Source organism: Delphinus delphis, chromosome 6 (assembly GCF_949987515.2).
Source record: "Delphinus delphis chromosome 6, mDelDel1.2, whole genome shotgun sequence".
In the NCBI taxonomy this organism is placed as follows: domain Eukaryota; kingdom Metazoa; phylum Chordata; class Mammalia; order Artiodactyla; family Delphinidae; genus Delphinus; species Delphinus delphis.
In genome coordinates, this window is record NC_082688.1 from 47,544,106 (window position 1) to 47,616,194 (window position 72,089).

Sequence of the window (72,089 nt, forward strand, 5' to 3'; positions counted from 1 at the left end):
TCTTGTTGATCCAGAGATGGAAGTCAGCTTTTTTCCTTGATTTACACACACACACACACACACACACACACAGACACCCTACACACACTGAGGCTATGCTTCCCCTAAGATGCCCCCAGCCAGTGAGTGCACAGTGAGGCTATTAGAGCGAGCCATTCTTGCCTGACATGGGACTTCTCAATTCCCATGAAATTTGCTAAGGGATGCCCCCGTTGACCTGGCCAAGACTTTCTCAGAACTGTGCTGCAGTAGGAGGCTCATCCTACAAATTATTCCTTCTGGTCTCCTCTCACAGTTATCAGATCATCACAATCTGAAGGCTCTCCTTGCCTACTCTGCCCATCTCCCCCTTATACTTCATGTCTTTCTCCCCAGTAAATCTATTGCACATGTAATTTCATCTGCTTCTTGGAAGACCTGAACTAAGATACTCCTTAAAAAGAATTATGGTACCAGCATTTAAGATCATCATTTTTCTCCATTCTGCTACATAGGTATAATCCTGGAATCTCTTTGCTGATGTTGGTTCATGAACCCCCTCCAGAGCTTCCTGGGTAAAATCTGAAACCACCCCCCATATGCAGAGGGCAGGAAGAGACTGAAGAAAGAGGCCGACCACTCTTGATTGGAAGGCGGCAGGTTCAATAAGCAAGGAAACTTATTTACCAGGCCTGTCTTGGGCCACTGAAAGATGAGATCTCTGCACCCGCCCTCCAAATCTTGAAAGTTTCTGTAGAAACTTTAACTGTATTCAGTCATGGACCCAGTCCTGATGGTTTCAATACCACATCATTTTTGTAAGGCTGTGTCCTTGGGCAGCTTCTAGGACGGGGAAGGCAATCAGAGTACACGTTCCAAGGACATGGAAGGGGGTAAAGTTGACCAATCAGGTCAAACTGGCAGTCACACTTTATTGATGACATCCTCCAGCAGCTGATGATATTTGGATATTATGAATTATATGTATTTGTATATAACAGATTTCATTTGTCCATGACAACCAGATTAAACCCAGTTTAATGCCCAATCACCAAAGTCAAGTAACAGCCAATCTTCAGACCTTACTCCTCTCTCCGAAGCTAAATTAGCAGCTTCTGTCTATACTTGCTTCAGAAGTCGTTTTTCGGGCCATGCAAAGCTAGTGGTGGTTCTTGGGACTTCCCTGGTGGTCCAGTGGTTAAGACTCCACACTTCCACTGCAGGGGGCAAAGGTTCGATCCCTGATCAGGGAACTAAGATCCCACATGCCATGGGGCACGGCCAAAAGTAAACAGATAAATAATTAAAAAAAAAAAAAAAGAGCTAGTGGTGGTTCTAGAGGCTCACTCTGCTGGTGCCCAATTATTAGAAACTTTGCTGGAGCCCTTAGGCCTAGGTTCTTCGTGCCTAGCTCCTATGGACAACCCAGCAGTCCTTCCCATAAACAACCCATAAACTTAGTCTTCTGAACCTTACAAACCTGCAATTCTTCTCCCAGTTTTTAGGAATATATCCATCTTCTAAAATAAGATTATTTTCCTCTTCTACCTTTGAAGTACACTTCCTTCATTTTCTCCCACTTTTAGTCTCCTTAATGAATTCTTTAAAAACAAAGATCCATGTAGCTGTCCTCAGGGATAAGCCCATCAATGGCACAAAGGCTTGGCTGTCCTTCTGGAATCAGAGGGTGCTGGTGTTACGGACCCTCCTGAGTCAGTCCCCAACGAGCGTCCTCCTGCCTGGTGTCCTTCGAGACCGAATTCAGTTCAGAAGCAAAGGAAAGCGTTATTCTCTGATCAAAGAACGGAGAGGTAGGAGTTCTCACTCTAGAGCACACACTCCCCGGACAGGCTGTGGGCGGGGCTCCTTTATAGGGATCTCCTCAGTGGGGAGGGGAGGGGGCCGAGTTCTCCCTGGGCAGGCACATTTGTGCGGCTCAGGCTCTCGCGATGCCAGAGGCTGCATCGGCGTGACTCCTGGCCTGCCGCCGCCATCTTGAATTGCAGTGTCGTGCGCAGCACTTCTGCGCACAGTCGGCTGAGCTGAGGTGTTGGGCGCCGCTATTTTGCACCAGGAGCTCTGGTCTGAAGTGCCAAGTGTGAGGCCTCTGTATGCAGCACCCTGTAAGCAACTGAAACTAGACTAAGCACAAAGGAAAAGAAAAAAAGGTTAGACTTTATTACCCATATTCTATTTTTATTCCCCTGGAATTGTTAATGGGCTTTGCCAGAGACAGATCCCTCCTGTGTGTTGCTCCTCATTCTTGAAGGGCACTGAGGGGCTCAGGTCCGTCTTCTGTTACTACTTCTGTTCCATTCCACTTAGGGATGCGCTGGTCTTTCGGGCTGCCAGTTTTCCATGTTTTTAGGTTCACTCAGTCTCCTGGCCAGAAGGGGTATAGGGCCAGGTCGTGGGTGCAGGCAGCACCTGGTCACCGTGTTCCGTGAGCGCTTTCAACGTTTCTCCTGCCTGGAGGGCATACTTGAGTTGTTCCATTTCAAGTGGGTTAAGGTGTCCCTTTTCTCAGGCTTGGGGAATGGGTCTACCATACACGAGTTCAAATACACTTAACTTTAACTTATCCCTTAGGGCTAACCGCTTGCAGAAAAGGGCAGTCAGAAGCAACTTAATCCAATGTTCTTGAGTTTCCTGACATAGCTTGGCTAAGGCCCATTTCAAGGTCTGATTGGATCTCTCCACTTTCCCCGATGGACGGTTGAGGTCTCCAGGCTGAGAGCAAGGTCCGTTTTATGCCCAGGGTACTTGTTATCCCCTTTATCACTTGAGACACAAATGCTGGACCATTAACGCTTTATAGGATCCTGGGAGCTCAAACCTGGGGCTTATTTCTTTTAGTAATGCCTTAGCTACTTCAGCTGCTATTTCAGTTCTAGCTGGGAATGCTTCTATCTACCCAGAAAATGTGTCTACTAGTACCAAGAGATATCTGAAATTGCCCAGTACTTTCGGTAGGACAGTGAAATCAGTCTAACAGTCTTCTCCAGGATATATCTCTCTGGTCTACATGGGCCTTCTCTGGGGGCCTCTGAAGGGTCTGGTTTGGGGGTTGTTCATTGTGCAGTTGGGGCATGTCTCAACTACCTGACTGATTCCACTTTTCATGCCAGGAGTTACCATGACCTCAACTAATCAATTATATAGGGCTTCTCTCCTGTAGTGAGTTCCTTAATGAGCCTCCCTGATGGGCTTAACAAGCTGCAGTTTGGGGAAAATATTGTTCATCAACTAGCCACCCATGGCCTCCTAGATCTCTACTGAAGCCCCATTTTGGGGCTTTGTCTAATTCTTCCTTTCTGTATATTGGAGAATTATTAGATGGATCTGCCTTCAGGCTATGAGGAGTAGTATCCAAGTTACTTGTTCTAAGGCCGTGTCCTTTTGGCAGTTGTGTCCACCTTGTTGTTTCCCTTTATTTCCTCTGCATCCCCCTTTTGGTGACCCTTACAATGAATCACTGCCACTCTTTTTGGAAGCTGTACTGTTCCTAAGAGCTTCAACATGTTTAAGCCATGTTTCACCTGTTTATTCTCTGCAGTCAGCATACCTCTCTCTGCGTGTAGGAGGGCATATGCAAACCAGGAATCTGTGCAAACATTTAAGATCTTCCCTGACCTTCAAGGCTGGGGTGAGGGCTGTCAGTTTCATCTTTGGGGAAGAAGTCCCTGGGGGTAGGCTTCTTGCTTCAGTGACTTGAGTCTGAGACCTCACTATGTATCCCACTAGCCTTTTCCCCTCTCCCATCTGTGAACCATTCCTCTTCAGCATTTGGGAGAGGCTCACTTCCTAGGTCAGGGCGACTGGAATAGATCATGTCTATGGTTTCTATACAGTCATGCTCCAGGGACCCCATTTCTGTGGGGAGCAGGGTGGTAGGATTTAGCATATGGCAGGTTTTTATGGCAGCCACTGGGTTGTCTAAAAGCATAGCCTAAACTTGAATCGACCTTCCAGGGGATAGTTATTCTGATATCTGTTAGAACTTACTAAAGCCTGAACCCGGTGTGGAGTCCATATAGTGATTGGCTGACCAAATGTTGTCTGTTCGGCCTCTTTTAGCAGGGCTGCAGTAGCTGCTACTGCCTGCAGGCAAGAAGCCAACTCCTTAGCAGTTTGATCTAATTGTTTAGAGAAATAAGCAATCACCTGAGTAAGTGGTCTCAGCTTTTGAGCTAATATCCCAAGGGCAATTCCCCTTCTCTCCTGAATGTAAAGATCAAAGGGTTTAGCTAGATCTGGGGGGGCCAGGGCAGGGACCTGAAGTAATTGCTTTTTCAATTCTTGAAAGGCCCCTTTGCATTCTGAATTCCATTCAAAAGGATCATCATCCTTTCCTTTCAACTTTTCATATAGGGGCCTACCTATTAGACCATAGGTAGGCATCCAGAAGTGGCAAAACCCAGCTATCCCCGGGAAACCCCCTAAACTGTCTTGCAGTTTTAGGAGGGGTGAGGCTGCAAATGGCTTCTTCCCTTTCCTGGGGTAGGTTTCTCTGACTTCCTGTGAGAATGAAGCGAGTCTCTGTGGGCAGTTAGTACAGATCCCTTTGCCAACTGGTTGACATTGGAGGGCAACAGCTAGTAGGTAGGTTTGCCTCTGGGCCGTTTTATCCTCTGACTTTTTCTCTATATCTCGGTTATTAAACACCAGTAGACAACCTTGACCAGGCAAGAGATAGGTAGGGGTATCTGGTTTTATTAACAGTTTCTGAGTTTATGCCTAATGTCGGGAGCACTTTAGGAATTGAAAATGAACTCAGGACTGCATTCCCTTCCAAGTGACTCAGGGTCAGGGCTAATATAGATTTGGAGGCATTCCCTGAGGCTGTAGGAATGCTGAACAGTTTTCTGTTGGCTTCTGATAGATCTCCTTTATCTTATGCCAATTGGCAGGTTTCTTTCCTGCTGCCTGGATTCCCTTTAGGATGATATTTTTATAATTGGTCAGCCTCTGTCTTCCCACCCCTTACCCATGGTCCTGGTGATCCCAGTTGGGTTTGTAATCTGGGACCACTTGATTCCTTGTTCCGAAAATAGCATGACCTGCATTGTTTCTGTTCTCTTTGTCTGCTTCCTCCCAGGCTTTTGACTTTTCCTCCCCTGTTAAGTGTACATCGAGGAGGCTCTGGATGTCAGCCCAGATGGGGTCATGGGTCTGAAATGTTCCCCTAATTCAGGAACCCCTTTGGATCTTCCCTCAACCCCTTACCATGATTTTTCCAGTTATATAGATCAGAAGTGCAAATGGGACATGTACCTGGATGAGCCCTCCTTTACCCAGGGACCTGCCTCAAAGGCAGTACTTTTCCTGGAGGGTCCTTGGATTACCACAACCATTTTGAAGGCCTTTGTTCTAATGTATTGCCACAAAAAACTGAACAGAGGGAATTTCATCCCATTTCTTTTGTCTCCGGCATAGCAGGCCCAATTGTAAAATGGTGTTTTAAATTAGAGACCCATTAACTGGCCAACTTTCCCAATGTCCCAGCTGGTATTGGAGCTAGGCTGTATTACATAGGAAGATTAAATGTTTTAGGGTTGGAGGTGATACCTGAAAAACTTCCGGTTCTGCAGAATGTACCCTAATGGGCTCCTTCGGTATGGTGAATGTTTGATTTCCCATACCTTAGATGTTCTGTTTTGGACTTGTTTCAAACTACTGAGGGGGGTGATTGGAGTGATTCATTGGCACACAAATGCACAAGATTTTACCCAAATAAGGTTTCCCGTTCAGGAAATTTGGAACCAGCACTAAAGTGTTAATGGATTCCTCAAAAGACCAAAATAGGAGGTGTCCAAATGGCGTGGGCTCTGATATAACTGGGGAGGGGGTCCCCTTGAATTTGTAACAGCCATGCTTGAGACAGTCTCTCCTCAATCAGGCCATCCCACAGGAGGTTGGACAGGACCACCTCCGGGCCAGAGCAGCTTAGCCACGTTAGTTCCTGACCAACTTGGTCCATTAGGGAGAGGCACAGCTGTGTGAGGTGGGAATCTTCTCTTTCCTCCTTTTGGCCAAAAAGGAGAAGTTTTTGGATTTCTTGGTGGGTGAGAGCTAAAAGCATGAGGGATTCCCATGGGATACTCACCAGTTTGCTGTGGAGAGCCCGTGGAATCTCAGTCGACGAAGACTCACCCAGGCTTCACCGCACAAGCAGAGGAAGGAGGAAGGATCAGGCAGTGGGTGTTGCGTGTTCTTGCCAACAGCTCACACATCTTCCTGCCACTCAGGTTCCTGGTCTTGTGAGTGGCTCACACGGCCCCCCGTAACACTTCAGAGCAACTAGCGCTGACTGGAAGAGGTCAGGTCACCAGTTGCATACCTACCTTGGGATCCTTCTGCACTTGGGCTTCCCCAGTGCCTTTTCCTGAACTTGGATTGAGTATCCTCATTCCGTTTTGTCAAGGAGGTCCTTATTACCTGGGTTTTTTCCTGGTCTCGCCTCTTGGCCCACGGGGCTGGCCACTTTCCTTTACTAAACCGAAAGTGACTATGGAGAATGCTACTGTTGGTCGGGGAGGAAGGCAGAAAGCCCTGGTGCAGCTGTTACTGCCTTGTACAGGGGTCAAGAGGATGGTACTGGCTCTGTCTTGTCCACAGTACGCCACCATCCTCGGGTATCCAGTACTGCAAGAAGGCCAGCAGGAGGCAGTGGGTAGAGATGTGTTAGTTACAGCCCTCGATCCCCAATGATGTCACAGTAATTCCTTCAATGGGGTGCAGTCCAGATTACTCTGGGGGCTATGCTGTGTGTGCACCACACAGGGTCTTCAGGTTGCTGGGCAGAATTGCTTTGGATTTGGATCAAAGCTGCTGCCGTTCTACCCCATCAGAGTGTACTCAAAGGTGAGAGTCAGTCATTCTCACCTAACCTTCAAACCTCCCTAACCTTCTGGTGTCCTCCCCCTGGAGCCAGAGTGAACCTGGAGCCCTGTGGGTGGGTGCAGGCAGAAGGTCCACCCTTTTGTAGTCACCAAATTTTGCTACCGACCCTCCTGAGTCGGTCCTCAACAAGGGTCCTTCTGCCTGGTGTCTTTTGAGCCAATAGAACAAGACCAAGTTCAGTTCACAAGCAAAGGAAATCTTTATTCTTTGAGCAATGAATGGAGAGGTGCAAGCTTGCGCTCTAGAGTACACACTCTGTCCTACAGGCCATTGGTGGGGCTGCTTTTTAGGGTTCTTGTCAGCAGGGAAGGGGGATGAGTGCAGCCATTTTGCACTAGGAACTCCGGTCTGAAGTGCCAGGTGCAAGGCTTCTGCACACAATATCCCATGAGCAAGTGAAACTAGACAAAGCACAAAGGAAAAAAAAAGGTAGGACTTTATCACCCAGATTCAGTATTTCCCAGGAATTGTTAATGGGCTTTGCCAGTGACACTGGTGGGTAATAATCAAAGGCTAAGAAAAACAAGACAGGTACTTTTACAGTAGGTTACTTTGCCCTACCAAATTTTTAATAAATGAACTTGCTAAACACATTTTCTTTATTACATCTCCTTGATGGTAGACATTTGAGCAAAGAAAATGTGGTAGTATCATAGCTTTAAGTCTCAGGAAGCCCCTAGTGATACAAGCGTTTTTTTTTTCTTTTTCTGGCAGCCATTTGGTAGGAGTTTTTAGTGTTTCTGACACAATTGGGCAGGGGTAGAATTAGTAGACAACAGACACAATTACATCCAAAAGAGACCTTGGGTATTAATTAGGTCAATGCTCCCAACCTCACAGATGAACAAGTGGTAATCCGGAGAGGTCAGGTACTGGTCCAAGATCATAAAGTCAATTAGTGTTAAGGCAACACCTCTGTTTAAGTCTCCTGGCTCAGAGCTGTGGAGCTGCAAACAGAGGACGTAAAGTTATGCAGAATTGGTTTTGTACTTGTTTTCTGGGAAAATTGGGACATTATTATTTATGTAACCTCAGTCTTCTTTCCATCTTTAAACTTCACATTCTAATAAATACCTTACAGAGTTGTTCCGAAGATAAGATGAAATGAAAAATGAGATTACAGTGATGTGCTGGTAAATGCGTAACGGTTAACTCTTGGAGTTGATGGAGGAGCCAGAATTTGTAGCATTTGATGATTTCCATGGTATAAATATTCCTCCTGTTGTCAATCTCAAGATTTCAACAGTTTAAAAACTGGCTGGCAAGATTCCTGAATATTTAACAATTGCCTCTCACAAGCGCATATGAGCTGTCACAGGCTGGCTCCAGCAAACCACTGAATACGGAACACTTGGCATATAATAGACACTCAATAAGTATTAGTTGCCCTCTCATCCTCACAAGGCACAAGTTCCTTCTACTATCTGTGTAACTACGGTTTCAGGAACACTATCTCTTTGAACTTCCCAAGAAATGACAGTCGTTGTAATCTGTGTAAATAAAATGAACTCTCTCATATGACGATGGCTGCATAGCATCTCACTGCTTTTGAGGCTATATTTGAAATGGTCTCTCTAAGAATACAGAATGTGTGACGTGCCCAGAATTCACCTTACAGGACCCTTGTGATGTCCCAGAGGGATAGGTTGACATGGTCTGGAGCAGCTAAGACTGAGGTAAATTTAAAGCCTGTGGAGGGACTTCCCTGGTGGCGCAGTGGATGAGACTCCCTGGTCCCAATGCAGGGGGCCTGAGTTCGATCCCTGGTCAGGGAACTAGATCCCACATGCATGCCGCAACTAAGAGTTCACATGCCGCAACTAAGCGTTCACATGTCACAAGTAAGGAGCCCATGTGCTACCTGGTGCAACCAAAAAAAAAATATTAAAAAAAAAGAAAAAAAAGCCTGTGGAGACCATAAAGCAGAAGAGAAATGGGAATTTCAAATAAGAATCTTGAATGAAAGGCAGATGCTCTGAATTATAATTGAGTTCTTTCTCACGTAAGCAACTCTCTGTAACATACTCCAGGATGGGTAAAAGTGACACGTTTATTTACTGTTTCTTTCTTTTTTTTTTTTTAACATCTTTATTGGAGTATAACTGCTTTACAATGGTGTGTTAGTTTCTGCTTTATAACAAAGTGAATCAGTTATACAGATACATGTCCCCATACCTCTTTCCTCTTGTGTCTCCCTCCCTCCCACCCTCCCTATCCCACCCCTCTAGGTGGTCGCAAAGCACCGAGCTGATCTCCCTGTGCTATGTGGCTGCTTCCCACTAGCTATCTATTTTACGTTTGGTAGAGTATATATGTCCATGCCACTCTCTCACTTTGTCCCAGCTTATCCTTCCCCCTCCCCATATCCTCAAGTCCATTCTCTAGTAGGTCTGTGTCTTTATTCCCGTCTTGCCCCTAGGTTCTTCATGACCATTTTTTTTTGTTATTTTGTTGTTGTTGTTGTTGTTGTTTAGATTCTATTACTGTTTCTTAATGATTCCCTTGAACAATTCCAGATAGGGCAGCCGTCCTATTTGTTTGTTTGCCTGCTTGCTTAAAGATGCACTATGAGTGTCCATTTCTCGCCAAGAAGGAGTAACTGGTACAGAATGGCCCTCCCACTGTAAACAGCTAGAAAACTGGACAACATATATGAAACAACTGTTTTCAGACATTGGGACCACAGTGTACTCAAGATTGTGGTTCCAAGAGAAGAGAAACAATTGAAGTGAGCCCTCAATTCTCCTGGCTTTCTGCCTGGATGTAAGGTTGCCAGATAAAATATGGAATGTCTAGTTAAATTTGAATTTCAGATACATAAAGAATAATTTCTTAGTATAAATATGTATAAAAATGTAATGGTGGATTTTATTTGTTAAATCCAGCAACCCTACCTGGAGGCAATTTTTTTTTTTTTTTTTACATTTTGGCGCGCCACACATGGGGTCTTAGTTCCTGGACCATGGATCTGACCCGCGCCCCGTGTGGTGGAAGCAAGGAGTCTTAACCACTGGACCACCAGGGAAGTCCCCTGGAGGCAATTTTTAAACCACAATAAAGAGGGAGAAAACTCAAGTGGAGCATGCTAATTTCACTAGAATGAGGAGACAGAAATCTAGTTTGGTGAGGCTGAGGTGGCTGGAATTTGCAGTGCAGAATAGTGTAGGGGAGCAAACTGCACAAGGAAAGCGCCCCAGACATTTTCACAAGGGTTCCCTGGGTTCCTTGGCTGAATACTACTCTTTGTACGCATAGAGCAAAATTCTACAAGGCCAGGCGAAGAACAGACTGAGGAGTTAACACAGGACTTGGGAACATTGGAATTCCAACCATCCAGGTCAGAGAGACTTTTTTATTTTTTTAATTTTTGTTGGAGTATAGTTGCTTTACAATGTTGTGTTAGTTTCTACTGTACAGCAAAGTGAATCAGGTATAGGTATACATATATCCCCTTTTTTTGGATTTCCTTCCCATTTAGGTTACCACAGAGCATTGAGTAGAGTTCCCTGTGCTATACAGTAGCACGATAGGTTCTCCTTAGTTATCTATTTTATACATAGTATCAATAGTGTATATGTTAATCCCAATCTCCCAGTTCAGCCCACCCCCTCTTCCCCCTTGATATCCATACCTTTGTTCTCTACGTCTGTGTCTGTATTTCTGCTTTGTAAATAAGATCATCTATACAAGTTTTTCCAGATTCTACATGCATGTATTAATATATGATATTCGGGGCTTCCCTGGTGGCGCAGTAGTTAAAAATCCACCTGCCAATGCAGGGGATACAGGTTCAAGCCCTGGTCCGGGAAGATCCCACATGCTGCAGAGCAACTAAGCCCATGGGCCACAACTACTGAGCCCGTGTGCCACAACTACTGAAGCCTGCACACCTAGAGCCCATGCTCCACAACAAGAGAAGCCACCGCAATGAGAAGCCTGCGCACCACAATGAAGAGTAGCCCCCACTCACCACAACTAGAGAAAGCCCATGCACAGCAATGAAGAGCCAACGCAGCCAAAAATAAATAAAATTTTAAAAATTAAAAATAAATACATAAAAATATATGATATTCATTTTTCTCTTTCTGACTTACTTCACTCTGTATGACAGTCTCTAGGTCCATCCACGTCTCTACAAATGACCCAGTTTTGTTCCTTATTATGGCTGAGTAATATTCCACTGTATATATGTGCCACATCTTCTTTATCCATTCCTCTGTTGATTGACATTTAGGTTGCTTCCATGTCCTGGCTATTGTAAATAGTGCTGCGGTGAACATTGCGGCGCATGTATCTTTTATTTTTTTTTTAATTTTTGAATTTTGTTTTCTTTATTTTTTTATATGGTAGGTTCTTATTAGTTATCCGTTTTATACACAGCAGTGTATACATGTCAATCCCAATATCCCAATTCATCACACCACCACCGCCCCCGCCACTTTCCCCCGTTGGTGTCCATGCATTTGTTCTCTACATCTGTGTCTCTATTTCTACCCTGCAAACCAGTTCATCTGTACCATTTTTCTAGGTTCCACATATATGTGTTAATATACGATATTTGTTTTTCTCTTTCTGACTTACTTCACTCTGTATGACAGTCTCTAGATCCATCCACATCTCTACAAATGACCCAATTTCGTTCCTTTTTATGGCTGAGTAATATTCCATTGTATATATGTACCACATTTTCTTTATCCATTTGTCTGTCAGTGGGCATTTAGGTTGCTCCCATGGCTTGGCTATTGTAAATAATGCTGCAATGAACATTAGGGTGCATGTCTTTTTGAATTATGGTTTTCTCTGGGTATATGCCCAGTAGTGGGATTGCTGGGTCATATGGTAATTCTATTTTTAGTTTTTTAAGGAACCTACATACTGTTCTCCGTAGTGGCTGTATTATTTACATTCCCACCAACAGTGCAAGAGGGTTCCCTTTTCTCCACACCCTCTCCAGCATTTATTGTTTGTAGGTTTTGTGATGATGGCCATTCTCACCGGTGTGAAGTGATACCTCATTGTAGTTTTTATTTGCATTTCTCTAATAATTAGTGACGTTGAGCATTTTTTCATGTGTTTGTTGGACATCTGTATGTCTTCTTTGGAGAAATGTCTATTTAGGTCTTCTGCCCATTTTTTGATTGAGTTGTTTGTTTTTTTGATAGTGAGTTGCATGAGCTCTTTGTATATTTTGGAGATTAATCCTTGTCAGTTGCTTCATTTGAAAATATTTTCTCCCATTCTGAGGGTTGTCCAGAGAGACCTTTTTGAACATCTGGGGCCATCAAAGTAAAGCTGAGAAGGGTCACACTTCAGTAGTAAGGCTACAGTGGCCCCAGAATAAAGGCAGTGCTAGACCCACTGTAACAAAGCTTTAAACCAAGTCTCAATAGAATCAAGGTGAGCTGCTAGTAAATTAACTACCAGCCAGAACAAATTTATACGTTTGTTAAAAAGAACAACACAATCTCAACAGCAACAATATAACATTTATAATGTCCAGCATCCAATCAAACATTACTAGACATGTAAAAAAAAATCTGGCCCGTTACCAGGAGAAAAATCATAAGCCAAAAATAACAGAAATGATGGAAATAGCTAACAAGGGATATAAAAGTTACTGTAAATATGTTCAAGAATTTAAAGGAAAACAAATAAAACGAGAAGAAAATTAAAACTATAAAGATATAAATTGGGCAAATGATTTACCTTCCTAATGCCACTTCACTTGAGGCTGATAGTGCACCATGAGGACATAGCATCTAATAGCACATGAAGGCAGGAAAACAATGATCTGATTTATCATCCGCTACAGGACATCCATAGAAAAAGTGGGAATAATCCAGACAAGGGTAATCTTGAGTAATTACCCCAAAGTGGGTAATTCGGAGAAGACTGAATTTCTCCTAAAGAGTTCATTCTCAAAGTTTACAAGAAAATAGTCAAATTTCTACCATAAATCATGCAGGAAAACGCAGATGCAAATCTGAAAAATAAGCTTTTGCCCCAAATCACTTCCTCTGTTTTAGAGACAGAGATAGGTGTTTACAGAACCTAGTTTACATCGTGATTGGAGAGGAAGCAGGAAGGAATGGGGCTTTTACAAATTATTTTGCAGATAGCCTTTTTAATGTTTTCACCTCTATGTTACAAGCAAGTGTGTTGATTTGTTTTGTATTTGGATTATTCAGCTATTTCAAATGCATGTTAAAAAAGATTCATTGATGCTTTTTAATCAGAAAAAAAGAGAAACATTTTTGCTGCTAGAAACTCTAAATTTGTATCAAAAAAGTTTTGACTTAGGTACTATATTATTCTCTATAGCTGTTTTCTTTCCAACATTCCCCTTGAAACACATGAAAAAATATGTCTTATTTTTAATTTTACCTCTTATCTCTCCCTTTATTCCTTCACTTTCCTCTCTTTCTCTTTCATTTGAATCTCATTTAAAATCTTCTAAGTCAACAACAGAAAATTTTACCAAGTTGTTATATCATTCTAACTTGGAAAATAAAAATAAACACTAACCACCAAATAATCCATGTTTATTATCTCATGGTGAAAAGTGAAATCTCTTGTATCAGGAAATAACTGACTGATTTGTTGATTCATCGTGAGGTTAAACAGAGTCCAACCTGTTCTGACACAGCTGTGTTGGTAGGGCAGGGCTAGCCAGCTTTGTTTATTTAAATTCACTGATTAAGGGACTTCCCTGGTGGTGCAGTGGATAAGACCCTGTGCTCCCAATGCAGCAGGCCGGGGTTTGATCCCTGGTCAGGGAACTAGATCCCACATGCATGCCACAACTAAGGAGGCTGCCTGCCGCAACTGAGGAGGATGCCTGCCGCAACTAAGGAGCCCGCCTCCTGCAACTAAGACCCGGTACAACCAAATAAATAAATCAATGTTAAAAATAAATTAGTTAATTAACTGATTAAAATTTGGGCCCCTCAAAGAGTATGTTTTAAAAAGCATGTGGTAGGAACAGTACCGAGAGACTACATTTTCTCCTATTGCCATGCTTCAGCTCAGTTGGTGAATAAAGTAAGAGGGCATGCAAGGACATTCCCTTGTCACTATCATGTCCAATATGACATTGGATTACGTCATATTTTTAATTCAAACACAATTAGTCATGGCCAAGCCTTATCATTTTTAAACAAAACTTCAGAGAATGAAGAGATTCTGAAGAAGATGCCAAAAACCAAAATCAAATTCAAATCAAACTGTTTGCCACTGACCTTAGCAGATTCAGATCACACTGTCTTGGAAGGGACTAAAATCTCCCAGATTAACCTGTTTTGAGAACAAGATGAGAAACCAACTGAACCCTTGCTGAAAGTCTTTTGCAAATATCCTGAAGGTTGCCACAAACCTTCAATTTGTGAAAAATGTAACATGCTGAAGCACGATAAAACAAAGTATGTCTGTACTAAATAGTAAGTTAAATAAATAACAATAGGGGCTTCCCTGGTAGCACAGTTGTTAAGAATCTGCCTGCCAATGCAGGGGACACGGGTTCGAGCCCTGGTCCGGGAAGATCCCACATGCCGTGGAGCAACTAAGCCCGTGTGCCACAACTTCTGAGCCCGTGTGCCACAACTACTGAAGCCCATGCACCTAGAGCCTGTGCTCTGCAAGAAGACAAGCCACTGCAATGAGAAGCCCATGAACCGCAATGAAGAAAAGCCCCTGCTCGCCCCAACTAGAGAAAGCCTGCATGCAGCAACGAAGACCCAATGCAGCCAAAAATAAATGAATAAAATAAATAAATTTTAAAAAATGTTTTTAATAAATAAATAACAATAATGTATTTTTAAAGTTCACATCCTAAGTTTGCTCTCAACCTGTTTAGAAATTGGAAAACATTTTTAGTTGTGATAGTTGTGAAAAACGAGTCATACTGGTGGCTTATGAAACAAAGTCTCTCCTCAAAAATCATCCCCTAAAACCACTTCAGTGGCTCACCGCTTGAATGTGTTATGTTACTGTGTATTTGCTTAGCAGATGTAAACTTCTCTGAAACTAAGCTATTAATCCTCAAGTATTTTTATACCTACTAAACCTAACGCTATGACAGTGATGCTATAAAGCAATGGTCTTAACCTTTTTTTCTTTTCTTAATGTGACTCACCTGACTGTAATTGGTTTCTGTTTTTCTGTTTTAGGGCTCTTTCTAATGACAAGACTCAGTACAAGATCCTCTCCTCCTTGCTGCATGCAGGATCTTGTTCCTTTACCAGGGATTGAACCCATGCCCCCCTGCACAGGGAGAGAGGAGTCTTAACCACTGGACCACCAGGGAAGTCTCTGCACTAGGTTTCTTAAATCTGTAAGTTTATGTCTTTTGCCAGACTTGGGGAATTTTTGCAATTATTTCTTTAAGTACCTTTTCAGCCCTGCCCTTTTTCTCCACTCCTTCTGGGATTCTGATGACATGACATGAATATTGTATCCTTTGTTATAGTTCCATGGGTTCCTAAGGTTCTATTCATTTTTTTTCCTGTCTATTTTCTTTCTGTTGTTCATATTGGGTAATTTCTGTTATTCTCTCTTCAAGTTCATTGATCCTTTCCTCTGGTCTCTACATTCTACTATTGATCCCATTGATTGAGTTTTTATTTTGATTCTTGCATTTTTTCAGTTCTAAAGTTTCCATTTGGTTCTTCTTTATATTGTCTATTTCTTTGCTGAGGTTTTTTATTTTTTCATTGGTATTAAGTATGTTTCTAATTGCTTGTTAAAGCATTTCATATGATGGCTGCTTTAAAATCCTTGTCAGATAATTCCAGCATCAACATAAACTTGGTATTGGTGTGTGTTGATTATCTCGTCTCATTGAAGTTAAGATTTTCCTGGTTCCTCATGAGTGATTCTCAATTGTATCTTGGACAGTTTTGCTATTATATTATGAGATTCTGGATCATATTTAAATCTTCTCTTTTATCAGGTCTTCTATGACACCACATCAGTGGAGGAAGGATGGTGATGCCTTATAAGGTAATAAGTAATACTTATTACCTTATACTTATTAATACTTATTAATAAGTATACTTATATAATAAGTAATACTATAGTATTACTGTCAGGTGGCGTGGAAACTCAAATTCCCCTCTTGGCCTCCACTGAACCCTGGGAAGCGGAGGGGCATCTCATTATTGCTGGGTGGGAGTGGGAGTTCAGACTCTCCGCTAGGCCTCTGCTGACACTACAGGGGGCTGGGAAGCCTAGCTTGGGATGGAATGTGGTAAAGTCCCAGGTTCCCACTCAGCCCTCTCTGATACCACCTTGGTAGGGAGGGGTGACTCAACCGCTGGGTCGGCATGGAAGTCCTGGCTCTCCACATAGTCTTTACTGACAACCTGGGGCAGAGGTTGGGGGTAGTCTCATTCCCATATGGTGGGGATAAATGTTCCACCTCCCCGCTGGTGGGGGGAAGAGAAATGCCTTGTTATAGCTGGCCAAGGACATAAGTCTAGGCTCTCCACTCATACTTTTCTGTGGTGTTTGGTTGCAGTAGAGCAATTATTCTCCAAAAGTTTTTTGTTTTGTTTAATTAATTAATTTAATTTTATTTATTTTATTTTTGGCTGCGTTGGATCTTCGTTGCTGTGCGCGGGCTTTCTCTAGTTGCGGGGATCGGGGGCTACTCTTCGTTGCGGTGCGCAGGCTTCTCCTTGCGGTGGCTTCTCATTGTGGAGCATGGGCTCTAGGCGTGTGGGCTTCAGTAGTTGTGGCACATGGGCTCAGTAGTTGTGGCTCACAGGCTCTAGAGCGCAGGCTGAATAGTTGTGGCGCACAGGCTTAGTTGCTCTGCGGCATGTGGGATCTTCCCGGACCAGGGCTCAAACCTGTGCCCCCTGCATTGGCAGGTGGATTCTTAACCACTGTGCCATCAGGGAGGTGCTGTCCAAAAGTTTTGTTTTGCTAGGCTGCCCCTTTCCTTTTCCAGTAGCTAGAGAGAACCGATTTTTCTTGGGGATTTTTTTGTCTACACTTGTTGGCTTTTCCAGGATGCCTGCTTCTCCAGAACGCAGTCTGGGCTATCCCAGGCAAGAAGGAAACCCACATCCCCATGTCCTTCCATTGGTCCTGAGATCCCTGAAGGTCTACCTTCTTCCCTTTACATGTTAGAACCTTCTTATATTTGTTTTATATACGGCGTCAAGGGCCTTTAGCTGTTCTTAGCCAGAGGAACAAAGAGATGTGTGTTTATTCCATTTTGTCCTGGAACTGGAAACTCAATATCGGATTCCTACTCTCATTACCATGGTATCATAAGTCAATGGTTCCAAGAAGGAAAATGAACATTTGAGCCCATATACTTTTTTTTTTTTTTTGCGGTACGTGGGCCTCTCCCGTTGCGGAGCACAGGCTCCGGACACACAGGCTCAGCAGCCATGGCTCACGGGCCCAGCCGCTTCGCAGCATGTGGGATCCTCCCGGACCAGGGCACGAACCTGTGTCCCCTGCATCAGCAGGCAGACTCTCAACCACTGAGCCACCAGGGAAGCCCCGAGCCCCTATACTTTTATTGCTAATACCCACTGCTCCTAAGTTCCAGTACAACTGGGTGGATGTAAAAGGTTTTACCTCAACACCCAACCCAACAGTTTTCCCCTTCTAGTGTCAGTGCAGCGGGTGGGAAATGAGACAGTTGTGGTGTCAGAAATCTAAATTTCCCAGGTGTTGAGTTGTTTGCCTCTGGCTTGGGAAGTGTGACTCACTAGCTATGCTTCTTCAGGGAACGTAGCTGCCAAGACAAGATCTCTGTTCTCTATCATGAAGGCTCCCCCTGCTTTCATGGCATTTTAGAGCTTAACTGACACTTCATCTCTGCAGATAAATTCTGTGCTGGGGCAAGAGAAGGAACCATCACTTTTATAAATTTCAAATGTACTCTGTAACAACCAACACAAGCACTTCAAGCCTTGACATCCTTGCTACTGGCACACATTTCATGTAGCAATTGGGGCTGCCACTTAAGGATTGCAATTTGTGCATTGTACAAAAGCACCCAGCCAATGGGACAAAAGGGAGTTAAGATCCAGCCCAGGCTCCTCTTGCCAAATCATGTACCCACATGGCTACATCACTCAGAGGGGGTGCCTTTTTCAAATTTGCACAAAGGCTCCCTATAAGCAATCAGCTGGGCTCTGAATCTAACAATAACAGTATTGCAGCATCTCAAAAGAAATACTCTCTTGTATTCCATAAACTCATTATACATGAATATTCAATGGATACTCATACATAATTTATGTCATCACTTCAAAATCATTTATTTTCAGATTTTCAAGCCTATTAAAATGAGCTCCAAATCATCTGAGGTAGGAGCCCATTGCAAATTTTGGCAAAGGGTCAAATTGGCTTTTTAAATGTATTTCCATTATCTTCCTGGGATTGCAGCTTCCCATTAGTGAGGGTTGTTAATTTTCAGGTGCCGGGCAGATAAGGCTTTTCTTATCTAGGCTTTTCTTTTCTTATAAGCTAGGCTTTCTGATTGGCACAATCCCCTGTCTCTTAGCTGTGAACAAAGCCCTCTGCCTTATCCCCTCTGATCATGCAACATCAGTATATGCTTCCAAGGCAATTGAATATTCCTGCCATCTTGGAGTGGCTGCAGCATTGATTAAATCTGGATACTGCAGGTTGAAACAGGAAACTAAAGAGTTGTAAGAAGAGGCCCATTATTTGTCTACTTAACCAACCAGCTAGTGGTCACTTAGTGGATATATCTCTTATTACTTGGATCAAATAAGCTTTCTAAAATATATTGGTCTTAGTCTTACTATAAACCAAATAGTGATTTAGATGTAAACAGTCAGCTCACATCAAGACAAATAACAAGAGAGCACCAAAGCACACCTTGGTTTCTTTTTTTTTTTTTTTTGCGGTACGCGGGCCTCTCACTGCTGTGGCCTCTCCCATTGCGGAGCACAGGCTCCGGACGCGCAGGCCCAGCGGCCATGGCTCACAGGCCCAGCCGCTCCGCGGCATGTGGAATCTTCCCAGACCGGGGCACGAACCCGTGTCCCCTGCATTGGCAGGTGGACTCTCAACCACTGCGCCACCAGGGAAGCCCACACCTTGGTTTCTTAATCCACAACACTGACCCTTTGTTTCTTGGCTTCATCAAAATATTAATATTTTGGAAAATATTACTATTTTAAAAAATGAAAGCAATGATGAGCTGGTCACCATGCCAAAAGCACTGAACTGGGCTCCATGCTCCTCTTTGCCAAAGCCATTTGATCAGTTCCGCAAATCTCCCAACACCACTGCACGCCAGGGTCCGTGTTCACTAGATGAAGAGTTTAAGCTAGCCCTCAAACACTCTAATTTTTATACATCCCAAACAAGTACAGCTTGAGTATGCAATGTCCTCTGAGTTGCTTTTTCTCTTTTAAACATTTGCTATAATTTTCCTAATACATTGAAAACTTTTTTCTCCTTGATATAGGAAATGATTTCCCATCTGCTAACTCTCATTTTTCAAATGTACTCAATTCTAACAGCAAAGACAAGAATTCTATAAACAGCCACACCCCTTTTGCAAACCACCATGTCACAAGGAAGGTTCTTTTTTGAAACTGCATTGTAAATAAAAATAAAATAAAATTTGGAGACTTGCTGTAAGTTTTCTTTTAGTTGTTAAATGTGAGTAGAATAGATTCTTTATTATCTTCCCATATAATATATCCCATTGTATAAGTGTAATATATAACCTTGTACCAAAAAAATGGTATTTTGAAAAGCAGATTAAATCACAGAACTTGGCTTATATGGCTCTCTAAAATGTTTGTCATAAGTATATATTATCATATGACTGGACTTCCATTATTAAAGTGTTTAGTTTTTAAGTGTTTGGTTTGGAAATATTCATTCAATGTGAAGGATTAAAACAAAACAAGGGCTTCCCTGGTGGCGCAGTGGTTGAGAGTCTGCCTGCTGATGCCGGGGACACGGGTTGGTGCCCCGGTCCGGGAAGATCCCACATGCCGCAGAGCGGCTGGGCCCGTGAACCATGGCCGCTGGGCCTGTGAGTCCGGAGCCTGTGCTCCGCGGCGGGAGGGGCCACAGCAGTGAGAAGCCCACATACCACAAAAAAAAAACAAAAAACAAAAATAAAACAAAACAAAACTCATTAAAAGGCCAGGATCCTGGTCCTCCTTTGCCATATGCTATGAGATCTCAGTTAAGACACTTACTTTCCCTGGTTCTTTGTTTCCACATCTAGAAAGTGAAGAAGCTAAATTAGATGCTTTATTAATGGCTTACAGTCCTATAACTGTCAGATAGTTTTTGAACAGTTCATTCAGGAGTCTCAAAGCATTAGAACAGCTAATAATTACTAATTTACAGATGAAGAAACTGGAACTCAAATAAGCTAAGTAACTTGCCCAAAATCACAAAACTAAACTGTGGAATAGCTAATCCCTTACCCACGCCTGTCTGATTCCAAAGCTCATGCTTTTAGCTCTACCTCCAATGGAATTCTCCACTTTCAGGAGGAGAAGAAACTCTGGTTTCCATAACTTTATAAAGGATAGGACATAAAATCTATATGCTATAGAAGAGCCGCCTTGGAGAAAGTACTGGACAGTTTGAGAGTTGGCCTCTATATTTTGTCCTTTGAATAACTGAGACAGTAGCTCTCAAACTATGACCTGGACCAGAAGGATCAATAACACCTTAAAAATTGCCAGAAATGCAGGTTCTCAGGCCCCACCCCATGCATACTGAATTAGAAACTCGGGGAATGGGACCCAGCAATCTGTGTTTTTACAAGCCCTCCAGGTGATTCTGTTACACACCACAGCTTGAGAACCACTGCACTAAGATGTATGACCTTGAGAAATGCATGCAAGAACTCTTGAGTTCCAGTTGCCAGCTCTGAAATCCTATGGTCCTTCTATGACCTAAAGTCTGAATTATTAAGAGGAAGATAGATCAGATTCATATCCTTAATTCTGAAAACTGATATCCAATAAAGGGAAGAAGGGGAAGGCAGATGAGGACGAAGAGGTCAACCTTTTGTATAGCCCCCAATTAGTCAAAGCAACAGTTTTATTTGTGATGATTTATGGCAGTGATGCCTGTGACATCCCAAAATAGAACATCTTTTTTGGAGTCACTCTGAATGCATCTAGCTCTTTGGGAATTTAAAAATTTATTAGGCAACTTGGAGTTCAGCTCAAAGAAAGACAGAATCTATTTAAAATATGCATTCTGTTTCTTTAGCCCTGCTTTAAGCCTTCAGGAGACAGTTTCTGGGAATGGAGTCTAATAGATCATTTTTGCAAAATGGAACAAAGTAATATCTCACTTCCCAGGAGTTAAAACCTCTCCCCACACCCACACCACCCCAGGAGGTGACATATATCTCGGAATTCATTTCAAGCAGAGATGACATAACCAGCTTTCCAGGTAGCTTCAGGAACTTACGTTTCCCCAGCTTAGGAATGACTCAGCAGATGGCCTTAAGTACCAGGCTGGCGCCAAGGGTCATATTTTCATTATTTATTAAACATTTTACTTGCTCACAGCCTAAGTCCCTGTAACTCAATTCTCACATTGTGCATGCCTTGGGTCAGAAACCTCTTCATTAGGCCTAGCCCTGAGGTTAGAACAAATGCCATTTTTCACTTACGAGGCTGAAGCTACTGACCCATCATCAAAATATCTGGTGCCTAGTAACCATTCAATGAATGTCTGTCAAGTGAAATAGTGAGTTAAAGAAAGTAGTGCCCAGGCTTCAGTTTAATTTATAAATATCAGTAATGGTTGTGCACCATTTGGAACACAGCCTCTTACTTACTGCTTTCATAATGGAGGACATTAACGTGTTCTGAGCACTTATTAACGTCCTGAGTACTTTGTGAATGTCTCATTTGATCCTCACAGCAAGTCCAAGGTTGGAGTTGTATTGTCCCATTTTGTAGGCAAGAAAACTGAGGCTGAGATTCCTGAAATTGTACAGCTGATAAATGGCAGAGCCAGGACTGGAACTTTTTTTTTTTTTTTTTTTGCGGTACGCGGGCCTCTCACTGTTGTGGCCTCTCCCGTTGCGGAGCACAGCCTCCGGACGCGCAGGCTCAGTGGCCATGGCTTACGGGCCCAGCCGCTCCGCGGCATGTGGGATCTTCCCGGACCGGGGCACGAACCCATGTTCCCTGCATCGGCAGGCGGACTCTCAACCACTGTGCCACCAGGGAAGCCCTGGAACGTGATTCTTATCCTACTTTCCCTGCTGTCTAATACTGGACTTAGTATGGAGGCAAAATGGCTCCTCAGAACTAGGGTTCAGACTTTGGCCCTGAAACAGGTTGATAGTCAAGAATCATAGGTCTGTGCTCGCTTCGGCAGCACATATACTAAAATTGGAACGATACAGAGAAGATTAGCATGGCCCCTGCACAAGGATGACACACAAATTCGTGAAGTGTTCCATATTTAAAAAAAAAAAAGAAAAAAGGAATCATAGGTAGGTCCTACCTTGAAATAACAGACAGAGACAACTGATTATGGCAGATAAATGGAGAAATGAGTAAAACCATACTTTTAAAATCAAATATTTTATACATATAAAATAATTTATGGAGATGTCATATACAAAATATGAATAAAAATAGGTAAGTTATAAAGAATATAATAAAATAAAGACATATGTGCCCATCACCCATGTATATAACATTTCTTCATATATATGTAATATATATATAAAGAATCTCTTTATCCAGAAATTACCACTGTCTTAAATTTTTTATTTTCCCCTTGCTTTTCTGTATGGTTTTATTACATGTCTATGTATATGCATGTACAAAATATTTTATTAACTTTGTTTTTAACTTTATATATAAGGTATTATACTTCAAGTATTCTTCTGCAACTTGCTTTTTTAAAATTTAACGTTATGTTCCTGGATTTATCCATTTTGTCACATAGAGCTGTGGTTCATTCATTTTTACTGATGTATAGTATTCTATTGTATGAACATACCTTAATCTATTCTTTCTGTCAATGGGCATTTGGATTGTTCCCCGTTTTTGACCATCACAAATAGTGCTATCATGAACATCCTTGTACATATCTCCTGAGCATTATGTTACTACCTAGAAGTAAATTTCTGAGTCACAGAGTATGCACATGTTCTCCTTGATAAGGCAATGACAAATTGTTTTCTAAAGAGTTTAGACCAGTTTACACTGGTATCAGCAATAGCTAAGTATTTATATATCCTCTCAACATTTGATATTGTTATACTTTTTCATGTTTGCTGGTCTGGTAGGTGGAAAGTGGTGTCTATTAGTTTTTATTTGTAGTTCCTACATAATTTATTTGGTTGAGCATCTTTTCATGTGTTTATTGGCTTTTATGATTTCCTTATCTATGAAGTACATACAGTTCATCTCTCTCTCTTTTTTTTTTTTTGCGGTACACGGGCCTCTCACTGCTGTGGCCTCTCCCGTTGCGGAGCACAGGCTCCGGACGCACAGGCTCAGCGGCCATGGCTCATGGGCCCAGCCGCTCCGCGGCATGTGGGATCTTCCCAGACTGGGGCACGAACCCGTGTCCCCTGCATCTGCTGGCAGACTCTCAACCACTGTGCTACCAGGGAAGCCCTCTCAACCCTTTTATACTGAAATGTGGATGAGGAATTGGAGATACATGAGTAGTGCCAAGATAAATGAATGAGTGGAAGAAGAGAAGACAACATGTTTGAAAGGCCAGAAATCAACGAGAATATGGTGTGTTTGAGAAACCAACAGAAATTCCATGCAATATGTTGCTAAAATGCGAACTTTGACTTTAAGGTAAGAGAGATCTGAAATTGAAGCAGGTTCTACAACATACCACTCTATAGTAATTTCAAATTAAACATCCAGAAACTAGTTATTTGACTCCTGAATTCCAAATGAGGGAATGATTTGTGGAGATGATTTTTTGGAGAGAGAGTTATTTCCTCCAACCTCTCCAAGGGGGAGGGGAATGCGGTGCTGCCTTTCATCTCGAGATTAGAGAGGACTTCCTTTGGATCAGTAGGAGGATTTAATATGTACCCTGAGGAGTTCAGGGGGCGTGGTGGACTGATGTCAACTCTTGCTTTAAAAACTGGAGTCATCTGCAGTTACAGAGCCAGAAGAGAGGTCAGCAGGCAGCAGCTAGACTTCTACATTTGGTGAGGCATCTTTAGACAGTATGAGCCAGGGAAGAAGCTTAACCGTTTCCTTACTGCTCCTCTCTTCCCTTGCTTCAACCCGCTGGTGGAATCAGAAACCAGGTTTAGCACACTGGAGTTGGGTGGGAGAGGTGGGAGCACCATGTGGGGAAAATGAGAAGAGACTAGGACCCACCCTCTTCTTCCACTAGCAACCGGCTCACACTGGGCTCCAGCATGGGGGAGGGGCACAATTCAATTTTAAATCAACTTTGAGTGTTTTCAGTGTCATATGGGACTTGATGTTTTGAAATATTGAACTGAGAATGTATTGACATTGGAAGTGACCATAATATTTTCTATCACCCAGTAGGGAACCAAAAAGTTATTGCAACTGCTGGTTTTTTCATCTAAGTGTGAGAGAAGAAACAGTCACATGAAAGGTTAAAGGGACAGTGGGAGACATATTGTTTCTTCATGATGTTCTGATTTTCAAAAATGATATAACTAGAGAGCAGCAAGAGAAGAGATTGTAAAGAAGGTGGCAAGGACCAGATCTGAAGCAGAATGAATCACAGGAGGATTTGGGACTTTCCCATAAAAGCCCTAGAAAGCCATTGAAGAGTTCTAGGTAGGGAAAATCTGTGATCAAAACAGTGCTTTTTGAAAAATCCTTCTAGTTTCAGAGTAAATGATGTCTTAAAGGGCAGCAGGGGCAGGGGTCACCCAGAGGAGGCCATGGTTTAGGAAAAAATATGTGGTGGTTTGGTCTAGATTAGTGGCAGTGAGAATAAAAGAAATGGAAGGTTGTGGGAGAGGTTGAGATTAATTGGTGATGGACCTGATAATGGCTTCTGCGTTTCTGATCTGAGCCACTAAGTTATCAGCAGCGCTATTTCCAGAAACTAGGAATTCTTTTGATCCTTTACTCTTTTGGGAGGTATACAGGGGCAGACAATAGTGTCTCCATCTCACTGATGTGGTGACTAATATTCAAGAAAACCATGTAATTTGCTGAAGTCCACATAACTCATTACATGCTGAGAGCTGTCGCTGGCTTCTTGCAGCTTCTACTTCAGATGACAATACTTGAACTAGTTCTTTTTCTTTTTTAATATAAATTTATTTATTTATTAATATTTTATTTTTGGCTGTGTTGGGTCTTCGTTGCTGCCCACGGGCTTTCTCTAGTTGCAGCGAGCTGGGGCTACTCTTCGTTGGGGTGCGCAGGCTACTCAGTGTGGTGGCTTCTTTGGTTGCGGAGCACAGGCTCTAGGCACACGCGGGCTGCAGTAGTTGTGGCACGCGGGCTCAGTAGTTGTGGCACACGGGCTTAGTTGCTCCGCGGCATGTGGGGTCTTCCAGGACCAGGGCTTGAACCCATGTCCCCTGCATTGGCAGGTGGATTCTTAACCACTGCGCCACCAGGGAAGTCCAAACTTGTTCTTTTTTTTTTTTTTTTTTAATGCGGTACGCGGGCCTCTCACTGCTGTGGCCTCTCCCGTTGCGGAGCACAGGCTCCGGACGCACAGGCCCAGCGGCCATGGCCCACGGGCCCAGCTGCTCTGCGGCACGTGGGATCCTCCCGGACCGGGGCACGAACCCGTGTCCCCTGCATCGGCAGGCGGACTACCAACCACTGCGCCACTAGGGAAGTCCCAAACTTGTTCTTTTTGATTGCATTTAGAAACAAACGCCCCACCATAGGTGAAGTTAAGAGTGTAATTTAAAGGAAGAGAGAAAGAAACTGAATTCTCATACAGTCCTCAAGCTTAAAAACATTTATACATTCAACAATTTCAGCAAAACATAATTATGCTTCTTAGAATCATGGAACCATTTCATGAAACTCTGGATTTTAATATAGTTGAGAAAGCTCTGAACTGGCCTTGGTAACATTTGGTTCTCTTCCAGCCACACCATTCTGCAATTTATCTTTTAGAGCATTATCTCTTAAACCTTAAGTGCATACGAATCACTTCGGGATCTTGTTACAATGCCAATTCTGCTTTAGTAGGTTTCGGGTGGGGCTCAAGATTCTGCATTTTTCACAACCTCCCAGGAGATGCCCACACCGCTGGTCTGACTTTTGAAAAGGCAAGATTTTATTTTAGATGAGCCCAGAACTTCTCAAAGCTGATGTGGACACTGAAAGAGATCAGAGGGAAAGGACTGAAAGGAATCCCAGAAATGTAATTATGTTGGGGATAAACAGATCTAACCCTTGCAAAAGGTGAAGCAGACAAACTTTGCCAGGCCTATTTCCCCACTTTTCAAATTCCTTTCCTCATTCAGCACCTGCCCACGCCTTAGTCCATCTTTCTACAGATTAACTCACTAATCCTTGCCTAGGGGCAGACTGGAAGGTGTTTTTTCCTGTTTCCCGTCCCAGGAAGCTGTATTTTCCACTGCACTTTCAAATTTCTAGACCCAAAGGATAATTAACTTTATTATGTAGAATGAGAGGTGATACTTTGATATTTGGGGGAAGGGGTCCCTGCTCAGCCCTCCTTCAAAGCTGACGAAGACCGATCCTGGAGAAGGGAAGAGGCCACCAGTTCAGATGGCTTGTCTTATAGGGAATATTTTATCCTGCTTAATTTCCCCTGCCTCCTAGAAATCAATCTTTAAGATATGCCAAGTATTAAAAAGGAAAGAATTTCTCTCCAAAGAATATCTGTTGGCAACTCTGCCTATGCTTTTCTTAGGCAGAAGTGATGTGGAGGGTAGGGACATTGTTGAACTCTCAGTAAGTTAAGGGATAAACAGGTGGAGATGAATTGGATTAGACTGAATTGTTCCAATTAATCATGCTGAATTTAGAGCCAAGAGATGTTAGGTTCTGCTCTGGGTTTGGCCATTTACTGTGACCTTGGACAAGCCATTTCACAGCTTTAGTTTCAGTCTCTTCACAAGTGAAATGAAACAACGGGAGAAAATGATCTCTAGGTTTCCTTCTTGTTCTAAAAACTGTGTCTGAAGCTGTTTTCAAGTGAACTTGAAAAAAAAAAGATAATTTTTACGCTGCCAGTTTTTACAATGGCTGGTCATCCAAATCACCTCGGAGAGCTTTTTAAAAATACAGGTCTTCTCCTACCCTGTTCTGATCATAGATGCAGCCTTGGAAACTATTTCATAAAGTTCTTCGGATAAAGTCTGTCCATCTGATCAATTTGGAAATCACTAAACCAAGCCACAAGGCGGCGACTGAGAGATGCTGATTTCCATCTGAAGAATTTAAAACCATTTTGAGTATTAAAATACAAATAAAATTGGTTTGCCATTTCCATATCTAATTTTACTTCATAATTTGAAATAAATTTGTGGTTGAAAGCATCTCTTACGTTTTGGTATTTTGGGTTTAATTTTCTTCCATGTGAGCTGAAGCTATATTAATATAATATATATATAATTTCCAGCATTACATACATAAAATTAATATAATCTTTAGCATTCAAGCTAAGGTTGGAGGTTTAGAGAGTGACAGCTATCTCCTGATGTGAATGAAGGATAAATGTTCCAATTTTCTAAGATAATCTCTTGACCCATAGTTCCCACATTTCTCTTGCTCTTTTCTTTTTTTAATTGCAGTATAGTTGATTTACAATATTGTGTTAGTCTCAGGTGTACAGCAGATTGATTCAGTTATATATATATATACATTTTCAGATTATTTTCCATTATAGGAAAGATACTGAATATAGATGCAATAAGATTATTGCAAGATATTGAATATTGTTCCCTGTGTTATACAGTAAATCCCTGTTGCTTATCTATTTTATGTATAGTAGTTTGTATTTATTAATCCCGTATTCTAATTTATCCCTTCCCCCCTCCCCTTCCCCTTTGGAAACCATAAGTTTGTTTTCTATGTCTCTGAGTCTGTTTCTGTTTTGTACAATATATAGATTCATTTGTATTATTTTTTAGATTCCACATATAAGTGATATCATATATTTGTCTTTCTCTATCTGACTTACCTCACTTAGTATAATATTATCTAGGTTCATCCATGTGGCTGCAAATGGGAATATTTCATTTTTTATGGCTGAGTAATATTCCATTGAGATATTAATATAGACATCTATATCTGTATATTAACATATATCTCACATCTTCATAAACCAGTCATCTGTTGATGGGCATTTGGGTTGTTTCTGCACCTTGGTTATTGTAAATAGTGCTGCAATGAACACTGGGGTACACGTATCTTTTTTTTTAATATAAATTTATTTATTTAATTTTATTTTTGGCTGCGTTGGGTCTTTGTTGCTTCACATGGGCTTTCTCTAGTTGCAGTGCACGGGCTTCTCATTGCAGTGGCTTCTCTTATTGCGGAGCACGGGCTCTAGGTGTGCGGGCTTCAGCAGTTGCAGCATGTGGGCTCAGTAGATGTGGCACGTGGGCTCTAGAGTGCAGGCTCGGTAGTTGCGGCGCACAGGCTTAGTTGCTCCACGGCATGTGGGATCTTCCCGGACCAGGGCTCGAACCCGTGTCCCCTGCATTGGCAGGTGGATTCTTAACCACTGCGCCACCCGGGAAGTCCCCATGTATCTTTTTGAATCATGGTTTTCTCCAGATATATGCCCAAGAGTGGGATTGCTAGATCATATGGTAGCTCTATTTTTAGTTTTTTAAGGAACCTCCATTTTGTTTTCCATAGTGGCTACACCAATTTATATTCCCATCAACAGTGTACCCTTTTCTACACACCCTCTCTAGCATTTATTTGTCGACTTTTTGATGACGGCCATTCTGACCAGTGTGAGGTGATTTCTCATTGTGGTTTTGATTTGCATTTCTCTAATAATTAGAGATGTTGAGCATCTTTTCATGTGCCTCTTGGCCATCTGTACGTCTTCTTTGGAGAAATGTCTGCTTAGGTCTTCTGACCAGTTTTGATTGGGTTGTTTGTTTTTTTTGACATTGAGTTGTATGAGTTCTTTGTGTGTTTTAGAAATTAGCCCCTTGTTGTTGCATCATTTGCAAATATTTTCTTCCATTCCATAGGTTGTCTTTTTATTTTATTGATGGTTTCCTTTGCTGTGTTTGTTTGATTAGGTCCCATTTGTTTATTTTTACTTTTATTTCTTTTGCTTTGGGATACCAATCTAACAAAATATTGATATGATTTATGTCTGAAAATGTTTTGCCTATGTTCTCTTCTGGGAGTTTTTTGGTGTCATGTCTTACAGTTAAATCTTTAAGCCATTTTGAGTTTATTTTTGTGTATGGTGTGAGGATGTGTTCTAACTTCATTGATTTACATAAGGCTGTCCAGCTTTCTCAACACCACTTGCTGAGGAGACTGTCTTTTCCTCATTGTATATTCTTGCCTCCTTTGTCATAGATTAATTGACCGTAGGGGTGTGGGCTTATTTCTTGGCTCTCTATTCTGTTCCATTGACCTATATGTGTGTTTTTGTGCCAGTACTACACTGTTTCATTTACTGCAGCTTTGTAATAGTATTGTCTGAAGTCTGGGAGGGTTATGCCTCCAGCTTGATTCTTTTTCTCAGGATTGCTTTTGTGGTTCCATATAAATTTTAGGATTATTTTTTCTAGTTCTGTTAAAAATGTCACAGATAATCTGATAGGGATTGCATTAAATCTGTAGGTTGCTTTGGGTAGTATGGCCATTTTAACAATATTAATTCTTCTAGTCCAAGAGCACAGGATATCTTTTCATTTCTTTGCATCATGTTCAGTTTCCTTTATCAATGTTTTATAGTTTTCAGCATATAGGTCTTTCACCTCCTTGGTTAGGCTATTCCTAGGGTTTTTTTGCTTTTGTTTTTGGTGTTTTTTTGACGTAATTTTCAACAGGATTTTTTTTTTTTAACTTTCTGATATTTCATTGTTACTGTAAGGAAATGCAACAGGTTTCTGTATATTAATCTTGTATCCTGCTACTTTGCTGAATTCATTTATTAGTCCTTATAGTTTTGTGTGGAGTCATTAGGGTTTTCTATATAGAGTATCATGTCATCTGCAATTATCATCTTCCCTTTTATTTCTTTTTCTTGTCTGATTGCTGTGACTAGAACTTCCAATACTGCGTTGAACAGAAGTGATAAGAATGGGCATCCTTGTCTTTTTCCAGAATTTAGTGGGAAGTCTTTCATCTTTTCACACTGAGTATTATATTGGCTGGGGGTTTGTCATAAATGTCTCTCACCCTTTTCTTGGAAGTTTCTAGAATGAGTAGGAGTTGCTTACTCTCTCAAAAACTGACTCCATCATCTTTCCCCTCGAAATACTATTTTTCTTATCTTTAAAAGGAAGTTAATGAGTAAACTAACCTCATAAGGTTGTTTTGAGGATTAAATAAGTTAATATATCTAAAGCATTTAGAACAGTGCCTTGCATATAACTAGCATACATAATATGTAAGTTATTCATATTGTTGTGCTGTTATCATTACTGTCTGTCTTGGCAGAGCCTCCACCATTCAGTTATCCAGTCCCAAAACTTGGTTCTGCTCTTCCCTGCCCTTCAGAGAGAAAGAGAAAATGATAAAGCAGATGGGACAGAATGTTAATGGGTGAATCTGGGTAAAAGATATGCAGGTGTTCTATGTACTTTTCTTATTGTTGCAACTTTTCTATAAGTTTGAAATAATTTTCAAAACAAGGTTACACAATCAAAACAAAAACATCACTGGCTTCCTCAGAATAATGTCCAAAGCCCTTACCTACTTCTTCAGACTCATCTCCTACTCTTTCTCCCTATGGTGTTTAAGCTTTAGCCATAATATCAATACGTGATTTCAGTTCATTACCATTGCACTTGCTGTTCTCTAAGTTAGAATGCTATGGTCTTCACCTACTTTTTACCTGGAAAATTTCTATTCATACTTTGATACCCAGTATATAATCCTTCCTGCATGATGCCTATGTTATTTGACTTATCACCTGACTCCCTTGGGCTGACTGTTTTCTCATTTTGACTCCTGTGCCCTTCTCTCACATAGTGTAATTAGTCTGTTTCCTCTACTAAACTCAGAGTTCTTGGAGAACAGATCCCCCCATGTCTTATACATTAGTGCACCCCAGAGTCTGAAATCCTGATTTCTGTCCTCTTGTGCTCAAAGATACATTTTTATTTGCTTGGCCATGCCTGTCTCTCACCTTTTGCCTTTTGAAGTGGCCATAATGGCTCTCGATTTGCTGCTGCTTCCCATTGTTCCTAGCTGAAACTTAGCTTCTGGCTGCTCTCCTTTTTTTTTTCTCCATGAGAAGGATGTGAACCTTTACTGACAAGGAACTGAAATCTAGTGGTCACCGTTGTTACCACAGAGCTCTCCCCACACCAGTGACCTCCTTCCCTTAACTCTAGTTCTGTGTTTTGGAGCCAGTCACTTTACCTCTTGGAAGTCTCAGTTTCCCCATCTATAAAAAGGGTACACTTTAGTCCAACATCCCTTATAAGAGAGTTAAGCAGAGGAGGAAGAATCATTTTCCCTCTACCCTTCTGGGTTCTTGGCTGAGACCCCTGAAGGGGAGCAGAATATGCCAGCCCAATATATGCCTCTGTGGCATAAGGATTATCTTGAGCATGTCATTTTTAAGAAACAGCAGACACTGGAGAAGCTCTGAAAACTAAATAAAAGTTACCTTTTTATAAGAGATATTTACATTTATAAGGGAAATCTTCATTTGTTAGAATGTCTCCCTCTCTGTACCCAGGAAGAGAAGGATGACTTTAATCTAGAAACTATGCATGCAGAAGGTTCTGTTTAAATCTACATAATAAGCATATTGTTTACTGTGCTTTTCCTGGTAACCTCCCATAACCAGCTTCCCCCACCCACCAACACCTTTCTTTTGTCTTTAGCTGAAGATGGCTTTTAAGGGGAGCTCTCAGTTAAGAACCTAGAAGGGTAGAGGGGAAAATTATTGTTCCTTCCCCATAGCTTTCTGTAATAAAAGACAGATTAAGAAGAGAAAAACAAATAACATGAATAACATGTATACCTCCTGTACACATGGGAGAAACCCAGGAAAACTGATTAACTCCTCAAAATGGCCTAAGCTACCACCTTAAATACCATCTTCAGCTAGTGACAAAAGAAAGATGTGTGGGGTGGGAGTGGGGGAGCCTGTAATGAAAGGTTACCAGGAAAAGCACTGTAAACAAGGGTAAGGTTGTTATGCACGTTTAAATGGAATCCTCCCTATTGGTAAGGAGTTTCTAGAGATTAGAAGTCTTATCCTTCTCTTCTGGTTGCAAAGGGAAAAATCCTTACAAATGGAGATATACCTCTACACATAAATTTCCTTCACAAAAGGGCAACTTCTGCTCTGTTTTCAGAGATTCTCCTGTGTCTGCAGCTTCTCAGAAATAACCAACCTACGATAATCCTTATGCCAAAGAGGTATACTTTGGGGTGGCAAATCCTACTCCTTTTCAGTTACATGTTATTTTCTGTTCCATTTGCTTAGCCTTCCTGTTAAAATAGATCATTTCATTTAGTCCTTCATGTTAATTTGTCAAAGTTCATCAAATGTTAATAAAAAACTAAGTTATTTCTTGAGCGTTATATGAGGCAAAGACCAGTGTGCCCCTTTGGTGAATGTGTGTCCCTTTGGATTTTTATGTTTTCATTCTATGGAGATTTTAGGATAGGGCAAGCTTAGCAGAGTTTATAGAAATAAATGACTCTTCTAAAAGTTCCATGTTTTCATTGCTTGTTTTTACTACGATTTAAGACAATATGTTTTGTGGCTAACAAATGAACGGATCCCTTGAAGAAGGAAAATATGGACATTGGCAGTAAAACATATTCATTTTGAAATACGCTTGTGAGGACTAAGTAGTTTCTACACTGATGAAATAGATCACATGCTTAAAATTTGTCTTTTGAGAACATAAGCAGTTTGATTCTGGAATGAATGCCTTGTCTTTTTTATTCAGCACTCTATTCTGGTGCCTCAGACAGTGTCTGACGCTAGCAGGAGCTCCACAAATATTTGGGGAATGAATTGAGAAATGCAATATTTCCTGCCATATCAATTAACAAAGGATGTCACAGTCATCAGCGATTGCAGCCACTGCCAACGGTGAGCTGGTGAGCCCTGAAGGGACTCAGGAAGGAAAAGAATACCTGCCATCTAGCAGCCATCAGACTGCAGCCACTCCCTACGGTGAGCCCTGAGGAAACTCAGGATGTGAAAACACGGGATAATGGCCCGAAGACAGCTGAGGTGCATATCAAAGGAATGATTTCGGTGAGCCCAGACTCTTGCATCTTCCCATACACAGAAAAGCGCTAAATTCCTTAACTTGGAATATCTGGTTTTCTTTAATTAACGATAATCTTTTGATGTTCCTGACTACCTGCTCTTTGTTACAAAACTTCTATGTAACCTGGCTTCCCCCATTGCCTCCTCGGAGCTGTTCTCTCAGGGTTACTCGAGATGCTGCTTCCCGGGCTTGAAGTCCTAAAAATTCCTGCCAAATAAAACATAACTCTCAACTTTTAGGTTGTGAATAATTTTTTTAGTCGACAGAATAATGAATGAGGTCAGTAAGCTCATTTGGGGGATGTCAGAACTTAGCCTAAATATATTGAAACAAGTGAAAAAGACAACCCTGAAGAGACAGGTTCTTTGAGGTTCAAAATCTGCCGTTTGGAAACCACTTGATGCTTCTGCCTGCTCTATAATGACACCTAGTCCAGGGCTTTTCAATTGGATATTGTCCAAATGTCCCTGGAAGTGAAGGTGGTAACAATATTTTCTTTTGTCTCTTTGTGTTCCTGCTGTTCGTTACACACTGTAGATTTTTGAGTCGGAGTTTTCTGGAGTAGCTTTGTTGTAATAAAAGGCTGAGTTACTGACAGTCGTTCCCTTCTCGTCTGCTCTTTATCAACATTGTACTGTTTTCTGTACCTGTAAGTGGTGGGGAAATGATACTGCTGACATTAGTAGGTGTTGAGTAACCCAAAGTTATGTTGTATTAATCTTCCGGTTCATATACTCTAACTTTATCACATTTTAAATGATTTGCAGTTATTTTCTTATTTTCTTGTTGAGTTCCTTTTTATCTGCTGCTCTTCCAGTCTGGAGAATTGACAAATGACAATGTTGGGGCAGTGGAGGAGAGCGTACTCTATAAATCATCAAAATCAACATACTACACATTCTCAGTATACTGAAATGAAGAATAAAAAGCTGCAAATAGGATTGATTCCTTTGGACTTATATTGGATTGGCTGCAACACAGATTCTGCTGTGGGTTGAAGTCATTTTCTACTTTGGCACTACTAAGTCCATGGGGAATGGTGGAGTCGTGATATAGCAACAAGATTCTGGGAGCAGGCCAGCATCTACATCTGTTCTGAACTGTAAGTGGACTGGAAAAATGCTTTGAAAAAAAGCCAGAAGAGGGAGGTGAAGGAAAACACAAAACATTTACCCTCAAAAGTCCACGAAAAATGACTCGATCAATTGCAAGGAGATTGGATTTAGAGAAAAATTTTTATAGAAATAAAATGTATACTATTCTTTCTATGTCTTTATCCATTAAGTTTCTCTCTCATGATACAAGAATCATAATACATTATACAAGAAAATCTTATTAGGAAGGACTAAAACATCACTTGAGATGATTCTTAGTGATTGAAGTGCAATGCCTTAGTAACACCTTGTAGACATTCCACATACTTTTAGTGAATTGCATAATGGATCTCTTTTCTCCAAAAGTGTGACTACACCATCTTGTAGGAATCCTTTATTTTTATTTTTTTATTTTTTGCATTAAGAAGTACTCTTATCAGTTGAATGCTGTGAAGATCACGGGTGGGAGAGAATGTGGCTGATTTACTGGAAAGAGTTTGGAAACAGACTGGCCTGGGTTCAAATTCAGGCTCCATCATTTCCTGTCTGGGTGACTTCACACAAATTGCTTTCTGGCCCTCAGCTTTTTTACCTGCCGTGGGGATAGTAATATCTAATTCACAGGGTCATTGTCAGGATTAAGTGAATCCCTGGCTGCAGGGAAAGCATGGGAAAATGTTAGTTTGCTTTCTCTCTATTCTGTATGAGCTCCCTTTCTTTTAATCTTATTGTCCTGCAGATACTGTTGAATATCTAGAGACTTGATTTCCAGAGGAGGTGTTTTTGTCTGACTGGAGTCAATGAAACAAGCTTGGCTTATCTAAACTTGAAAGTATTTTTTTCTAACTAGCTATAAATGGCTAGAAAAACCAATAGAGAAAACAGGCTTCATGGTATATACACACAGAGAGGGAGATTCTAAGTCTACTTGGAGAAGCTCGGGCAAGGATCAGTTGAGCTATTTAGCCAAAATGCCATATTCTTTTTGGAAAGACTCTCTGAAACAGCAGTCAAATTTCAGTAAATGGCAAATAGAAGATTCAAAATAATAGAAATCATAGCAATAATATCCACATGATTTAGGACATTTTTTTCCCTCAGAAAAGCACTTTACATTACCTAATTAATTCCTGGGATGTGTAAAGAGAATAAGGGGTCCCAGAGCTCTAGTCAACGTCTTTGTATTACTATAAAACGAGAGAATCGAAATGAAATTGATTATTTCTAAGGTCCCTTTTAATCTAAAATTCTAAAAATCTGTGCCTTCAAACTGACATTAAAATTATTTTAATTTAAAAAAATTCTTAAATTAATTTTTATTGGAGTATAGTTGATTTACAGTGTTTTGTTTATTTCTGCTGTACAGAAAGGTGAACCAGTTATACATATATCCACTATTTTTTAGATTCTATTCCCGATATACAGAGTATTGAGTAGAGTTCCCTGTGCTATACAGTAGGTTCTTATTAGTTATCTATTTTATATATAGTAGTATGTATATGTCAATCCCAATCTCCCAGTTTATCCCTTCCCCCCCACCCCCACTTTCCCCCTTTGGTAACCATAAGTTTGTTTTCTACATCTGTGACTCTATGTCTATTTTGTAAATAGGTTCATTTGTACCATTTTTTAAAAAAATCTTATTTATTTATTTATGTTTATTATTTTATTTTTGGCTGCGTTGGTCTTCGTTGCTGTGCATGGGCTTTCTCTGGTTGCTGCGAGTGGAGGCTACTCTTTGCTGTGGTGCGCGGGCTTCTCATTGCGGTGGCTTCTTTTGTTGCAGAGCATGGGCTCTAGGGCGTGTGGGCTTCAGTAGTTGTGGTGCACGGGCTCAGTAGTTGTGGCTCGCAGGCTCTAGAGCGCAGGCTTAGTAGTTGTGGCACAGAGGCTTAGTTGCTCCGCGGCATGTGGGATCTTCCCAGACCAGGGCTTGAACCCACGTCCCCTGAATTGGCAGGTGGATTCTTAACCACTGTGCCACTGGGGAAGCCCCCCATTTGTACCATATTTTTAGATTCCACATATAAGCGATATCATATTTGTCTTTCTCTGTCTGACTTACTTCACTCAGTATGACAATCTCTAGGTCCATCCATGTTGCTGCAAATGGCATTATTTCATTCTTTTTTATGGCTGAGTAATATTCCATTTGTATATATGTATCACATCCTCTTTGTCCATTCCTCCACCAATGGACATTTAGGTTGCTTCCATGTCCTGTCTATTGTAAATAGTGCTGCAGTGAACATTGGGGTACATGTATCTTTTTGGTTTTCTCCAGATATATGCCCAAGAGTAGGATTGCTGGATCATATGGTAGCTCTATTTTTAGTTTTTTAAGGAACCTCCATACTGTTCTCCATAGTGGCTGTACCAGTTTACATTCCCACCAACAGTGTAGGCAGGTTCCCTTTTCTCCATACCCTCTCCAGCATTTATTGTTTGTAGATTTTTTGATAATGGCCTACAATTATTTTTATACTTTATATATTAACAACAAATAAGAATGACTTACTGAGAACTTACTTGGCATGCTTCAAGTCATTTTCTCTCTATAATTACCCTAGGAAGTAGGTAATATTATTAATCCTATTTTGATGAAGAAACTGAAGCTGAGAGAATTTAAGTAATTTTTCCAAGCTTCTTTAGTTAGCATAAGGTAAAGCTCAGATTTAACTGGAACTCTGATTCTATCTCATGCTTTTAACCCACATCTATATTGCCTCCCAGTATATAGTAGACACATTGCTTGTTGACAATGGGATAAGAAGCTATATTAGCAAAAGAGAAAATTCAATCTTGCTGAAAAATATTTTCTTAAATAAATGGTATAGTGAATAATTATACATATCGGAGCTGGGAAATTTGTCAGTGCTTTGGACTGTAAGTCCTAAGGGGAGGCAAAATGTTTTTTTTCACCTTAGCTCCTGCTTGCCTGGTACAGTAGGCATTGAGTAAATTTTTATTGAATGAAATGTATATTGTTTCACCTCATTGTAAATCATTATAAAGGTTTTGAAGGCTAGAAGCAACTTTATAGCTCTTTTAATCTATCTACTTCCCACCCCACTACTTTATAGAAGGAACTGAAATTCGAAGAGGGGAGTAAGGAAGACATCACTAGCACCCAGGGCTCCTAATTCGTAATCCAGAGCTCTTTCTACTTTGCTGTCATATGGAATCCTTTGCTTCCTGACAGTGTATTCACAGGGCTCAATGCCTATCTCCTCTCCAGTTGAGATGCTCAGGTCTCAAGTTTACAGCCTCTACTTTTTTGCCCATTGTTCATTCTTGAAAAAAGCTGAGGGCATTGCAGGAAATGCCAGCTGGCATGGAACAACACTCCCTTAAGAGAGCACTAGTTTTGCCTGGCCTTAGGGAACTTGCTTGCCTTTTTTTCAGCTGTGTCTGAACCAATATGGCTGGATTTACAAGAGCCAAGAGGATGTTTCACCATCTGCCTATTAGTGGGGGAACTGGCCTTTCTGCTCCTCTAACAGGGTTTTGGAAGGGTAGATGGCTTGGGGCCAGTCCACTGAGGCACTCCTCCTTGGATTGATTGTATGTTGCTAAAGGAAAGGAAGCTCTGTGCTGAGCTCCAGAGCCAAGGGTGACAAATGGCTTGCATAAATGTGCAACAGCAAGTGTAATCTGAAGACAATTGCACACTGTTGCAAACTTTCTCCTAAATACATGTCATCACATTGGAACAATCAACTGAGAAAGATCAGGCTTTAAAGAAAAGAAATATTATTTTTCTTAATTGCAAAAGTACTACATATTTATTGTAGAAAATTTAGAAAGTACAGACAAATACAAAGAAGAAACTAAATGCCAACTATTAGATTACCATCCTGGGGGACTCATCAGGAAGTTTTTGTTATATATATATATATATATATATATATATATATATATATAATTTATTTATTTAGGCTGCCCCATATCTTAGTTGTGGTACGCAGGGTGTTGGTTGCGGCATGCGGGCTTCTTAGTTGCAGCGTGTGGACTTCTTAGTGGCGGTATGCATGTGGGATCTAGTTTCCTGACCAGGGATTGAACCCAGGCCCCCTGCACTGGGAGCACAGGGTCTTACCCACTGGACCACCAGGGAAGTCCCTCTTTTTTTTTTTTTTTTTTTAACGTTATTTATTGTTTTATTTTTGGCCACCCCGCGAGGCTTGTGGGATATTAGTTCCCTGACCAAGGATTGGGCCCTTGGCAGTGAGAGTGCGGAGCCCTAACCACTGGACCACCAGGGAATTCCCTGTTATATATATTCTTTACAGATTTTAAAACGTATGTATATGGATTCTACTTGTGTGTATTATTTTTTTTTCTTAAAATACTTCATAGACATTTTTGTATACCATTAAATCTTATTTAACACTATTTTTAGCAGCTGCATAGTATGCCATCCTATGCTTATAACCCTATTGCTGGATGTTTAAGCGCTCTTCAGCTTTTTGCTTTTTTATGTAATGTGGTGATAAACCTCTTTTTTGCTTAACCGTGATTGTATTCAAAAGCAAAGTCTTAAAAAGCACAATTTTTGAAACATAGCATTAGGTCCTACTTTTTTTTTTTTTTTTTTTTTGGTGGTTCGTGGCCTCTCACTGTTGTGGCCTCTCCCGTTGCAGAGCACAGGCTCCGGACGCGCAGGCTCAGCGGCCATGGCTCATGGGCCCAGCCGCTCCACGGCACGTGGGATCTTCCCGGACCGAGGCACGAACCCATGTCCCCTGCATCGGCAGGCGGACTCTCAACCACTGCGCCACCAGGGAAGCCCTAGGTCCTACTTTTAAAGCTTTGATATCTACTGCCAAATTGCCTTCTAGCAAGGTTATGCCAGGTTACATTCCCACCAATGGTGTATTAGAGAGCCAGTTTCTCAGTGTCCCGACTAACACAGGGAGTTAGCATGTACAGTCTTTGCCAATGTGGTAAGTGAAAAATGTTAGCATTTCACCTTTACACTTAAATACAGGCAGTTGACCACCACACATTGCCTTAATTTAAACCAAGCTAAAGTTGCAAAGATTCGTATACAGTCAGATTTGTTCCCAGATGAAGATAATCATAATTAAGCCATTTGTGCATGTATAATTTTTTTCTTGTTACTTGCACAAAAGCTATGATGCCATCCCAGACTCAGTTTTTCAGCTTGTAGATGATAATGCTCATTCTGGAGCAGAAAACCTTTATATCTTTTTTTTTTTTTTTCCTCAGGGAAGAAAAGTAGTTATCCTGCCTTTTGCAGTTATGATAAGGAATATTTCCAATAACTGTTTCATGGGTATCATGGGTTTCATGGGTATCATAAGTATGCTGCCAGGAAAGTCAAGGTAAATGCTTTTGTGCAGCAATATTTTGATAAGAATGAAATGTATCATATTTTGTGTTTCATACAGTAGAGGTATTGTTGGAGCAGACTTGTTTTTCACTTTCTGGGAAGAAAAACTTGAAACATTTTTGTGAAATTATTTACAGGTTGTTAGAGAGGAGCAAGTCATTCTGGTTGGTCAGATGGTTTCAATAATCAAGAGTAAGTATGGCTAGGTTGTTGTGCTCAAGAGAATGACACACTCATCTTTGTATTTCTAGTGCCTATAGCTGTGCTGGAAAATATGTTCTACTCAGAATTTACTGCTTCTCATGAAGGTCTGTACTTGATCTGAGAACAAAACCATCGATGGTAAAGGACAAACAAAGAAGTTCATTATGTTTCTTATCAAAGAAATGGAGATGATTAATTTTAAAAATTTCTGTAGTTGTATTTTATTTTAAGTAAGCTAATGTAATGTTACCTACCTTTGGTTTCCCAAATATTTGCAAAATCACCTTTGATTAAAATATATACACTATTTTTCTGAATTATTTATAGTGTTTCACTTGGATGAAAAATATTTGCAATTAATAAATACTTTAATATTGAATGTTTATTCTCTGTGTAAGCAGAAAAGTTTTTCTATAATTGCAGCAGGGGGAGAAAATCCTAAGAAAGATGATTTTATTTCTGTTTTAAGATTTTGGCTTTTCTTACGTAAGCTCTCACTAAAATGCAAATGCTATAGCTAAACACTTAGCTCAAGAAAGTATGCCGTAATGGGCAAAGGAGGTCGGGGTAAATGGATCTGAATTCTGATCCTACCTTTGTGACCAATGAGGGAATTATGGACAATCCAATACCCTTCTGAGTCTCAGCTTCTGATCTGTAAAATGTTGGATTTGAACTTAATGATCTCTTCCAGGTCAAGGAGTTTCTGACTCTATTTGTGATTTTGATAATGTAGTTTAGCCAGGTAGTGTCAAATTTGGCTGATGTCAAATCTAACAAAAGTAAACATCATTTTGCCAAGTATCTCTTTACAGAAGTAGTTTATTTCTCTCCTGTTCTTTCCCTTCTCTTTTTGGCCGTATGATATTCCCATCACTTTTTTTTTTGGCTGCACCGTACAGCTCATGGGGTCTTAGTACTGCAACCAGGGATTGAACCCGTGCCCCCTCCAGTGGAAGCGTGGAGTCCTAACCACTGGACTGCCAGGGAATTTCCCCCATCACTTCTTATGTTGTATAGATAGAAATGCAGTCTTTCCCTTTCCTTCACTTTCCAAGGGATATCTTTTGCTGAGAGATGAAATGGAAAAGATGCAATGCTGAAGAAACGTGAATTATACTACAGAAGGAAGGCTGGAATGGTGAGTGTTTTAAGGAGAATGATTGAAGAAGTTAGAGAAACTGATATGGGGGAAAGGAAAGGAGAGGTGGGTGTTTGCTAAGGAAGAGGTTTATAAAGTTTTGTTGTGTGTTGTGCAATGAGACCCAGAGTTAAGATCTGTATAACTCTTTATTGCTCTTCGGAGCAGGATATGTCTTTCTTTCAGACATGACAATGTGATGAACCTGCACCTGAGATAGTCCTATTGTTTTCAGGTTAGACTTATGAGCTAGAGAGAGCTACTTCAACTGCAGCCATCACTCATAAAATGTTATGAATAAACAGAAAAACAGACCATTTATTACATGCCAGCCCCTTCACATATATTTTGTCTAATATTTTGAACAATTCAACAATGTGGGTTGTTTTCCCTCCATATAAAATTCTGCCTCTGGAAACTTGGGCTTTTTTTTTTAATTGTTATTTATTTATTTGTGGCTGCTTCAGGTCTTAGTTGCAGCACCTGGGATCTTCGTTGCGGCGCGTGGCCTTCTCTCTAGTTGTGGCATGTGGGCTCCAGAGTGCGTGGGCTCTGTAGTTTGCGGCACCCGGTGTCTCTCAGTGAGGTGCGCGGCCTTGGTAGTTGTGGCATGTGGGCTTAGTTGCCCCATGGCATGTGGGATCTTAGTTCCCCGACCAGGGATCAAACCCATATCCTCTGTATTGGAAGGTGGATTCTTTACCACTGGACAAACTGGAGAAGTCCCAACTTGGGCATTTTTATCTTGAGGCATTGCATGCCTATTTTTAGGAGAGTCTCAAAGAAATATTGAATCAAATATGCACAAGTTTTCAAATTTCTTCGGTACCTCAGCCATTGCTATCTGTTCTTTGCTAGATTAAAAATTAGTTAGGGAATTCTGAATTATATTAATATTACATTGTGAATGGTAACTGCAGTTAAATCTTTAAACATACTATGCATAAAAAATATGAATGTATTCTTCCATATCAAATATTTAATTAACATTTAAGTGATAGAAACACCAATTTTCATAATTATGACAGCAAAGTAAAAGAAATATGAGCCCTTATATTGAGCATGCATAATAAAATCCAGGGCAAAGCTTCTAAATATATACAGAACTTGTTTCCCTCTCTTTGCTTGTATGAAGTTACTCAGGAATTGGTCTAGCTGAAAATAGAACCAGGTCTCCTGACCCCCAGGCCTTGTCTTATTTTTGTTGCATGACCTGCCTCAAACATAAAATCATGTCCTCAACTCTCACTCTCCGTTTTGCCAGCAGCCTCTAAAAACAAACATTCAATTATAATTATACTCTGTGTTCCCAGCAGTGATAAGGCTGAACTCAGGTTCTTCTGGGTATTGAAATGATCAGGGGCATTATAGAAAAGCTTGAATTCCCACGCAAGTGCTGTAGCAACCTACCCCCAATCATACCTACACTGGCTGGGTTATTTCTTCAAAGAGAAAGAAACCAAGAGCTAGAAGCAGATGTACTTAATAATAAGCCTTTGGCTTTCTTTGCCTGGTAGGCAATGGTGCCCTCTCCTGGCAGAGCAGAGCATTTCCAGAAAGGGGACATAGAATCTGACTGCTGATGGCTTTGGGTACTGGAATAGATCATTTTATAGCACACCCTAAGATCTTCCAGCTAGCTCTTTATTTATTATGAGCTTTGAGTTAAAGGTAGAAAACAATATATTTGCAATTTAAAATGCAAATTGCTATGGCAGTCGAAAGTAGTTTACAGTAATTCCTTTTATGTATACTTCATGATATTATTCTTTTAGACATTTTTCAGTATATAAGGAATAAAATTAATCATTTATGAAGTTTAACAACAATCAGAAATTTTTCATCAAAAGAATTTCCTTAGTGTGGTATTAGTATAGAGCTCATAATAGCCAAGCTATTTATATTAAGGGCATGATCCCAAGTCATTAAATAAAAATAAAAGCACATTTCTTAAAAAGATGCTAAAGAGGGCTTCCCTGGTGGCGCAGTGGTTGAGCCTCCGCCTGCCGATGCAGGGGACACGGGTTCGTGCCTCGGTCTGGGAAGATCCCACATGCCGCGGAGCGGCTGGGCCCATCAGCCATGGCCGCTGAGCCTGCGTGTGCGGAGCCTTTACTCCGCAACGGGAGAGGCCACAGCAGAGAGGGGCCCGCGCACCTCCGCCCCCCAAAAAAAGGACATAAACTGTACTTTTAGGTACTGTCTTTTCTTCAGCTTTCCTTTACCAACAATATATCCTATGTCCAGATGCCGCTGTAGGCAGATGACTAAGGCAATTATGTAGCAAAAAGTTTGTGTATAATGCAGAGGAAATATAAAGATATCATTCCAAAATTAAGGTTTGCCATGATAGTTGATACTTGAAAGGCTTGTAGTGCCTTCGTATAATTTAAAAATATACACCTATATATATTATGCCACTGGAGTTACATCCTGAATAGTACTTGATGTACAGAATTTCCACCTTTAAAGTGACTTTTAAAATTTATTACACTGGCAGATATTTCACTTCTGTGTTGTTTTATAGGCTGACTACGTATAATAATGTTTATTTGTAATTAAGGTATTTATTCATAATAAACAGCTGATCAGTCATGAAAGCTAACTCCTAAGTCCTAGTGTAAAATAGATACATTCTAAATATGGAATGCTTAACATATAGATAATTGGACTTTTAAAAATGACAATCTTTTGTCAAAAAAAAAAAAAAATGACAATCTTAGAAATCCCCCATGTTTCATCATACTGCATAGCTGAAATTCATCTACATCTTATAAAAAGTATTCTGTTTATTCAAGCAAAATTTTGCTCCAATCCGCTTCAAAATCTATCATAGTGTATAGTGAATCCACAAGTTTATTGGGTACATACATTAAACCTTTAAGCAGTTCACAGTTTTAACTCTTAGTTCTAAAATAGCATCTTCATCATACACAAAAATAGTTCAGGGATGCTGATGGAAAGGGGAAACCATCCACATGTGCCAGACTCCTTCCTCCATTGCCTTGTGCAGGACAAATGCCTCGTGTGTGTCTGTTAGGAGGATCATTACCTCCAAAATATAGATCTGTTCCTCCAGCTTATTTATATTTTCTTTTCAAATGCATTACATTCTGTTTGTAAATCTGCAGCATTCCCATCAAAGATATGAGTATTCTTAAGATCTATGTCAATGTGTTTAAAAAAGTTACTCCACATGTAAGAATGGTAGCTTTCAGGGGAATTCCCTGGCGCTCCAGTGGTTAGGACTCCATGCTTCCACTGCAGGGGGCCTGGATTTGATCCCTGGTCAGGGACCTAAGGTCCTGCATGCCACGCGGCCAAAAAAAAAAAAAAGAAAAAAAGAAAAAGAAAGAATGGTAGCTTTCGGGATGATTGCTGGGAAATTCTATACTTTCATGCATGTTAGATATCTTTACATATTTGAAAAAAAGGTCTCCATTCTTCTGATGTTCTATTAGATTTTTTATAAGATACTTGTAGGCATTTGCAACAGGCCTCCCCAAGTTGTGCCACCTTCGCATATGGATTATTTTGAGCGAAAAGCAATGAAGACTCTGTGAACTCAGAGAAACTACTGCCCCTCCCTTAACTACCTAGATTAATTTAAAAGGGGATTTTTCCCAGAAAAAGAGTCATTACCAGAGATACATTTTATCTAAGTGGCCGCATCTATATGGCAGGGTGAACAGCTAATTACCAAACATCTGCTCTTCTTATCATCCTGTGAATAACCCTCCCGTCCTTGGAAGCCCCAGGCCCCTATTCCATTCCTTAGCTCAGGATGGCATATAGACCTCATTTTACTTTTCTGTCTTGAAACCTCTCATGTATGTGAGGTCTCTGACCCTCTCATGTATGTGGGATTCTCATATGTACAAAACTAAATTTTATTTTCTCCTGTTAATATGTCTCATGTCAATTTAATTAATTCTTAAACCAGCCAGAAGAAACTAGAAGGGGAGAGGAAAGTTTCCTCGCCAACAATACTAATGATATATATTAGTACACCCAGCGGACTGACAGACTCTTCTGATGCTGGAGCAATAGGCACACCAGATAGCTCTTTCAGAGAGAAAAGTCCCCTGTTTTATCTTGAGTTATTAGTTGACCACATACACAACACTAGCTTCTGAACTTGCAATTATTCACAGAGTAGCTTGAGGGATGCTACAAATTTAGATGCAACATCCCGAACTCCATTCTATACAAAGAAATAGATGCCACTTTCCATTTTTTTTTAATTAAACTATTCTGTTCTTCTTAATCATGAGTACCTAGCTCTTTTGTGCTGGTATAGACATGTATTAGCATAATAGCCAAAGATGAGGACTCATTTGACAATGAACCAGATTTGGAGAGGCAATCTGCATGCCATTTATTACTAAAGCGCAGCAAAATAATGATACTCACTTTGTATTTTCCTTTATGGTGTCATTGCCAGTAGAGGCCTAACATCATCCCACAGCCCGCCTCTGAGGACTATGGCATTCTGAGACATGAAGGGTTTGCCACAAGCAGCCTGACATCACTGTGTGGTACGAATTGCTTCCATCTTATTTTTATTTCCCATACATATCATGAAACACTTCCTTGAAAAAGAGCTCTCTTTATCTATGTAAGATATTCTAATTCAAGGGCCTACCTGCCACTGGGCTTCCCAGGTGGTGCAGTGGTTGAGAGTCCACCTGCCGATGCAGGGGACGCGGGTTCGTGCCCCGGTCTGGGAAGATCCCACATGCCGCGGAGCGGCTGGGCCCGTGAGCCATGGCCGCTGAGCCTGCACGTCCAGAGCCTGTGCTCCGTCCGCAACAGGAGAGGCCACAACAGTGAGAGGGCCGTGTACCGCAAAACAAAAACAAAAACAAAAATGTTGTGTTTTTTGGATCCCATTGTCCTCATTTTCAGATATCATTGCTCTCCCAGTCCTTCAACCCTCCCCCAAAGCACCTCAATAAAATGGTTTGATCCCCCAAAAAACATTTTTAATAAATAAAATGTTTCAAACCTTGTAAAATACCACATATTATAAAAAATTGTTTTCTTTTCAATGAGAAAAACAATTTTAAAAAGATTAAAACTTAATATAGACACTAATAATTTTAGAAGTCTATGTATTAGGTTTCAATGAAGTAAAAAATATTCTACAATGATGGAAGTATGCCACACTTTATATTTTATTCATGCTCTTTACAAAGAATGTGACATCTTCAAAGATAGAACAGATAGAAAATGGAAGCATATGTTTAAAAAAATGATCTGAGGCAACTACAAACATCACATATGCTGAAATTTGGCTTGCTCTGCTCTTGTTAAAGGGCTCAGGCAAATTTAAGCCCTCACAACATTTATATATCTCACATGGTCGAATAAATATTCAAAGACAAACCATTAATAATATTAATAAAAATAAAAGTCTCTCTGTCTTAATATCCTCATTTGAAAAAAATCTCAAAACTGGAGGCATGTTATTAAAAATTGAAAGCCCAAGTACAAAAATCTTGAGCTTTGCCTGGTAACAAGTTGGAATACCTACTGCAAGGAAACTGAGGCATAGCCTGTCAAACTTTTTAAAAAAATCAGCTTGAAAAATATTTAGTAACCTTATCCATACTTCCCTTTCATAGAGGGAGGCCTAAGTGGCTTACATATCATACCATTATTCCTACGAATCCTATTTCGAACTGTCAGTAAATTTCACAGCTTGGTTCTTTCTGTTTAGGTAAGGTATGAAGGGACTGTACTCATTTCCATCTCTATTTTTTTTTTTTTAATAAATAAATGACCATGCTGTGAATAATTTTAAACATCAGGTAAACTTTTTTCTTTTTTGTGTGTGTGGTACACAGGCCTCTCACTGTTGTGGCCTCTCCCGTTGCGGAGCACAGGCTCCGGACGCGCACAGGCTCAGCGGCCATGGCTCACGGGCCCAGCCGCCCCGCGGCATGTGGGATCCTCCCGGTCCAGGGCACGAACCCGCGTCCCCTGCGTCGGCAGGCGGACTCTCAACCACTGCACCACCATGGAAGCCCTCAGGTAAACTTTTAATTTCTAGAGTTTTAATTCCGAATGTAGTGTTTCCTACTAGAAACTTTTGATAGAAGGTATATAACAGGTTTAAAAGAAATTATACTGAATGTAGTACTTTTCCAAAGTTCTCATTTGGGGTACCCATTAAATTGTGGATTGTTGGGGAGTGTCACCTTCTAACTCAGTTCACTTAGCTCATTCTGGGAGGCAGGAAGCTCCCTTCTCCAAAAAGACTGCAGGAAATTTTACTCCAAGGCTATCGTTTAGATAGGGCTGTAATATTGTTATAATGTGTGACAGTTTATAATACGTTTCCACATTTGTTAATTCATTTGATTCTCTTAAGAACCCTAAAGTAGTGAAAATAGACATAATTGTCCTGTTTTATAAGGTTCCAGAGGTAAACTAACATATGTAAGGATACAGAGCTATTAAGAGATAGAGGCAAACTTTGAACTCCTAATTTTGTGAATCTCAAGCTCTTTTTATAACCTGAGAGTAAAATGTTCTAGATTCCTTTTTTTTCCTTATTTTTTGGGCCATGCTGTGCAGCCTGTGGGATCTTAGTTCCCAGACCAGGGATTGAACCTGGGCCACAGCAGTGAAATTGTGGAGTCCTAACCACTGGACTACCAGGGAACTCCCTAGATTCCTTTTTTAAATTGAGGTATAATTAACATACATTAGCTTCAGTTGTATAACATAATGATTTGATATTTGTATACATTATGAAATGATCCCCACAATAAAAAGCTAGAGTCTTTCATAAGCAAACTCTTATTGCTGCCAGTACCCTTCACCTCTTACCAAACCCTACTACTGGGCCTGAGTGGTGGCCTTCCTGGGTCACAAGGAAAAGAAGGAAAGACAGAGGCAAGTCTGGAATCTTGGCAGCTAGGTATGTGCTGTCACAGTTTTACCTCAAAGGAGTAAACTGTAGTAAAGTTTAAATAGATTAGGACCATCTGTTGTACAATTCCTTCCCATCATCCCATCACCATAGAAACCCACATGACAAATAAGCAAAAGTTTATCAGGAAAGCTTACAAGAAAGTGCCAGCAAATGGAACCTCCATTCCTAGTTCCAAAATTATTTCCAGGATCTCAGCTGGTGCTCAATCTCCTTGCTTCCTGGCATCGTGTGACATTCAGCTTTCACCCATGAGCACTGGAAAAGTCCCAGATGGATCCCCATACTCCCAACATTTGGCACCAAAGGTCTCACATGGATTTTTTCATGACTTTCTCAATATCCAGCCCCCATAGATAAGAATGATGCTAATATTGCATAAATGCTACTGGTAAAAAAAATAAAATAAAATAAAAGTAAAGGAAAAGATTTCTGTCCTAATAGATTACACACAGCTCGGAAAGGATTGCTATTTATCACTGAATGGCCCTTATGGTAATAATGAAAAACAAAATTTATTGAGCATTTTTTATATGCCAGGGAGTGTGCTAAGAGCTTAACATGCATTATATTATTTAATCCTTAGAGCCATGTCATGAGATGAGTATTACTCTTATCCCCATTTTACAGATGAAGAAACTTAAGTCCCAGAAAGTTAAAGTAGCTTGCCAAAACTCACTTCACTTGTAAATTAAGGAACTGAAATTTTCACCAAGACTTAGAGCAGGATATTGGTTATAAAAGCATCGTTTGGGGAGACAAAAGGAAGGACATACGGGCCAAGGGGTGGTTGAAATAACCACTGACTTCCTTAAACCTAAACCTGATTTCATTTATATAAAGCTTCTATGATTTGATAGGAAACAAGTGAGACTGAGATGAATCATGAATGGGCCCGAATTTTATTAGGATTGGGTAATAGATCAAATATTTGTTGTGTTGTTATATAAATAATGCCCTATGAGAACATCTTTATCTGCCATGCAAATCAAATTCAAGAAGCTTTCAGGACAAACATGCAGCTTAGACTGTGCTACAAAGTAGTTTCTTTGCGCTGTAAAAGCAGGTAAGAGTACATTGAGGTTTTTTTTTTTTTAGATAATATGTTTTTCCTTTTGTATTTGTCCTTTAATACCCATGAAACAGTTTTCATAGGTGGCCTTATTTTTGTGTCTAAAAGGCTCACAAATACACATTATTTCTGCATTCATTTCAACTTGAGAGCTGTGTCAGGGATTTTACCCATGTGAAGCTACTGAAGTTGAAATAGCTGTTGGTCCTGTAGACATTTAGTGGGCTATGACTCAGAGGGAGAATCCTCCAGTCCTGGGAAGAAATTGAAAAAGGAAGAGTTGCCTTTCACACGCCAGCTTTGATGCATTATATCTCGCTCTTGTTCCTCTGCTGAAAAGTAGCAAAGACAGTTTTCTGAAAAGTAGTAAAGGATACCCAATCTGGGAACTTGCTTTTGGGTACCTCTATTTGGTGCTTTTTTTCATAGAAGAAAATAAAAACAAGTAAACAAAGAAACTAATAAACAAAACTACATAGCTGAATTTCCTTATTTTTCCTTCATATATTATTTTTAAAATTTGTTTATTGGTATAACATTTTCATTAAGTATATGTTCACTCACAGACTTTTCTTTAGAGTGTATAATAGACCTTATTTTTTATTTTTTATTTTTTTTGCGTTACGCAGGCCTCTCACTGCTGTGGCCTCTCCCGTTGCGGAGCACAGGCTCCGGACGCGCAGGCTTAGCGGCCGTGGCTCACGGGCCCAGCCGCTTCGCGGCATGTGGGATCTTCCCAGACTGGGGCACGAACCCATGTCCCCTGCATCAGCAGGCGGACTCTCAACCACTGCACCACCAGGGAACCCCTAATAGACCTTATTTTTTAGAGCAGTTTTGGGTTCACAACCAAACTGAGTGGAAGGTACAGGGATTTCTGATACACCCTCTGCCCCACACATTCATAGCCTCCAGCATTATCAGCATCCCCAACCAGAGTTTGTTACAATTGATGAACCTACACTGATACATCATTATCACTCAAAGTCCATGGTTTACACTAGAGTTCACTCTTGTTGCTTTACAGTCTATGAGTTTAGACAAATGTATAATGACACCCATCCACCTTTTATTATCGTACATATTAGTTTCGCTGCCATAAAAATTCTACGTGCTCTGCCTATTCATCCCTCCCTACCCCTCAACCTCTGGCAACCACTAATCTTTTTTACTATTTCCATAGTTTTGCCTTTTCCAGAATGTCATATAATTGGAGTCATACCTATGTAGCTCTTTCAGATTGGCTTCCTCCACTTAGTAATATACATTTAAGATTTCCCCATTTTTTTTATGGTTTGATAGCTCATTTCTTTTTATCACTGAATAATGTTCCATTATATGGATGTACCACAGTTTTAATTATCCAACCACCTACTGAATGATATCTTGGTTGCTTCCAAGCTTTGGCAATTCTAAGTAAAGCTGCTCTGAACATTCAAGTGCAGGTTTTGTGTGGACATAAATTTTCATCTCCTTTGGGTAAATACCAAGTAACACAATTGCTGGACCATATGGTAAGAGTATGTTTAGTTTTGTAAGAAACCATCAAACTGTCTTCCAAAGTGTCTGTACCATTTTTCATTCCCACCAGCAATGAATGAGAGTTCCTGTTGCTCTACACCCTTCCCAGCATTTGGTGTTGTCAGTGTTCTGGATTTTGGCCATTCTAATAGGTATGTAGTGGTATCTCGTTGTTTTAATTTGCATTTCCCTGATGATATATGATGTTTTTTTTTCTAATTTGCCATCTGTATATTTTCTTTGGTGAGGTATCTGTTAAGGTCTTTGGCTCATTTTTTAATTGGTTTATTATTTATTGTTAAGTTTTAAGAATTCTTTGTATATTTTGGATAATAGTCCTTTATCAGATATATATTTTGCAAATATTTTCTCCCAGTCTGTGGCTTGTCTCTTCATTCTCTTGATAGAATCTTTCACAGAGCAGAAGTTTTTAATTTAATGAAATCCAGTTTACCAATTATTTCTTTCATGATTCATGTCTTTGATGTGCATTAAAAAGTCATTGCCAAATCCATGGTCATCTAGATTTTCTCCTGTGTTATCTTCTAGGAGTTTTATAGTTTTGTGTTTTACATTAGGTCTGTGATCCATTTTGAGTTTATTTTTGTGATGGGTATAAAGTCTGTATCTGGATTCACTTTTTTGCATGTGGATGTCTAGTTGTTTCAGCACTATTTGTTGAAAAGCCTGTCTTTGCTCCATTGTACTGCTTTTGCCCCTTTGTCAAAAATCAGTGAACTATATGTGTATATATATATATATTTTTTCTTTTTTTAATTGAAGTATAGTTGATTTACAATGTTGTGTTAGTTTCTGGCGTACAGCAAAATGATTCAATTATACATATGTATATATATATTCTTTTTCATATTCTTTTCCATTATGCTTTATTGCAGGATACTGAATATAGTTCCCTGTGCTATACAATCGGACCTTGTTGTTTATCTATTTTATATATAGTAGTTTGTATCTGCTAATCCCTTATAGTTCCATGACTATTGGGTTGGCCAAAACATTTGTTTGATTTTAAATAAAAATAAAAGACATTTTTCATTTTCATGAGGAACTTTATTGAGCAACGTATTCACTAAATGAATGAACTTTTTGGCCCTCCCAATAGATTAATATGGGTTTATTTCTGGGCCCTCTATTCTGATAAAATCTCAGGAGATTAGGGTCTGGTCAAAGAGTCACTCCTGAAGGCAGACCTGTTAAGAAGAACACAGTGATCTGGTATATTTCAAAATGGGTTCCTTTCCCCTCCCCTGCCAGTGGAGACCCTGGTAGAGTTCCAGTAGGTAAAACTTATAAAAGTGTGGTGTCCTCCTGATGACTAGGTTCTCTGGAGTTTTTATCTCTCAGACTTGTCCACATTGCGCTTCCAGCAATTTGTCAATTACTGTTCAGGTTTCCCTACCCTGGCACTGGTTCCCACGGAGGTTTCTGCTCTGGTAAGTTATAATTCTTTGTATCCACCTATTGGTGTCTACAATTTGGAAAGCAGTGGTTTGCCCTGTGGCTTCACTTCTCTAATGAATCTGAGAAGAGTTGTTGATTTACAGTTTGTTTAGCTTTTTTTACTTGTTAAGATAAAGTAGCAACTTCCAGGCTTCTTACGTGCAGGATCTGAAACCAGAAGTCCCCATACATCTTTTAGAAATGAGAAATACTGATATTAAAACCTGTTTCCTTTCTTCTTTCCATCTATAAATTTGTAGCAGGCATAATTATCAGTGAAAGAATTTATTAGGGGCTTCCCTGGTGGCGCAGTGGTTGGGAGTCCGCCTGCCAGTGCAGGGGACGCGGGTTTGAGCCCTGGTCCGGGAGGATCCCGCGTGCCGCGGAGCAGCTGGGCCCATGCGCCACAGGTGCTGAGCCTGAGCTCTGGAGCCCACGAGCCACGGCTGCTGGGGCACGCGCGCCTGGAGTCCATGCTCCGCGGCGGGAGAGGCCACTGCAATGAGAAGCCCGTCCACCGCGGGGAAGGGTGGCCCCCTTTCGCCGCGACTGGAGAGAGCCCATACGCAGCAGTGAGGACCCAATGCAGCCAAAAATAAATAAGTTAATTAATTAAAAAAAGAATTTATTCATAGAAGAACCTATGAAGAAGAATGTATGTAAGTTAATCTTACTATGTAAAAAGAAACACAGTTTACGTGTTGGATGCTATGATTTGAGATATTACAACCTAGTGAACTGTATGGCTTTTGGAGGCAGACATACTATGGTTTGAATATTGGCTTTGCCATATATGACCTGTATGGTCTTGAGCAAGATATTTAACCTATTTGAGTTTGTTCTGAGTTCTTTTTAAAAATGGATAATATATATAAGTATAAAAATAAAATATAAATATTTAAAATAAATATATAAGTAAAATAGCATATAAAAATATAAAGTTTGAAAATACAAAATATATTTTAAAAAGGATAATAGGGACTTCCCTGGCGGCCCAGTGGTTAGGATTCCACACTTCCACTGCAGGGGGTGGGGGTTCAATCCTTGGTTGGAACTAAGATCCCACGTACCGTGTGGTGTGGCCAAAAAGAAAAAAAAAAAAAAGAAAAAGATAATAGTGCCAATATACAGAAAAGAGTTAAAAGATGTAGTGTAGAAAGACATAGAAGTCCCAAGAAATCCATCCTTTGAAAGGCCTGCTTGCAAGGCTGGCCGTTGGTTGGTACCTGGGAAATTGGATTTGGGGAGGGTGCTTCCACCATTCTCTTCCAACAGTGGCTCACTTTGCTTTAACTGTTTGTGCAAATGATATGGTTTATGCTGGACGCCTGTTTTCCTTCCAGAGTCTGGAATTTTCGTACATGCTGGGCAGAGTGCCTGTATGAATAGCCCCAATAAAAATTCTGGGCACCAAGTCTCTAATGAGCTGCCCTGGTAGATACCATATTACATGTGTTGTCACAACTCATTGTGGAGTCCTGTGTGACTCTACTAGGAGAGGACTCTTGAAAGGTTGTGGTTTCCTCCAAACTTCACCCCAAGCACCTTTTCCCTTTGCTGATTTCTCCTTGTATCTCTTTACTATAATAAATCATAGCCATGAATATGACTATAAGCTGAGTTTGTGAATCCTGCTAGCAAATTGCTGAAATTGGGAGTGGCCTTGTGGACCCCTCACACATCCTCCTTTACTAGATTTTTCCAATTATTAAATGTAATTTTACTTAACATAATATTATGGTAATAAATAATAATAAATACTAATAAATGATAGCGAGGAGTATTATTTATCTTGTGATAACCTGGTAGATTTGAGTCTTATGCTAAAGGACATGGGACAGAAAAATGGCACTAACTACCCTTGAACTTTCTGAACACTTTTCAAAGTGAATTCCCTTAAAATAATTAAAAATAAGTACTGAGCTTTTATTTATAATAGAACAATGCTATATACTGCTTAGGCCCTTCTACTAGACTTGAGTCAATGAAAACTTACACATAACAGCCAGGTATATTCTCAGATATCTTTTGTGTGTTGGGGGAAGGGGAGTGGGGAGGAACAAGCATTATACCATTCTGAGCCTTTGAGAAAATAATTTGTCCTAGCCACTTCCCCGTTTAAAGGATTGTAATGTATTAGTGTGTGACAAGAGCCCATTTGAGATCAAGAAATGAAGACAACAGGATGTACTTTTTTCTTGTCAAGGTAGAACTCTCACACCTGGCTAATCAACTAGAAAGTTTGATTTTTGCATGCCTCAGGAAGAAAAGGTCCTAGGTGGCTTTGGGGTTGTATTCTATAGTTTTTACTTACTCTGGCTAGGTCCCTACATGCAAATTGAAGTTCTTCTGCTGGGTCCCCCGGCTTTCAACCACCTTCACTCTCATGTTTATCAAAAATAGATGAAAGCTTGAAGCCATATGTATGTTTTGGTTACTGCTGCAGCTCATATGCTCAGTGACATGAAAGACTGCCAGGTGTGTGTGGGGCCTTGTGCAAGAAAGCACTTTACAGCAGGTCCAGGCTGAGGTGTGAGCAACCCTGTCACTTGGGCCATATGATCCTGCAGACCCCACGGTGTTGGAGGTATCAGTGGTGAGAAAAGATGCTGTATGGTTTTTGTGGCAAGCCCCAGTGCGAGAATCATAATTCAGGGCCTTGGGAATTGGTAGCAAGGCCATGCTATCTGCGGTAGAGAATCACATCCCTTTGAAAAAGTACTCCTGCCATGCTTTAAGGCTCTAGTAGAGACAGAAAGCCTGTCAGTGGTCACCAAGTGACCAGGCAGTGAAACATCCCATCATGAGCTGCGGCCGATCAACCAAGTCATAAGATAAGCAATCCATGATTTTAAAAGGTGCTACATCCAGGACTGAGCATAAGCAGGACCAGAGGGCACAACTAAGCTGCATGAACAGTACCCCAGACACATGGTACCTCCCACTGTCGCTGCAGTGCCCCTCCTCAGCTCACACACATAGCTGTATGGGGGATTGTGCATGACCAACTGAAGGAGGAGAAAATAGTCTGGGTTTGCTTTGCAGATGGGTCCATTCTGAGTGCAAATGCAAGCTGGAAATGGGCAGTGGCTTCTCTACAGTCCCCTCAGAGGTGGCCTTGAAAGACAATGGAAACGGAAGATCCTCCAGTGGGTAGAGTGTTGAGTAGTGCACTTGGTCATCCATTTTGTATGGAAAGAGAAGTAACCTGAATTTAAAATATATATGAATTCATGGGCAGTGGCAAATAGCATGGCCAGTTGGCCAGTGGTCTGGATGGAAGGTTAAATAAGATTGGAAGTTTGTAGACAAGGAGGTCTGGAGTAGAGGCATGTGGATAGACACAGGAGTGGGCATGAAATGCATCAAATGTTAACATCTACCAGAGAAAAATCTACAGAAGAGACACTAAACAACCAAATAGACAAAATGACCTGGCCAGTTGACTGACAGCCCGCCCCTGTCATCAGCTGCCTCAGTGCTGCCATGATGGATACATGAATCAAGTGGCTGTAGTAGTGGGGATGGAAACCATGCAGGGAACAAGCATTGTTGATTCCCATTTACCAAGACTGCCACTGCTGAATGGCCACTTGCTAGCAACAGAGACTGAAGAAGAAATTGACTATATTGGGCCCCTTTTATCCTGGAAGGGCCAGCAGTTCATCCTCAGGAGTAGACATATTCTGGGTATGGGTTTGCCTTTTCCTGCATTCTGGGCCTCAGATAGAACCACTCTCTGAGGGCTTTCAAAGTGTTTAACTCACTGGTGTGGGATCGCACGTAACATTTTATCAGACCAGGGACTCACTTTACAGCAAAGGAGATGTGGGAGTGGGTCTCTGACCATCGTCCTATCACCTACCATGCCACTCAGAAGCTGCTACACTGAGGCAGTGTTGGAATAGCCTGCTGAAGGCACAGCTTGACGACCAGCTTCACAGCACTGTACTCTGTACTCTGTGAGGATAGCCTGAGCTGGGATTCTTCACTGGGACTTGCTCTAAACTCATCCCTGTATTTTTGACACCCTAGGGTCTGGTGAATCACGTGGCCCAGCAGTAGGGCTGCTAGCACCACTGCTCAGATTTGATGCAGAGCTTTTTCCTGCTCTGGGCCTCACTCAAGGCTGGCAGCCTATTGGGTCACCCTATACATGGGCCAAAGCCATACCTCTAGGTGTGGAATGTGTTGCCTTCAGAACCCAAAGAGGCCCAGCAGGCGTTGTGCTGCCTTCTTCATGGTAGGAGATAATATGCAATATATATATATTTTTTTTTTCGGTACGCGGGCCTCTCACTGTTGTGGCCTCTCCCATTGTGGAGCACAGGTTCTGGACGCGCAGGCTCAGCGGCCATGGCTCACGGGCCCAGCCGCTCCGTGACATGTGAGATCTTCCCGGACCGGGGCACGAACCCGTGTCCCCTGCATCGGCAGGCGGACTCTCAACCACTGTGCCACCAGGGAAGCCCCAGTATGCAATAATTAATCTTTTTTTTAATATTTATTTTTATTTTATTTATTTATTTTTATTTTTATTTTGGCTGAGTTGGGTCTTAGTTGTGGCATGCGGGATCTTTGTTGCAGCACCATGTTTCTCTCTAGTTGTGGTGTGTGGGTTTTCTCTCTCTAGTTGAGGCACACGAGCTCAGTAGTTGTGGTGTGTGGGCTTAGTTGCCCCACAGTATGTGGGGTCTTATTTCCCCAGGGACCAGGGATCAAACCCACGTCCCCTGCATTGGGAGGCAGATTCTTTACCAGTGGACCACCAGAGAAGTCCCACAATAATTAATCTTTTACTTTGGAGGGGTATCCTAGCATACCACTTTCTATTGGGCTCCTTTAAATTTTATAGATAAGGCAAGCCCTGAATCTTCACAGGGTTTCTCTTTCATTCCCTGGAACACATATATCTTAGCAAGTTCTCTGAAGTGCTAGCCATTTCTTACTCATCCAGTCCAATCAACACATTGCTACCAGTGTAATGGATCAATGTGATGTTCTGTGGGATACCCAGGTGGTCCAGATCTCTTTGGACTATATTGTGACAGAAGGAGAATTAATATATCCATGGGGGAAAACTGAAAATATATATTTTTGTCTACTACATGTGAACTCAAACTGTTTCTGGTTCATCTTTTCTGCTTGAGAGAAAAGAACATATTTGCAAAATCAAAGTCAATTTTTAACTTGCCATTGTCCCAACTATTGAAAAAGTTTACAATAATTTACATAGAAATGTTTCCTAAGTGCTTAAAAATAGTGGGTTTTGGGGGGATATTTACACATATCCTATACAATGTATGTACAGGTGGTACACACTATAGCACAAGTTTGCTGGCATATGGCTTTCTAGGGAAAGTACGATACTGTCTAGAAATTTAAGGGTTACAGATACTTGGTAACCACAGCCAAATGTGAAGTAGAATGCAGACAGGAGTATTTATGAAAGTAATATAAAAATGATCAAGCATACAAGCTTGATCCATGCAAAGATATTTTGATATTCTTCCAGACTGGAGGAAGAAAGAGACTTCAGCTGCTGGCTCAGTTACTATCCCAAAGTGGGGTTTTATTGGTTTAGACCTCAAAGGTCGAGACTTGTCTCAGAAGTCAAGCTAGATCATCATTTATGCTTACAACTGATGTTGCTGGGTACATGTGTCCAACAGAAGTGTCTACCAAAATCTACTGATAGGTTCTCTTCAGTCTGTATTCCTGAGGCCATATTAATCTCCTCTATCAAAAATATCACATCTGGCCTGGCATCTGTGATTAGACTACTATCAGTAGTCTACAATCATCCTACTAGATCCATTCTGCAGGTGACAGACCAGTGAATTAATGGAGATGTGATAAGGACCACAATCCCTAAATCCTTTAGGTCCTAAGATGCAATATTGTTTGTTTCTTAATAAGGAGATATGGCCAACATCTGCAGCTTCAGAAAGTTCAAAGAAATCTAAGGAATCAAAATCTTTGGGGGTGTTTGCCCAGATGTCCCAGCCCATGTGTCAGAGTCCCTAGTTCCCCAAACAGGGCTCTGACCTTAGCATAACAGAGTTTCCTTGATTAGGCTTTTAATCATCTCTGAAGTTCAGCCATTCCATTAAGACCTAGGCTTGGGCCTTGACTTTCTCTATTTTCCAGCTGCAGAAGATGAGAACTTCTCTGCAACCAAAGAGACCCTCCTCCTTTCACATCTGGCTTTCAATTCCTTGTTTCTTTTTTTTTTAAATTTTTATTTTATTTTATTTTATTTTATTTTTTAACATCTTTATTGGGGTATAATTACTTTACAATGGTGTGTTAGTTTCTGCTTTATGGCAAAGTGAATCAGTTATACATATACATATGTTCCCATATCTCTTCCCTCTTGCGTCTCCCCAATTCCTTGTTTCTTACCTTCAGTTATTCCTTGTTTTTCTGTAGCATAACAGTGGTCCTTAGCAATAGCTATCCAATATTGTTTTCCTTATAGCTTCTATTTCCTCCATATGTCTCAAATGCCTGATTCATCACACCTGCTAGTGCATTCCCTTTCACAGATCCACCTTCTCAATTCACCACCAGTGAAAGTTTATGACAGAGATTATCTGTGCTTCACTGATGGAGTCCTTATCTCCAGTCTGGGCAGAGTGATCTGGCTGTAAACCCAATCTTATCATGTGCTCTTTCAGACTCCGTCCTGATGCAGTCCAGGTTCTCCAGAAGCAGATGCTGAGATAGAGTTTGGGTTGCAAGATATTTGTTGGAGTCAACACTTTTGTAAGGAAGGAGAAGCAGCGGGAGAAATTTATCTGTGATGTAGGCCTGACAATGTTTCCAGCAGCTCAGCTGGCAATGTTGGTGTGAATTTGCCTGTCATATTTTTCCATCAGTGGGCCAAAATGGTAGGCCTTTATAACACTTGTCTATCAGTCACCAGATGCATGCTGCCCCAGGAACCCCTGGATGAGGTGGCTCTCTGCAGCTAAGGCAGACCCTGAGGGACTGATAATTGGATGCTGTCTGCTGATTACAAGACTTGAAGGAGGATTTGAGCAGTGCTTGTCTGCTACACAGACTCACTTTTCTTCATGCACTGCCTCCAAACCTCTCTCTCTTCCATTCACTTCTCTTTTCTCTTCTCTTTGTCCTTACTCTGCAAAATCCTAGCCTGCCCTCCAACACCTCCTCCCCGCACCCCATCCCCCATCTCCAAGAGATGAGTCCAAGAGAGTAGTGGGAGAACCATTTCTTTGTTTTGTCACTTCCTTCTTTTAGTGGCTGCTAGGTCTGAGCTGGGTTAAGATTGAATTGGAGGGGAGTAAGTTTTTTAAAATAATTCCTTATATTTGCATAGGATTCACAAAGCCCTTTCAAAAACATTTTTGAATTTTACTTCTCACAACCGCTCTGTGAAGAAGCTAGCATTATCCTCATCTTACAGATGAAGAATCTGAGGACTTACCCAATCTATACAGGTCCTATGGAGTGTTGGATCCAGGTCTTTTGATCCCAAGTCCGGGGCTTTGGCTACTATGTCTTAGCTACCATATCTACCTCCCAGTGGGAAGACTGAGGAAAAGACAAGCAATTATTTGCATAAAGAAGATAAGCGCTAATAGTATTCTGGTACCAATTCTGGAAACCAGTGTCAGGAGGTGGTTTCCCACATATCACCAAGCACTTTTCAGACGTGCTGACATGGGCGCCCTGCAATTCAACTCATGCTGACACTATCTACCTATAGATACTGTCATATCCCACAGGTTAAGGGCTCAGTCCTACAAGACTTCCCTCCACACCCCACTTCAAACTGCTGGCAACTACAGTTTGCCACCTGGGCTTCTGACCGGCCAGCTATAGATCGAAGGTTCCCACAACCCCCATCTTAGTTTGGATTAATTTGCGAGAGGGCTTCACAGAACTCAGAGAAACATTTTACTTACTAGGTTACTAGTTTATTATAAACAAGGATATGTCAGGAACAGCCAGATGGAAGGAATGCATAGGGGAGGTGTGGGGAAAGTGTTCAGAGCTTCCATGCTCTCCCCTGAGCTCACCACTCTCTCCATATCTCCATATGTTCACCAACCTGGAAGCTCTCTGAACCCTGTCTGTTTTTATGGAGGCTTCATTACATAGACATGGTTGATTAAAGCATTGGCCATTGATGATTGATTCAAACTGCAGCCCCTCTTCCCTTCCCCAAGTCAGGGAGGGTGGGATTTAAAGTTTCAATCCTCTAATCACATGGTTGGTTCTCCAGGCTAGCAGCCCCCACCCTTAGGTTTTTCCGCCCCAAAGCCATTAACATAAAAAAAGACACTCATTCTCATCATTTATGAAATTCTAAGGGTTTTTAGGAATCCTATGCCAGGAACTGGCCAAAGACCAAATATTTATTTCTTATTATAAGTCACAATATCACAGCTATGTTAGGTAGGTGATTGCTGTCTCATTTCCAGGACCCACCAACTGGATGCTGGTGACATACTGGGTAGAATGAACTGGTATAAAGGGTGCAGTTTGATACTGATAATCTTTGTATCTATGTTTTCTTTCCAGGGCCAACAAAAACCTCTGGGTACCATGTGGGAATGGAATGAAAGCATTCTCTTTCCTCTCCTCTGCTTTCACACTCATCCTCCTACTGTCTCTTTTCCACATAGCAGCTGGAATGACCCATCATAAACTATAAGTCAGGTATGATACTGCCCTCCTGAAAACCTTCTGGTGGCTTCATAAACTATAAACTATAACTATAAGTCAGGTATGATACTGCCCTCCTGAAAACCTTCTGGTAGCTTCCCACAATTCTTAGAAGACAACTCAAGAGTCCCTCCTGTGGCCTCAGACTCCAGGATGCCTCCCGAACCTCCCACCACTCTCTCCCTTATTCACCTCCCTCCAACTACAGTGGCCTCATAGCTGTTTCTCAGACACATGGAGCACATTCCTTCTTCAGGGCCTTTGCATTTCCTGTTCTGTTTTCCTGGAAAACTCCCCAGACGCTTGCATGGCTCGCTCCTTCACTCCATTCTGGCACCTGTTCAAGTGTGTCTTTCTCAGCCTTCCCTAACTGCCCTCTGCCAAACAGCCTCCCCATTGCTAGCTTTCTTTTGCTGCATTTTTCTTTCTGGCACTTATTACAGTATGACACTATAGCATGTAATTATTTATTTGCTTGTTTATTGTCTCCCTCCCCCACCTCAACAAGAAAGCTAGTCCACGTGGCAGGCACTTTGTCTATTTTGCTATGTCTCCAGCTCCTGGAACAAGGCCTGGCATATCGTGGGAACTCAATATAGATTTGTTGAATAAATGAATGCATCCTCAGTTTTCTTTCTTTTTCTTTGTAAGGAATCATGAACTCTTGTCCTTAATTCACCACTTGGGACTATGGTGAATTATTTATTCTGAAAGGCATTGTTTGAACTCAAAATATTAATTAGAAAAATATATAAACTTCCATTTTCTTCCTTTTTAATTTTAAGTTCCAGTTGCTTCGGCTACATTTAAAGCAGCCAAGATTCCAAATAGAAACACATGGGCTTGACCCCCAAAGCTTTTACAGTCAGTTCTGCCTGTCATCATCAGGTCTAGTCATCTCCTGCTACAACTTAGTTCAGAGGTTCTTAATATGGAGTTGCTGAACCTCAGTGAAATTAATGGATGAGATTCTGGGGACTCAAGAATCTCCTGAAGTTGAGTCAGAATTGTGTGTGCATTTTTCTGGATTTTAAAGGAGACCCAACACCTCCTACAGAGATTAAGAACTCCTCAAATCATGACAGTTAGCACCGTTCACTGTGTCTTCATCCATCTTTGTTGCCAATATAGGACTATTGATTGGGCAGGGGCTTGAGGAGTAGCAGAGGCCTGAATTTCTCCCTTTTCTTCCATAAGAGAGTATAATAACACAAAAAATATATAGTTACTGTAAAAGTTGGCTGTAAATACTAAAGGATGAAAGCCTAAGATCAAATCTAGCAGTCCATCTCTCCTCCCAGCCACCTCCAGTTTTTTATGGAATGATAGGTCATGCACGTTTATACATATTGAAGTCCATCAAACCATCATCCTTCCGTTCATCCATCCATCCTTCCTTCCTTCTATCCATCCCTCCAAAAAATTCCCCACAGCATGTCATACTCAAATGAGAGAGATACATTCTGTTTTCTCTTCAGATTCTAATCCCAGTGACATAATTCCATTTTCAAATACACTGTTGGTATGGCTTTCTTCCCTGCTATCTTTACTGCAATTCTGATCTTGGACATTAAGAATAATGCCTCCAATAACAATTTCATAACATTGTTCAACACACTTTTGGGGGTGGTTAATGTTCACCAGTAAAAGCGAAAATCAAAAAAAGTTACCTGCTCTTTCCTGCAATGAAAATAACTTTATTTTTCCTGTTTAGTGAAGTAATAATTGATACAAAAATTCACGCTTTACTAAGTATGAAAATGTCAATTGAAATCAATTCTAGTCTTACCTAGAGGCTATTTCTAGTGATATTCTGGTGTATTTATTTCCAGACTTTTTCAACTCTCACACACACATATACACGTTTACTTTTACAAAAATAGATTATACTACATATGTTATTTTACAGTTTGCTTTTCCATTTCATATATGATGGCCATCTTTCATTAAATATATATTTCCATTATTATTTAATGGCTACACAGAATCTAATGTATTGCCTAAACAATTTTAAAAACCGACCTCCTATTGATGGACATTTAGATCATTTCCTTTTCCCCATTCTCCTTATTCAAAACAGTGCTGGGTGAACATCCTTGTAAAACACCCACGTGCACTTATCTGATTATTTCTGTAGGATATAGTTTGGGTTTTGGTCTCTTTTTCTGTAAAACAAGAACTTGAAGATCTCTAAGGTTCTAAGAATTCAAATTCTGAAAGATTATCTTAAGTTATAATTTGATTTCTTGCTTTTCTATAAACATGTCTTACACATCCCAGATAAGGAAATATTTATGCTATTTTTAAAAGTAAAACAATTAAAATTAATTCAATTAAAAGAAAAGAAACCCCTTTAGAGATCACTAGAGATTCACTTAGTAGTGTGTTTTAGTGCTGAATTGTTACAGTCACCAGGTATCTTTTGGCCTAGTTTAAACCTGATATTGCCATGTAAATTTATTTAACTAATCTTATTCACCAGTGGAGTCTTCTGAACCTTCTGCTGGTGAATAATGCTCATTATATATACTTTCAAGGTTTAACAGTTAAAACTTTCTCCTCTATAAATATAATTCTAGCTTTTCTTGGGGGAAGAGAGAGGTTGAATTGATAAAATACTCATTATTATAGTTAAAGAGAATTATTACTTTTTTTGCCTAAATAAAGGGAGATTATATAAAACAACTCGCCTATACTCTTCATTGTTCACATCGTGAAAGAGAGAAAAAGGCAAGGGACTGCTCCAGAATAGGAGAAACTAAAGCAACATGGCAAGCAAAGGCAATGGATGATCCTGGATTGGATCTTGGATTCCGATGGGGGGAAATTCTGTATGTGACATTGTTTGGCTAACTGGCAAAGTTAGAATACAGACTGTGTATGCTAAAATTTCTGAATTTGATCATTATGTTGTTGTTATGAAAAAAAAGTCTCTGTTTCCATGAGATACACAATGAAGTATATAGGAGTAAAAGGGAATGATGTTTGCCATTTCTTTTCTTTTTTTTTAGACATCTCTATTGGACTATAATTGCTTTACAATGTTGTGTTAGTTTCTGCAGTGTAACAAAGTGAATCAGCTATGTGTATACATGTATCCCCATATCCCCTCCGTCTTGTGCCTCCCACCCACCCTCCCTATCCCAGCCCTCTAGGTGGTCACAAAGTGCTGAGCTGATCTCCCTGTACTATGCAGCTGCTTCCCACTAGCTATTTTACATTTGGTAGTGTACATATGTCAATGCTACTCTCTCACTTAGTCCCAGCTTACCCTTCTCCCTCCCCGTGTCCTCAAGTCCATTCTCTACGTCTGTGTCTTTATTCCTGTCCTGCCCCTAGGTTCATCAGAACCATTTTTTTTTAGATTCCGTATATATGTGTTGGCATACGGTATTTGTTTTTCTCTTTCTGACGTACTTCACTCTGTATGACAGACTCTAGGTCCATCCACCTCACTACAAATAACTCAATTCCTTTCCATTTTTATGGCTGAGTAATATTCCATTGTATATACATGCCACACCTTCTTTATCCATTTATCTGTTGATGGACACTTAGGTTGCTTCCATGTCCTGGCTATTGTAAATTATGCTGCAGTGAAAATTGTGGTACATGGCTCTCTCTCTCTCTTTTTATTTTTTTTTGCAGTATGCGACACTCTCACTGTTGTGGCCTCTCCCGTTGCGGAGCACAGGCTCTGGATGCGCAGGCTCAGTGGCCATGGCTCACGGGCCTAGCCGCTCTGTGGCATGTGGGATCTTCCCAGACCGGGGCACGAACCTGTGTCCCCTGCATCAGCAGGCGGACTCTCAACCACTGCACCACCAAGGAAGCCCACATGTCTCTTTTTTTTTTTTTTTTTTTTGCGGTACGTGGGCCTCTCACCACCGCGGCCTCCCCCGTTGCGGAGCACAGGCTCCGGACGCGCAGGCCCAGCCACCATGGCTCACGGGCCCAGCCACTCCACGGTACGTGGAATCCTCCCAGACCGGGCCATGAACCCGCGTCCCCTGCATCGGCAAGAGGACTCTCAGCCACTGCGCCACCAGGGAAGCCCACATGTCTCTTTTTGAATTATGGTTTTCTCAGGGTATATGCCCAGGAGTGGGATTGCTGGGTCATATGGTAGCTCTATTTTTAGTTTTTTAAGGAACTTCCATACTGTTCTCCAGAGTGGCTGTTTCAGTTTACATTCCCAGCAACACTGAAAGCGGGTCCTCTTCTCTCCACACCCTCTCCGGCATTTATTGTCTGTAGATTTTTGATGATGGCCATTCTGATAAGTGTGAGGTGATACCGCATTGTGGTTTTGCTTTGCATTTCTCTATTGATTAGTGATGTTGAGCATCCTTTTATGTGTTTGTTGGCTATCTATATATCTTCTTTGGAGAAATGTTTATTTAGGCCTTCTGCCCATTTTTGGATTGGGTTGTTTGTTTTTTTGATATTGAGCAGCATGAGTTTCTTGTGTATTTTGGAGATTAATCCTTTGTCAGTTGCTTCATTTGCAAATACTTTCTCCCATTCTGAGGGTTGTCTTTTCATCCTGTTTATGCTTTCCTTTGCTGTGCAAAAGCTTTTAAGTTTCATTAGGTCCCATTTGTTTATTTTTGTTTTTATTTCCATTTCTCTAGGAGGTGGGTCAAAAAGGATCTTGCTGTGATTTATGTCATGGAGTGTTTTGCCTGTGTTTTCCTCTAAGAGTATTATAGTGTCTGGCCTTACATTTAGGTCTTTAATCCATTTTGAGTTTATTTTTATGTATGGTGTTAGGAAGTGTTCTAATTTCATTCTTTTCCATGTAGCTGTCCAGTTTTCCCAGCACCACTTATTGAAGAGGCTGTCTTTTCTCCACTGTATATTCTTGCATCCTTTATCAAAGATAAGGTGACCATATGTGCGTGGGTTTACCTCTGAGCTTTCTATCCTGTTCACATTGATCTATATTTCTGTTTTTGTGCCAGTACCATACTGTCTTGATTACTGTAGCTTTGTAGTATAGTCTGAAGTCAGGGAGCCTGATTCCTCCAGCTCTGTTTTCCTTTCTCAATATTGCTTTGGCTATTCAGGGTCTTTTGTGTTTCCATACAAATTGTGCGATTTTTTGTTCTAGTTCTGTGAAAAATGCCAGTGGTAGTTTGATAGGGATTGCATTGAATCTGTAGATTGCTTTGGGTAGTATAGTCATTTTCACAATGTTGATTCTTCCAATCCAAGAACATGGTATATCTCTTCATCAGTTTGTATCATCTTTTATTTCTTTCATCAGTGTCTTATAGTTTTCTGCATACAGGTCTTTTGTCTCCTTAGGTAGGTTTATTCCTACGTATTTTATTCTTTTTCTTGCAATGGTAAACGGGAGTGTTTCCTTAATTTCTCTTTCAGTTGTTTCATCAGTAGTGTATACGAATGCAAGAGATTTCTGTGCGTTAATTTTGTGTCCTGTGACTTTACCAAATCATTGATTAGCTCTAGTAGTTTTCTGGTAGCATCTTTAGGATTCTCTATGTATAGTATCATGTCATCTGCAAACAGTGACAGTTTTACTTCTTCTTTTCCGATTTGGAGTCCTTTTATTTCTTTTTCTTCTCTGATTGCTGAGGCTAAAACTTCCAAAACTATGTTGACTAATAGTGGTGAGAGTGGGCAGCCTTGTCTTGTTCCTGATCTTAGAGGAAATGCTTTCAGTTTTTCACCATTGAGAACGATGTTGGCTGTAGGTGTGTCATATATGGCCTTTATTATGTTGAGGTAGATTCCCTCTATGCCTACTTTCTGGAGAGTTTTTATCATAAATGGGTGTTGAATTTTATCGAAAGCTTTTTCTGCATCTATTGAAATTATCATATGGTTTTTTATCCTTCAACTTGTTAATATGGTGTATCACATTGATTGATTTGCGTATATTGAAGAATCCTTGCATTCCTGGGGTAAATCCCACTTGATCATGGTGTATGATCCTTTTAATGTGTGTTGGATCCTGTTTGCTAGTATTTTGTTGAGGATTTTTGTATCTGTGTTCATCGGTGATATTGGCCTGTAGTTTTCTTTCTTTGTGACATCTTTGTCTGGCTTTGGTATCAGGGTGATGGTGGCCTCGTAGAATGAGTTTGGGAGTGTTCCTCCCTCTGCTATATTTTGGAAGAGTTTGAGAAGGATAGGTGTTAGCTCTTTTCTAAATGTTTGATAGAATTCGCCTGTGAAGCCATCTGATCCTGGGCTTTTGTTTGTTGGAAGATTTTTTCTTCTTCTTCTTCTTTTTTTTTTGTGGTACGCGGGCCTCTCACTGTTGTGGCCTCTCCCGTTGCGGAGCACAGGCACCAGGCGCACAGGCTCAGCGGCCATGGCTCACGGGCCCAGCCGCTCCGCGGCATGTGGGATCTTTCCGGACCGGGGCACGAACCTGTGTCCCCTGCATCGGCAGGCGGACTCTCAACCACTGCGCCACCAGGGAAGCCCTGTTGGAAGATTTTTAATCACAGTTTCAATTTCATTACTTGTGATTGGTCTGTTCATATTTTCTGTTTCTTCCTGGTCCAGTCTTGGAAGGTTGTACATTTCTAAGAATTTGTCCATTTCTTCCAGGTTGTTCATTTTATTGGCATATAGTTGCTTATAGTAATCTCTCATGATCCTTTGTATTTCTGCAGTGTCCGTTGTTACTTTTCCTTTTTCATTTCTAATTCTGTTGATTTGAGTCTTCTCCTTTTTTTTTTTTTTTTGATGAGTCTGGCAAATGGTTTATCAATTTTGTTTATCTTCTCAGAAACCAGCTTTTAATTTTATTGATCTTTGCTATCATTTCCTTCATTTCTTTTTCACTTATTTCTGATCTGATCTTTATGATTTCTTTCCTTCTGCTAACTTTGGGGGTTTTTTGTTCTTCTTTCTCTAATTGCTTTAGGTGTAAGGTTAGGTTGTTTATTTGAGATTTTTCTTGTTTCATGAGGTAGGATTGTATTGCTGTAAACTTCCCTCTTAGAACTGCTTTTGCTGCATCCCATAGGTTTTGGGCTGTCATGTTTTCATTGTCATTTGTTTCTAGGTATTTTTTGATTTCCTCTTTGATTTCTTCAGTGACCTCTTGGTTATTTAGTAGCATATTGTTTAGCTTCCATGTGTTTGTATATTTTACAGGTTTTTTCCTGTAATTGATATCTAGTCTCATAGCATTGTGGTCAGAAAAGATACTTGATACGATTTCAATTTTCTTAAATTTACCAAAGGCTTGATTTGTGACCCACATTATGATCTATTCTGGAGAATGTTCCATGAGCACTTGAGAAGAAAGTGTAGTCTGTTGTTTTTGGATGGAATGTACTTTAAATATCAATTAAGCCCATCTTGTTTAATGTATCATTTAAAGCTTGTGTTTCCTTATTTATTTTCATTTTGGATGACCTGTCCGTTGGTGAAAGTGGGGTGTTAAAGTCCTGTACTATGATTGTGTTACCGTCAATTCCCTCTTTTATGGCTGTTAGCATTTGCCTTATGTATTGAGGTGCTCCTATGTTGGGTGCATAAATATTTACAATTGTTATATCTTCTTTTTTAAAAAAATTAATTAATTAATTTTTAGCTGCGCTGGGTCTTCATTGCTCTGCATGGGCTTTCTCTAGTTGATCGAGTGGGGGCCACTCCTTGTTTCAGTGCGCGGGCCTCTCCATGCAGTGGCTTCTCTTGTTGCCGAGCATGGGCTCTAGGGCTCACGGGCTTCAATAGTTGCAGTGCAAGAGCTCAGTAGTTGTAGCTCGTGGGCTCGAGAGTGCAGGCTCAGTAGTTGTGGTGCACAGGCCCAGTTGCTCCGTGGCATGTGGGATCTTCCTGAACCAGGGCTCGAACCTGTTTCCCCTTCATTGGCAGGCAGATTCTTAACCACTGCGTCATCAGGGAAGCCCTGTTATATTTTCCTCTTGAACTGATCCATTGATCATTATGTAGTGTCCTTGTCTCTTGTAACAGTCTTTGTTTTAAAGTCTCTTTTGTCTGATATGAATATTGCTACTCCAGCTTTCTTTTGATTTCCGTTTGCATGGAATACCTTTTTCCATCCACTCACTTTCAGTCTGTATATGTCCCTAGGTCTGATGTGGGTCTCTTGTAGGCCGCATATATACAGGTCTTGTTTTTGTATCTGTTCAGCCATTCTGTGTCTTTTGCCTGGAGCCTTTAATCCATTTACATTTAAGGTAATTATCGATATGTATGTTCCTATTACCCTTTTCTTAATTGTTTTGTGTTTGTTTTTGTAGATCTTTTCCTTCTCTTGCATTTCCTGCCTAGAAAAGTTCCTTTAGCATTTGTTGTGAAGCTGGTTTTGTGGTGCTGGACTCTCTTAACTTTTGCTTGTCTGTAAAGTTTTTAATTTCTTCATCGAAACTGAATGAAATCCTTGCTGTGTAGAGTAATCTTGGTTGTAGGTTTTTCCCTTTCATCACTTTAAATATGCCCTGCCACTGCCTTCTGGCCTGCAGAGCTTCTGCTGAAAGATCAGCTGTTAACCTTATGAGGAGTCCCTTGTGTGTTATTTGTTGCCTTTCCCTTGCTGCTTTTAATATTTTTTCTTTGTATTTAATTTTTGATGGTTTGATTAATATATGTCTTGGTGTGTTTCTCCTTGGATTTATCCTGTATGGGACTCTCTGGGCTTCCTGGACTTGATTGACTATTTTCTTTCCCATGTTAGGGAAGTTTTCAACTATAATCTCTTCAAATATTTTCTCAAACCCTTTCTTTTTCTCTTCTTCTTCTGGGACCCCTATAATTTTAATGTTGGTGCGTTTAGCGTTTTCCCAGAGGTCTCTGAGACTGTCCTCAATTCTTTTCATTCTTTTTTTTTTATTCTGCTCCACCACAGATATTTCCACTATTTTATCTTTCAGGTCACTTATCCGTTCTTCTGCCTCAGTTATTCTGCTATTGATTCCTTCTAGAGAATTTTAAATTTCATTTATTGTGTTGCTCATCATTGTTTGTTTGCTCTTTAGTTCTTCTAGGTCCTTGTTAAACATTTCTTGTATTTTCTCCATTCTATTTCCAAGATTTTGGATCATCTTTACTATCATTACTGTGAATTCTTTTTCAGGTAGACTGCCTATTTCCTCTTCATTTGTTTGGTCTGGTGAGTTTTTACCTTGGCCATTCATCTGCTGCATATTTCTCTGTGTTCTCATTTTGTTTAATTTACTGTGTTTGGGGTCTGCTTTTCACAGCCTGCATGTTCGTAGTTCCTGTTATTTTTGGTGTCTGCCCCCAGTAGGTGAGGTTGGTTCAGTGGCTTGTGTAGGCTTCCTGGTAGAGGGGACTGGTGCCTGTGTTCTAGTGGGTGGAGCTGGATCTTGTACTTCTGGTGGGCAGGGCTGCATCCGGTGGTATGTTTTGAGGTGTCTGTGAACTTAGTATGACTTTAAACAGCCTCTCTGCTAATGGGTGGGGTTGTGTTCCTGTCTTGCTAGTTGTTTGGCATGGGGCATCCAGCATTGGAGCTTACTGGCCGTTAGTTGAGCTGGGTCTTAGTGTTGAGAAGGAGATCTCTGGGAGAGCTCTTACCTATTGATATTATGTGGGGCCGGGAGTTGTCTGGTGTACCAATGTCCTGGAATTGGTTCTCCCACATAAATGGCTCAGGCCTGACACCCAGCTGGAGCACAGAGTCCCTGCCGGCCACATGGCTTGGAAGAAAAGGAAGAAAAAAAAAAAAGAATGGATGGAACCCCAAACCAAATGGTAAAAGCAAAACTAAACAGACAAAATCACACAAAGAAACATACACACACACACTCATAAAAAGAAAACAAACAAACAAAAAAACAAACAGAACCCTTGGACAAATGGTAAAAGCAAACCTAAACAGACAAAATCACACAAAGAAAGATACACATACACACTCACGAAAAGAGAAAAAAGGAAAAAAAATTTAAAATTAAAAATAAATAAATAATAAAATAAAAAAATAAAAAGGAAGATAGCAACCAAACCAATAAACAAATCCACCAATGATAACAAGCACTAAAAACTAAACTAAGATAAACATAAAACTCAGAAACAAATCAGATGCAGAAAGCAAACCCCAAGTCTACAGTTGCTCCCAATGGCCACTGCCTCAATTTTCGGAGCATTTGTTGGTGATTCAGGTATTCCACAGATGCAGGGTACATCAAGTTGATTGTGGGGATATAATCTGCTGCTCCTGAGGCTGCATGGAGAAATTTCCCTTTCTCTTCTTTGTTTGCACAGCTCCTGGGATTCAGCTTTGGTTTTGGCTCCACCTCTGCGTGTAGGTCGCCCTCAGGTGTTTGTTCCCTGCCCAGACAGGAGGGGGTTAAAGCAGCGGCTGATTTGGGCTCTCTTGCTCATTCAGGCCGGGGGGAGGGAAGGGTACGGTAGTCATAATTAGAATGTGGGGTGAGCCTGCGGTGGCAGAGGCTGATGTGACATTGCAATAGCCTGAGGCACCATGTGTTCTCCTGGGGAACTCGTCCCTGGATATCCAGACCCTGGCAGTGACAGGCTGCACAGGCTCCTGGAGGGTGTGTGTGTGTGTGTGTGTGTGTGTGTGTGTGTATGTATGTGTGTGTGTGTGTGTGGATAGTGACCTGTGCTTGCACACAGGATTGTTGGTGGCAGCAGCAGCAGCGTTAATGTTTCATGCCCGTTCCTGGGGTCCAAGCTGATAGGGACGGCCTGAGCCTGTCTCTGGAGCTTGCTTAGGTGATGCTCTGCCTTCTGTGGGCACACGGGGAAGGAATCCCCTCTCCTCGCGCACCCCAAAACAGTGGTCTCTTGCCTTTTCAGCAGGTCCAGACTTTTCCTCTGACTCCCTCCCGGCTAGCCGTGGTGCACTAACCCTCTGCAGGCTGTGTTCATGCCGCCAACCCCAGTCCTCTCCCTGCGCTCTGACCGAAGCCCGAGCCTCAGCTCCCAGCCCCCGCCCTCCCCGGCGGGTGAGCAGACAAGCCTCTTGCGCTGGTGAGTGCTGGTCGGCACCAATCCTCTGTGCGGAAATCTCTCTGCTTTGCCCTCTGCACCCCTGTTGCTGTGCTCTCCCCGTGGCTCTGAAGCTTCCCTCTGGCCAACCCCACCGTCTCCACCAGTGAAGGGGCTTCCTAGTGTGTGGAAACCTTTCCTCCTTCACGGCTCCCTCCCGCTGGTGCAGGTCCCGTCCTTATTCTTTTGTCTCTGTTTATTCTTTTTTCTTTTGCCCTACGCAGGTACGTGGGGATATTCTTGCCTTTTAGGAGGTCTGAGGTCTTCTGCCAGTGTTCAGTAAGTGTTCTGTAAGAGTTGTTCCACATGTAGATGTATTTTTGATGTATTTGTG

At 40.9% G+C, this 72,089-nt stretch overlaps 1 non-coding gene and 1 pseudogene across 1 annotated transcript; one reads left to right on the forward strand and one right to left on the reverse strand.

Annotated features, from left to right (window-relative positions):
- Nucleotides 1-22,232: 22,232 nt before the first annotated feature.
- Nucleotides 22,233-22,339, forward strand: LOC132427779 (U6 spliceosomal RNA). The gene has a single exon (XR_009519986.1). It is a non-coding gene; the product is annotated as a U6 spliceosomal RNA (small nuclear RNA).
- A 21,531-nt stretch (nt 22,340-43,870) lies between these two features.
- On the reverse strand, nt 43,871-44,650 carry LOC132427660 (glucosamine-6-phosphate isomerase 2 pseudogene; annotated as a pseudogene).
- Nucleotides 44,651-72,089: the final 27,439 nt, after the last annotated feature.